At 34.1% G+C, this 72,089-nt stretch overlaps 2 protein-coding genes across 2 annotated transcripts; both read right to left on the reverse strand.

Moving 5' to 3' along the window:
* Positions 1 to 23,476: 23,476 nt before the first annotated feature.
* LOC115719730 (scarecrow-like protein 14) lies at positions 23,477 to 26,423 on the reverse strand. Its single transcript, XM_030648898.2, has one exon. It carries the CDS (start codon positions 26,025 to 26,027, stop codon positions 23,832 to 23,834), a length of 2,196 nt encoding a protein of 731 aa, XP_030504758.2. The 5' UTR covers positions 26,028 to 26,423; the 3' UTR covers positions 23,477 to 23,831.
* Positions 26,424 to 29,003: 2,580 nt separating this feature from the next.
* LOC133034432 (uncharacterized) lies at positions 29,004 to 30,370 on the reverse strand. The gene is made up of 3 exons (XM_061109519.1): positions 30,064 to 30,370; positions 29,747 to 30,019; positions 29,004 to 29,569 (listed from the first exon to the last, which is right to left on the reverse strand). The coding sequence occupies exons 1-3, from the start codon at positions 30,368 to 30,370 to the stop codon at positions 29,004 to 29,006; spliced, it is 1,146 nt and encodes a 381-aa protein (XP_060965502.1).
* Positions 30,371 to 72,089: the final 41,719 nt, after the last annotated feature.

A 72,089-nucleotide genomic window follows, 5' to 3' on the forward strand; every position in this document is an offset into this window, starting at 1 on the left:
AATTAGTTATTTAGGATTTTTGTTTCTCGAACTATGACATATATATTATTGTGCCTTTGAGATTTTTCACCTAGTTAAAACTAGTTCTTATCTATTCTATCAAATTTTGTCACACGTGGCAAATAAAATAAAATAAAATAATGACATGACTATTTATTTAATTGTCACATCAGCATCACATATGTATTTAATATTAAAAAATAAGAAAATTATGTAAAAGTAAATTAAAAAAAATTAAATTATTTTTTTCAACTTAATTACACACAAGATATTGACATGGTACTGACGTGACAATTAACCAAACAACTATATCATCATTTTGTTTGCCAGGTATGATAAAATTTGACAAAAAAAAAAAAACTAATTTATAACAATTTAAATAGTTTAAGTACTATTTTTAACAGGGTAAAAACTAAAAAGTACATAGACTACAATAATATATAAATCATAATTTAAGGGACAAAAAATATAAATAGCATTCAAAATTTAAAGGTTACTTGTGAGAATAAGTGAATCCATGTAGATCCCCAGCTAATTTTGTAGCCAAAAAAAAAACAAGTTTTGTGGCTAAATAAGAGTACCAATACTTTATGTCAAAAGTTAAAAAGCACCAATGCTTGTCATATTTTTTATTTTTTTTTTGTTTTCCTTTTTCTCTTTTCTGACTGGGTAAAGTGAGATAAAAAAATAAAAGTGTATCCAAACATGCTACTACAAACAAATGTTGCTCATGATCTAACATGATTGTTTTATAAGTAATCACGTGTTTGACTCAGTCAAAGACACTACCAATCGGGTCGGGTCTCTCTCAAATACTAATTAAATATAATATTTAACTTTGGCTTAGGACAAAAACCTACTTGAGGATCAAGTTCAGGCCCCATTTACTTTAAACTTTTCTTGCATAAAAATCAATGAAATAACATTGAAAAATATTAACCAGTTCACACTACCTTTCTTTAAGGTAATAATATATACTCATGCTGATCAAAAGATTATTATTATTGTTCGATATATAATTGAGAAAGGTCAAAAGATTATTATTACTGTGAATGTTTGAATGCCTTTGGCTTAGGTAACAGAATACCGAAGCAGAGAATAATAACCCTGGATGTGACCCTTTTCGAGGTCAAAGGTAAAGGTCCTAGTCCACACATGCAATGAATGAACCTTTTTCTTTTCTTTTTCAATTTTATCTTACTAACTAAACTATGACGTGATGAAAACACCTCCTTATCTTAATTCTCACTAAATTAATAAATTAATAGCAATCCATTATTTATCTTGAGATTTCATTATTATCAAACGAGATCAATCAGTTGAGGCGCTGGATATTTAGTATACACTATGTATAATTGAGGTTGTCACTACTACAAAAATAATTTCTCTCGATGTTTTTAAATAGTCGTTTAAAGTATTTTCGTCAGTTTTTATAACCGTTGTCTATACGACCGTCGTAAAACAGATAAAATAGACGACAGTTTAAAATCGTCGCTAATTTAGACTTCACGACAGTTTAAAACCGTCGCCTATACCCTATCATAGGCGACAGTTTTAAACCGTCGGAAATGTAAAAAAAAAAAAGAGAAAAAATACCAATTTTTCTGTCATTAATGGCAGAAAAATCTGTGTTTCCCCCTATTTATTCCTGCATTAGTTTTATAATTTTACATAAATTAAAATAAAACAACTTATTAATTTTGTTACAATAACAACTAACTTTAAAAAAAATTAAATTTATACAATAACAAAATAAATATATATAATAAATAAAAATATATATAAATAAATAAATGTATTTATACTGAGCTCAAAGAGAGGGAAAGAGAGAGGGAGGGAGATGGACGAGAGGTGGTGGTGGTGCAACGTATGAGACAAAGATGAAAGGGACACCGACGAGAGGTGGTGGTAGTCCGACGTATGCGACGGAGAGTAGAGGGAGACCGACGGGAGGAGGGGTGGGTGGAGATCAATGGACGAGAGAGATGGGAAGAAAGGGAGATCGAGAGAGGGAGGAAGACGGCGAGAGAGGAGGGCGATGGTGCGGATGCGTGGGTGGGGTTTTGGAGAGTTAAGATTTTTATTTTAGGGTGTGAGAAATGGAGAATAAATAGGTGAGAATAAATAGGTGGGCATGTGGAAAATAAAAAAAAAAGTAGGTGGGCACGTGAGAAATATGGCGAGAAGTAGGTGAAGGTGACGATTTTTTAATGGATCCTTATAGGCAACGGTTTAAGACCGTCGCCTATGAGGGTCCATTAAAAAATCGCATTTTATTAAAAAACGTCGCCTATTTTGTTTACTACGATTTTAAACGTTGGGAATACTAAATTTTTCCTGAACGATTTTAAATAGTTACTTAATTTTTTTAGCAACGTTCCCCGAAAAAAAATCGTTTTTAGGACCGTCGCGAATTCTTATATTTGTAGTCGTGTGTTATTCATGTTTTCGAATAAAGGACATGTGGCATAAAATGAGAAGTACCTCGTTGAATAATCACTAATTAAGCTCCCTTAATTAGTTAGAATCACGGACAAGTTATACAAGTTTAGGAAAAAACTAAGCTCGAGAGCTAATCAAAAATTTGTCCCGCAACATACCACCATCCGAGACCTGAAGGCCTAATCACCTCTCTAAAACCCAGAGGAGGCCAAGCTCAACATATGTCACAGAGACACTTGGAGGACACTTGAAGAGTCGAACACATACACTAATCGCCCAGAGGAAGTCAGATGTCTACCATGAAGAGAGACCCAGATCGCTCTAACGACAGTTATGCCTCTTCTGACACATGATTAGATCTTGTTCCTTATATCAGACCATGTTAGTACGTGCATCCCACCTCTGAATATACTTTTTTGCCTGACGGTCTGTCGAGGTGTTAACGCATATTTTTGTTAACAATGATAAAGCCTATTTCGTAATTAACTTGCACAGAAATTATAGAAAATAAAAGAAGAAAATAAAACACGAAACTTTTTACGTGGTTTTACAGTTAAAATTCAGCATAGTCCACGAGTCAATCTTATTCAAATTATTCTGATACAAACTAGGGTTCTTTTCTCTAAAGGATTTTCCATCCCTTTTCAGTACATTCTGCCCCTATTTATAGTAACATAGGGTGGCAATTAATTACAATCAGATACGAATCCCACAATAATATTTCCTCAAAATTGTGGGCTTTAATTACGCACCACGTAAATAAATGCGGTTATTATTATTTGAAAATTATGCGACTATGATTTATCCGCTTTTACTTGATCAATGCTGACGTGGATTCAGATACGCTACAAAGTGCATCTCGCTAGGGCATCTCGCTGGGATAGCAACAATAACCTTGAGATTGAGCTGGAGCTTTTCCCATGTCTTTCCGAGGTTGATAATGTAAATACTGTCGTTTCTTCGATTGAAGACACAACGTTCTATTTGACAATCGCAGTTCTTGGTGACAAGGTGAACTTCAGTAGTCAACATCATTTGGATGTCAGCTTCTATCTGAGAGAACTGACTTGACAAAGCAGTGGATATCATTGAAAGATGTCTGGAGCTGATTAGTGAAGGTACCATGAGTATGCCTTCCTATAGCGAGATGGATGCCTCGCTATCCGTCACTTAGGTTCTTCCAGGTTCTTATACATAGCGAGGTTGGTGCCTCCCTTTATATTACTGATGTCATCCTTATGATTGTGCCTTCTGACGTGAATGATTTCTCCTCAATGCGTGAATCAATAGTTCGTACATCCTTGTCTAGCTTAAGACTATACAGTCAGCGAGTTATAGATATGCTCTACTAACTCTGCATTTAATGAGTTATTCCATTTAATATCCTTTAATATAATTGCCATTATATTTGTTGATTCGTATTCTCCAAAGTTAACACGTGTCATCTTCTAAAGTGCTAGCCGAATTTCGGGTATAACAATTACCCCTTAAAAAGTTCTTTTCAGTGAAAAGTGCTTTTAAATGATTACAGAGGGTATTTTTGTCATAATCTATTTTGAAAAAACGCATGTCCTCTGATTTTGGAAGTTTTGTGGTTTCGAGGCACATCATCATTTAATACCATCTTTTCCTCTTCATTATTTTGAAATTTTACCCGTTGGATCAATTGCCTCCTTAATCTGACGGAGATCAACCCAAGAGTATAAAACGAAAAAAAAAGAACTAGCTTTTCATTACCTTTGCCATTTCAAAAACTCTGAAAAATTTTCGAGCTTCTCTGCAAAAAACCATACCTAGATTGTTTCGAAAATTTGCATACCATCTTTTTCTTTGACATTCTCTTTGTGAGTTTCATTCGATTTTCTTTTTGACCTCAAGCATTCAAAGGGATCATCACGTCGTTCGTTGTTCCGTCGATTGCAGGACCATTCATCGCTCCAAAAACAACTTCAAACAGTAAGTGATTTCTCTTTCTTTATTTTCTTATACGCTTTTAATTTCACATTTTTGGGTTTGATCACTAGTTTCTTAATTAGCACCTTTATCTCCTTATCTGGTTTTAGCGATTTTAGGGTTGAATTATATCTGGGTTAATTTTAAGATTTAGGCAGAACGAAGGTTTTAGGGTTTCTCAAATTTACCAACTTCTGGTTTAATAAATTTCTTCTAGACATTGGGATTGCTTTCTCTTTGCAGCAATGTCCCAATTTGGTTCAGAAGTTTATCGCCCAGAATATTTAGAACCAGAGTGTCCCAGTGAACTTTCCATCCCATATAAACCCTGAATTTCACAACCCAAATCCAAATTAGAGATAAATGATGCAAAAATTAGGGAACACTTAGTAAAAACTTACCAAGATGACATTGCCAGTCGCCATAGACGCTTCTTGCAAGAAATTACAGAAGGATATGTCATTTCTTGCGAGATGCTGCTTGGCCTAAACCCTCCAATTTATCGTCAATTCCTCTTGCTAGGCCTTTATTTTTACCAAGAGTCACAATTGATTTTGAACCAGGTGACCTAGACTTTGAAATCATGACCTCCAGGCCTCGAAAATCAAAGACTCCTCAGGATCCTAACGTCACCTTTGAGGCTGAACTAGTAGACTCGAAGGTGCGAGCCATCGGAGATTACGTAGGTAATATCCTAAGGACTTGTGGTATTAAATATAAGTAAGAATGCTGGGTTAGATCGGTGGCTGTTGGCGAGTTCAGTTGTTACCCACCAGAACGACTTACTCGCGAAGCATCTGAGGGGACCGGTGGTGAGGCTAGTACAAGTGGCTCGACAGGGATAGGCGCATGGAGCCTCGAACACATAAGGGCTGGAGCCATTATCCCCCTGCAGGGCTATTACAAGGACTTCCTAAACCATAGGAATTGCCCCATTCTAGTTGAATCCTATTTCATACAGAATCCTTGCAAGTTTGAAGTAACTGTACAAAATTTTGAACTGGAGTGCCCCACTCCCTTGGAAATAGAGTATCTTTACTCTGTCAAGGCAGTTGTTACGAGGAAGAATGCAGCATGGTTTTTTTTACTATCTTAGGACTCACCTAGGCGAGCGTAAGATAATTGTAGGTTTGCCAAATAAAACCCCTTTTAAAGAAGAATTCATTTGGACGACTGGTCTTTCCCCAATCAGCACAACCATCTTCCGTATAATACGTAAGTGATTTCTTGCTTAAGACTTGGTTAAATTATTCCACGTCTTTTACTCTGGTTTTGCTGATTTTAATTTTGCTTTTGTATTTGACAGCTATCTCGAAAAGACCAGTTCCTACTCCCGAGATGGCTGAGCGACACAAGCTCCTGCTGGGTCTTCCCTTTGGTCTTCGGTCAACTGAGTTCCTTTTGAGCGGAGTCAACCTGAGGTCCATGGGTCTCCTCACTGACAAGGAGTTTACTTATGATTATAAATATCCCAAGTATTCTTCTTCGCAGCAGGTTCCTGTCCCAACCGACGAGGAGGATCAGAATTATGTGGCTCGGACACATTACCTTCAGAATGTCGTCCCTTGGGAAGCCGAAAAAGGAGCATCCCGAGGCAATCAATGTTGTTGGTCACCCACAGTGCTTAGAGCCGAGCGTAACACTTTAGTGTCGTTTCAAGATAGTCATTATAACTTTTACACCTGGAATCCCCTCCTCATAGATCGCATTACACATAGGTTTGATAGTTGGTATCCAAAGTTTCACATCCAAATTAGCTGTACTGACTCTTACTGTGGGAGAGTCGAGCAGTACGTGACCATACTGGATAGGGCAAGTCATTTAGATGCGAGCTGGGATTTAGAACCAATTAACTCCTATGATATATTCAAGATCACAGGATGTAGGGGTTTTAGTGGATATTATAGTCCTTCCTCTTCATCTTCTTATGATTATGGTAAATCCCTTAGGTATGAGATTATGCCCCAATTTCCCCTTTTGCTTGTTTTTAAACGAATACTTACACACTATTTTATTTCATAGAAATGAATCTTGAGGATCTCTTTCATACATCAGGCAAGAAGGGCAAGAAGAGGTTGACCATCACGGAGACTCCATTAGATGTCAACGTGGAGCCTCTCAAAATGCCCAGGAAGACAACTGCGAACAAGAAGCGAGCCTCCCACACTGTTAATCTCGAGATCCCTGAAATTGAGACTCAGGCTCCGACCCAGCCTTCAGCCCCCACACATATTGACGAGCCCAATTCCAAAAAGAATCAAGCTTTCGCTTCTTCGAGCCAGGCCCTCAAAACTCTGCCTATCGAGGCTGCGAGTACTGGCTCGGAGTATACTGGGGAATTTGGAGCAGCTTGTTGGTGTCATTTCAAGGCCTTCCTCCCCAATGAATGGGATTTAATCAACAATGGGGACCTGGAGGAGATGCTTGAAAGAAGTGTCGCCCATGGCCTCTCCGTAAATTCCCCTATCCTTATCTTCTTACTTCCTTTCTTAACATCCTTAAAAAATAATCACACATTTTTGTTTGTTGGTTTTCAGCAAACTTTCATCTCCTTCGTCGCCCAACAGAGGGGCATGGAAAAAAGGAAGTACATGGAGAGCGAGATTCAAACTTAATAGGTCAGGGCGAGGCTGTGACCAGAGAATGGAATGATGCCATGTCGGAGAACACTCGCGTAATCAAAGAAGCTGAGGAGGTGAAGAGGGCCCACAAGGTTGAGCTTGAAGCTGCTAAGTAGGAGGCAAAAGATAAGGCTGATGCATGCTAGAAACTTCAAGAGGAATACCAGAAACTCCAAGAGGAATACCAGAAACTCCAAGAGGAACTTAATGCAGCCAAAGTAACACTCAATGGGAAAGAAGTTGAAACCATTGAGCGATGCAATGTTGTTGGACTACGTTCCATCTACCAAGCCTGGATGGCAAATCCAAGGATGGATACGAGTTTCTTGGGAAAGTCTGAGGGGGAAGTCCTTGCTTACTGCGAGAAGGCTAAGAAAGAAGACGAGAAAGCCGAGGCAGAAGAAGAAGAAGAATTGTCCAAGTTTCCTACCATGTAGGCTTGGTTTATATTTATTATTATTTTTTTATCTAGGAAAATGGCCTTAAGGCTTAGACAATGGTTTGCCCCTTATGACACTTTTGTAAAGACAAATTTGTAAGGTTGGATGGCCAACTTTTCTTTTATTTTCTCTTTTATCGAATGCTTCGTACTTTTGAACTTAATATATTTGTTTGTTTTCGTTTTCATTCACAACTCAAACAATTATATTTTGATCAGATTTAAAATACTTTAAGCCTTTCCATTGCTCGTAATTTCCTTTGATATTATTTAAATAGTTAATAATCTACTATGTGCGCGAGCAGTTATTATCTGCTATGCTTTTGATTTGCAAGCAGTAATTAATTATGCTTCGCATAAACAGTTATAATCTGTTTTAAGCAAACTTGAATATACTTTTAATGATTCATCCCTTTGTATATTTTTGATTGCTTATATGAATAGTTAGACCTTCTATTCATACATTAGGTTTAAGTATTTTTTCAATGCATTTTGGTGTCTCGTTTGATACTTTTCCACAAAATGCGAGCTATCAGTATTCAGCTTCGCATGTAGCTTATGAGTTATATCTCATTTACAACTTTTGATTTTCCTTTCTCATGGGAAAGGTTCTTTAATCAAAAACTTTAAAAATTTAAAAAATTCTAAAGTAATGGGTTTGCAATATATCATGTATTTCCAGATAGATTCCAATTAATCATACACATATGCCCCTCAAGTAATTTTAAAAGATGACACTTTGTAATTACTTGAAAAATGATTCAACTTTATTAATAATTTGAAGTTCAAAATATTACATCAGAAATATGAGTTACTACATCAGTTTACTGTTAGTAGGGTCGCAAATGTTCTACATTCCAGTAGAGGGTCGATCCGTATCATATCCCCATGGTTCCAGGCGAACTAATCCTGGTTTTCCCTAAAAAAATTTATTAGCTGCTATTTCAATTGTTCATCCAGGTTCTTCCCAATGTATACACACTTTATGGGATTTCCTAAATCTAGAACAACCTCTTCCAACTCCTCAGTTGGTTTCAATATATTTCTTTCATCTTGAATCCGAGGATCAAGATCTTAATCCTTCTTCTCGCCTTCTTCAATCAAAACTGCCATAAGCTGGTGACCAGCCTTTCTGTTTTACAGCTCTATGCGGTAGCATTCGCGAGCCAGCATTTGGTCACCTCGCACTACTCCCACACCCAAAGGTGTTTGAAACTTTAGGGATAAGTGCTAAATTGAACTAACTTCCCCTAGTCCAATTAATGCTGGTCGACCCAACAATATGTTGTAAGCTGATGGCAGGTTGATAACCAAAAAGTCTTGCATTATCGTGGTGGATAAAGGTGCTTTGCCCAATTTTAATGGGAGCTCGATTATTCCTTGACTGCCGACACTATCGCCTGTAAATCCACACAGATTTACCATGCAAGGTTTTAATTTAGCTTTTTCAAGCCTCATTTTCTTTAGTGTATCCTTATAGAGGATGTTCACTGAACTTTCGTTGTCTATCAACACCCTTTTTATCCTTTTGTTGGCGAGCTGGATGGTAATTACCAGTGGGTCAACGTGAGGATATCTCTCGCCTTTTTCATCTTCCTCTAAGAATACAATTGGAGGTTCTTCGATCTTAGCTTTCTTGGAAGGTTCCGAAGCAAACACAGATTTCTCGTTCTTCACTTCATTCACATATCTCTTTTGGGCATTATTGCTTTCACCCGCAATATGCGACCCTCCCGAGATAACTAGGATATCCTGTCCTTTTAGAGGAGGAGGTTGTAATCCCTGGTTGTCTAGGTTATTGGGCGGATTTGGCTAGTTTTGTCCATTGCTTTGTCTTTTCACATATTGCCGAAAGTGGCCTCGCGCGATGAGACTCTCTATCTCATCTTTCAGCTGACGACACTTGTCTGTCGTATGCCCAATGTCTTTGTGGCACTTGTAAAATTTGGTTGCATCTCTCTTATGTCTTGAATGCCTCATGGGCTTAGGTTTACGAAATGCGACCCTGTGCTCATGCGCGAGATAGATGTTTTCTCGAGTTTCATTAAGCTTGGTATAAATGGTGTAGATTGGCACGTACCTGTCGTGCTTCTTTTGCTTTTTCTTGTCCTTGGCTGACTCCTTAGAGTTATCCTTCCTTTTTAAACTAGAGGCTCCTGGATTATCAGCCTTGGTCGAGACGGTACTGTTGGGTTTTATGCCCTAAATAAAACTCTTTACAATCTGATTAGTTATCAATATAAGAAATTTGAAGTGATTGATGTTTGCATGAATTTTACATGCTAATGGTTTAATATGTTTATTATGTTTACACACAGAATCAGTTAAATCCAGATCATATGTTTATTCACAATTACAGTATCGTCAACACAGTGGAATGTGATTGTGATCATATGAATCAAAAGATTTGGTCCTTGTTTCATCAGTGTTATTGGGTTTACACTAATGTGATAATCAGCGATGATGTGTACTTACACTTGGAGTAAGTGTTATGTTCTTTCCAGGACATTAGTAAGGTATACTAGATTCGAATGTATGGAGTATACATTGGACTGGACCGATATTGCAACTAAGTTAAGATATTACAAACTTACCGTTATATATATCTTTCCAAGTCAATATCAGTAGTTGATCTTAAGATTAAAAGAATCTAAATCCTTATATGCTTAGGCTCAACTCAGGAGTGTTATTCATGTTCTTTGATTTATTAGTTAAGCCTACTTTTAGGTCAGGGTGATACGTATATTTTGGGAACATGATAGTATGATTGAGTGGGAGTGCAGAACATAAATATGGAATCTATAGCTTCTACTGGTGTATAGAAGTCAAGTGATGATCCCCTTCGAGCTTAGCAAATAGAAGTAAATGGATGAGCTCTTGTTTAACTGACTAATCATTAGATCACTAAACACCATTTACAGGTAGCTAAGTGTTTTAAGGGGCAAAATACATTGAGGGGTGAGAACGGTAAAGAAATCCCATCTCGATGTAGATCATCTATATAGAGGATCTTTAAATCACAATAAGACTATAACAATGGTTAAATGAGATAGCATATTGATATCATGGAACATACAATATGCTCTATATAAGTCTGAGAGTGTAATTCTAAGTTCTAAGAGTGGATTCAACGAAGAATTAATAAGTAGGAATTTACTTGGTAAATTTGGTTCACTTATTGGAAGCTCAGCATATAGATCCATGGTCCCCATTTTAGTTGAGAACATTCTGCTTGTAAGACTCATTAATTGATTCGTGATTGATCAATTATAATTCTAAAGTTAGACTATGTCTAATTTTATGAATTTTCACTAAGCAGGGGTGAAATTGTAAAGAAAAGAGTTTCTAGGTTTATTTATTTATTAATAGACTTTATATGTCTAATTAATAATTAAATTAAATGACAATATTATTTAATAATCTATTTTAGTTATTAAATAATTAGTTTTGGCATTTAAAAGGTTAGAATTGGAAAATTGACGTTTTTGAGAAAATAGAGATTAAATTTGATAAAACTGCAAAATCAAGTGGGGCCCACTATAACACCATGGCCGGCCACTTATTGAGGGTTTTTTAAATTAATATTTTCATTATTTTAATGCCAAATAATTCCTAACCTAAACCTACTAGTTCCCTATAAATAGAAAGTGATGGCTCAGTCAAATCACAAGTTTTCATATGCTTTCATTAGCTTTCTGACAGAAATTTCTCTCTTTAGAAAAACTGAGCCTTCCCACTTTCTATACCTGGCCGAAACCCTCTCTCTTCTTTTCCCTTCATCAATTTCGAACCCTAGTGAGAGAGTAAGTGCCCACACACAGCAAGCAGTAACTCAATCATAGATTGGAAGACTGTGACGGATCAAACTTGAAGAAGAAAGACATTCGGGCTCAGATCTTGATTATACTCTGCTACAGAAAGGATACAAGGGTTAGAGATCTGAGCGGAAGGAGACATTAATTCCGCTGCATCAATGTAAGGTTTTCTTAACTTTATAAGTGTTTAATTTGTCGTTTTAGAGAGTTCATATTTAGGGTGTTTAAACAACATACTTGTGAGTAGATCTAAGATCCCGGTAAAATAAAATCCAACAACTGGCCTCAGAGCCATGGTAATTGATTTACTTACAAGAAATTTGGACTTTAAAACGATTGTTTGTTTGTTTTTGGATGGTATCATGTTGTATTGAGTGTTATTTGATGATTGATTGATGTTTGTGAATTTTCGTGGAAAATAATTGAATATCTGTTTCTGGAATTATTTTTATTGGATAGTATGAAAAAAATTAAGCAAGTTACTTTTTTACAGAACTCAATTTCGATTTAATTTGAATTAGTTATGATTTTTTGAAGATTCGGAAAAATCGGAGTTGTGCTGAAATTTTCCCGCGATCGCGAAAACTGTCCGTACAGCTCGCAATTTTTTCGTTTTTCGTCATTTTTTCATGCCTTTTTATGGAATTAACTTTCGATTTTTTGTATAGTTTTGTATTTATAGATTTACTATTCCTAATTCAACTCTAATTATCATAATGAATTAATTTAATATTTTTTAAATTTAATCCAAGATATTAGTGTAATTTGAATTTGAAATTAATAAATATCTATCTTTTTGCTTAATTATTTATCTTATTTTTAAATTTGATTATATCTTATCTTATTTTTAAATTTAAGGTCAGATATTAAATTTTTATATTAAATATTTTGACCTTATTTAAATTTAAAATAAGATAACTATAATCATGTAATTTTAAATAGATGTAAGATATTTTGGTAACTTTTAAATTTTGTTATTTTATTTATTTAAATTAAATTTTAAATCTAAAAAAGATATTTAATTTATCTTTTCTAATTTTTATTTATAAAATAACATTTAATTTTTAAAAGTAGTTAGCAAATTTTTGAAATGATATTTAGGTTGGTTGAAACCTAATTTTTCAAAATTGTAGGTTTGATTTTAAATATTTATTTTTTTTTTATAATTTTGAAATTTAAATAAATATTCCTTTTATTTTCGAAAGTTAAATTTTAATTTTTTTTTTATTTTTCGAAAAATAAATTTATATTATTATTTATTTTATTTTTTTTAAATAAAATATTTATTTATTTAATTTAATTATTTTCGAAATTTATTTATTTAAAATTAAATAAATCCTACTTCCAACTATCCAGCTAACCTTGTTGCAGGAGTATATGGTTTTAGCTTGTGTGTAAGTTTTCAAAACCTATTATTACTTGATTGCAAATAGCCATGGTTACTTTTTGCCAGATCTAATGATCTGATTGCTCCCTTGATCAAGTTAATAATTTGTAACAGGTAAATTTTACAATCTTCTTTCATCTGTGTATGACCTAGCAACATGATAGGATCCATCCAAGTGTGTACCTGTGTGAGCCTATGTGTTTATTTTATTATGTAGATGCATATATGTTGTTGCTAAATAAAATGTCACACCATAATAGATTTTATTTAGGTCCATTTAGTTATTGGACCTATTCAATTAATAACAGTTATTTATTTTAAGGTTAAATTCCTCTCTTTTGGGCCTTGTGTGAGAGTTGGGAGCCATAGGAGTGGGTACGCCATACTGAACTTAGCACCCCCTCACATGAACTACCCCAATTGTGAAGGCCCATTTGCCTGATCTGAATAACTGTACTAGGTTAATTATATTAGTTTGACCTAATAAAATTGAATTAGCAACATAATTAACTTTTAAAATATGTGAAAATCTATTTTCATTTTAATATTTTAAAGTTAATTTTAAGAAAAACACTTTTAGTTTTAGATATTAATTCTAGACAAACTATTTGTATTTTTCTTGTATTTAATTAAATATAGAATTTTAACTAACTAGATTCTTTCTGGAGCTTATTTAATTAAATATTCCTATTTAAGTTATAAATTAGTTGTATCAACTAATTTTTCTTATCTAACTTAAATTTGAATATTTTATTTAAATTTTAAATCAAGTTGAGGAATCCTAGGCATTAGTTATTAAAGATTCTTAAGATATTTTTTAAGTTAATATCTTTTCGAATATTAACTTAAAATGAAATATTTTAGATATTTTTTAGGTTAATATCTTTTCGAATATTAACTTAAAAAAATATCTTCAAATTAAGTGGTTACAACTTAATTTTTGATATTTAATTAAATCTAAATTTGAAATTATTTAAGTTTTAGATTTTTTCTATATAACTTAAATTAGATATTTTTCAAATTTTTGAAAAGATACTTAGTCAAATAAGATATTTTCTTGATAGTAATTTCTAGACTACTTATTATTTCTAATATTTAAATAGGAAAATATTATACTTTGTGAAATTAATTATTTAAATAATTAATTTTGGTACAATTTTATTAAGTATATTTTTCCTAGTATTAAATAGAAACTAATAATTAAGCCTTCTCTACACTTAATTATTTATTTCTTGAATTTAATACATTTAATTAAATTGAAAAATTTAAATATCTAAGTTGATTTTCATCATGATACTTAAATATTTATTTTTCATGACATTTAATTAAATAGAAAATTATTTTAGGTTGAAATTTAATTTTTCAACCCAAATTTAAATAATTTTCAATATATATATTTTTTTCTTTATTTTCTTAATCAATTTCAAAAATTGCATTTTATTTTATGCAATATTTTTCGAATTTATCTTGAAAAATAGATTGAGTTGTAAATTAATTATTTACTTTAATTAATTCTTGGGCCAACTTAAATCTATGATTTTTTCATTTATTGATTAATTTAAAATGAATGAATTTAAAATATATATATATATATATATTATTAGAAATTGAATTAACTAGGCAAAAGAAAATCTAGATAGATGATATTTTTGCTTGAAGTATTTCTTTTCTATTTTTATTATTTTTTCGAAAATTATATTGTTTCTATACCTTAAATTTTCGAACTCAATCAATATATTCTCAAGGAAATTTTTAAGTTGTAATTAATCTAATTTAATTCAACTTAAATTAATTTCCTTAATATTTATATTTAAGATTATTACTAAGATGGAAATAATTAATTTTATTTCAATCACCATCTAAGTATAATTTTATAAATATTATATTAAATTCTTATTTTTGAATTTTAATTCTTAATTTCAAATTTAATGAGAATTTATTTATTAGAATAATAAAGAAAATACATTTTAAAGAATGAGCTTTATTATTATTAAGATATTCGATCTCCATTGTGGGTTTTACACCGCGTTTGTTTTAGTGAGTAATCCTCCCTAATGGAGGAACGTTCATTAGCAATTTCGCACCGTTTAATCTCGAATGATAAGTAGTTTGTAAGTGTTTTATATGGTATAGATCACCCTAATGGTGGCGACCATATTTGACTTGCAAATTGCGAAACAACGGTAGTAGCTCATAAGATAGAATAGCCTTGACTCTCGCCTAAACGGGACAACGCTGGATTCCAATCTTGATCGAATAAAAGGTTGCTAGAATGTTTAACATTTTAGATGAGCTGACAACTCTATTCAATGGATGGTAGCTTTGACTCTCGCCTAAACGATACACTGATATCAGTTTGTTGAAAAACCTTGGAAATTATTTAGGATTGAATTTTTTAAGTATTTTCTCATATCATTCCTACTTGCTATGTGCTTATAATTTCTGAATTGATTTTGTGTTAAACCATTATTAATTTCTATTTGTTGATTTCTATTATTTTGTAGTATCCTGTATTATCAAAATGAATCCCATGTTATCACTGTTGACTGAAAATAAGCTGAATGGATCTAACTTTAATAAGTGGAATGAGAACATTAATATTGCTCTCATAGGAGAAAGTGCCTTGTTTGTTTTAACTGAGCCGTCACCTGAAGTGCCTAGGGACAATGCATCCAAAGCTGTGAAAGAAAAGTAGGAGCGTTGGCAAAAAGAAAATGACAAAGCTCTATACTTTATGCTTTCTAGCATGTTTGACACCCTCAAAACTCAGTTTTCTAAAACCGAGAAGGCTGCTGAAGTTATGACGAAGTTAAATGAGCTATTCGGTAAAGCATCACTTCAGTCACGCTTTTACGCGACTAAGAAGTAGATTAATGCACGGATGGAACCTCATCAAAACGTGCGTGACCATGTTCTCCTAATGTCAAGTTATTTCCAAGAAGCCCAGGATCATGGTGCTGAAATGGACAGTGCTACTCAAGTAAGTCTTATCTTGAATAGCACGACTCAAAGATTTCTACCATACACATCAAATTATGTCATGAATAAGAAGGAAATTGACTTTCATGAATTAGTCAATGACCTTCAAACTTATGAAAATTTGATTGAAGGACCCAAGAAGAAAGGGAGTAAACCTCATAATCCTAGAAATGGTAATGGGACGATGAAACCTGAAGCAAATGTTGCCTCTGCTTCGAAGCCCAAATCGAAGAAGAAGTGGAAGAACACCAAGAAGCGAACAAAAGCCATGAAGAATAAAAAGGCTGTTCCTTCTGGTGATGCTACACTTAAAGGAAAGTGTTTCTACTGCAATGAAAAAGGTCATTGGGAATCCCAGTGTCCTAAACTTCTTGCAAAGAAACAAGGTATTTCTATTTATAAACTTTAAGAGTTTTAGTGAATTGTTATCCAATTGGATTTATGATTCTGGACTAACTTTGTTTATTTTTTTTCTTCTTCTTATAGGCCAAGCTACTTGAACTCAATTGAGTTGGATCAGAAAGCTGGACCAAGGGTGAAATCGTCCAGATGAAGATGAAGCTCTTCAATTTATTTTTGAATTAATTGTTTTAGTTTAAAGACAATTTGGATTTCAAATTTTAGTTAGGGATATTTATCCCTGTTTTTTCTCATATTGTTGCAATACATTTTTTATTTTATTATTAATAAAGTTTTATTTTCGAAATTCACCATTGCAATTTATGAGATTGAGCTTCATTTAATTTATCTTCATCAATTATTACCACATTATATTTGTATGTTTGTATGTGTAAGTGTTTTTATTATTGATACAAATTCTATAATATTTACAACTCTTCATAGAGTTATATTAAATAAACACTAGAAACTACTTCTATGTTTATTAATAATTGTTAATTCTAATACAATTATTAAGAATTTGTTTAATAAAATGATCTTTTGATCTGATAGGGGTGGAGAAAAGTTAAGAAAACTATGCAGTTCAACGATCTTTTATATCTAATGAACTCTGGATAGTATTCAACTCCACATAAACTCTATAACACTTAAAGAATCATGATCTTTACAACCTTTAGGGGTGGATCATAATCTCTATATACTTAGGGGTGGAGGTTATCCACAAGTACCCTATATGTATATTCTTAGGGGTGGAGTCTATTCCACAATTCCCTATGTAACACATATCTTCTTTAAACATGGAAGTAATATAATGAGTCAGCTATTGTCAATATAAATTCTTGATCTTGATTGTATGTTCCATTTTCGATATTACTGTTGTAAGTAAAAGATTGATACCTATAAAAGTTCTTTGTTAAAGTTTCACACTACCTTAATTGAGTGGGAGAATTTTAAAGTTCTATACCCATCTTCATTAGGTTGATACTTGTGATAGGTACTTAAGAACTCTACTGAAAAGCAAATCTAACCATTCACATGGATAGGTATAGCTTATCAGAATTATGAGAATAAGATAAAGAACTCTAGTTCAGTCTATTCGAATGACTTGAACCCAGAATTCTTAATCCTCATAAAATTTTATGGTATCTTAATTTTGATTACTTTATTTATGGCATGTATTTTTCACTTCAAATACTAGTCTGCTATGTTGATGACTTAGTCTTAACTTAAGTTTTAGACTAATACAAAAGTCACAACTAGGTAACTCTCCAAACAATCAGAGGTTAAAAGTATTATTTAACCAGACATCTGCTATTGAGTGGGAGCCATCTGAGATGTAATCAAATAGGGAACATTAGAAGATATTCAAGAAAGATTTATGAAAGTGATCTATATGTCAGATATTAAGGAACTGTGTATCAGTTATCCTTGTATCTCACCATCTAATTTCGAGATTTTTGAGACGGTGCTTACTTTGGGGGTGGAGGAGTTATTGAATAATAATTCAAGCTCTACCAGAGAAGAACTATAACTTTGTCTATTCGAAAATACCAGAAAGTTATATCACTGAAGAAAAGTCTACACTGTATTATCTCAATTACATATTTTAAAATATGAGAGATATGTCTTCTGTTAATTCAGATGTACTCTTAAAACAGTAAAGATTTCAGTATCCCTTGATGAGTAAAGCATATAGTAAAGGATGTTTCATAAGTGAACTTATGAACTAGTTTCCAGAAGTTTGGGTGGATTCAAATATACTACACTTGATCTGAAGATCAAGACATCAGATTGACCTATTTGCACAGTTTGTTTTATATTAGTGCAAGTGGGAGTTTGTTGGGTTTTATGCCCTAAATAAAACTCTTTACAATCTGATTAGTTATCAATATAAGAAATTTGAAAAGATTGATGTTTGCATGAATTTTACATACTAATGGTTTAATATGTTTATTATGTTTACACACAGAATCAGTTAAATCCAGATCATATGTTTATTCACAATTACAGTATCGTCAACACAGTGGAATGTGATTGTGATCATATGAATCAAAAGACTTGGTCCCTGTTTCATCAGTGTTATTGGGTTTATACTAATGTGATAATCAGCGATGATGTGTACTTACACTTGGAGTAAGTATTATGTTCTTTCCAGGACATTAGTAAAGTATACTAGTTTCGAATGTATGGAGTATACATTGGACTGGACCGATATTGCAACTAAGTTAAGATATTACAAACTTACCGTTATATATATCTTTCCAAGTCAATATCAGTAGTTGATCTTAAGATTAAAAGAATCGAAATCCTGATATGCTTAGGCTAAACTCAGGAGTGCTATTCATGTTCTTTGATTTATTAGTTAAGCCTACTTTTAGGTCAGGGTGATACGTATATTTTGGGAATATGATAGTATGATTGAGTGGGAGTGCTGAACATAAATATGGAATCTATAGCTTCTACTGGTGTATAGAAGTCAAGTAATGATTCCCTTCGAGCTTAGCAAATAGAAGTAAATGGATGAGCTCTTGTTTAACTGACTAATCATAGATCACTAAACACCATTTACAGGTAGCTACGTGTTTTAATATGGCAAAATACATTGAGGGGTGAGAACGGTAAAGAAATCCCATCTCGATGTAGATCATCTATATAGAGGATCTTTAAATTACAATAAGATTATAACAATGGTTAAATGAGATAGCATATTGATATCGTGGAACATACAATATGCTCTATATAAGTCTGAGAGTGCAATTCTAAGTTCTAAGAGTGGATTCAACGAAGAATTAATAAGTAGGAAATTACTTGGTAAATTTGGTTCACTTATTGGAAGCTCAGCATATAGATCCATGGTCCCCATTCTAGTTGAGAACATTCTGCTTGTAAGACTCATTAATTGATTCGTGATTGATCAATTATAATTCTAAAGTTAGACTATGTCTAATTTTATGAATTTTCACTAAGCAGGGGTGAAATTGTAAAGAAAAGAGTTTCTAGGTTTATTTATTTATTAATAGACTTTATATGTCTAATTAATAATTAAATTAAATGACAATATTATTTAATAATCTATTTTAGTTATTAAATAATTAGTTTTGGCATTTAAAAGGTTAGAATTAGAAAATTGGTGTTTTTGAGAAAATAGAGATTAAATTTGATAAAACTGCAAAATTAAGTGGGGCCCACTATAACACCATGGCCGGCCACTTATTGAGGGTTTTTCAAATTAATATTTTTATTATTTTAATGCCAAATAATTCCTAACCTAAACCTAGTAGTTGCCTATAAATAGAAAGTGATGGCTCAGTCAAATCACAAGTTTTCATATGCTTTCATTAGCTTTCTGACAGAAATTTCTCTCTTCAGAAAAACTGAGCCTTCCCACTTTCTATACCTGGCCGAAAACCTCTCTCTTCTTTTCCCTTCATCAATTTCGAACCCTAGTAAAAGAGTAAGTGCGCACACACAGCAAGCAGTAACTCAATCATAGATTGGAAGACTGTGAAGGATCAAACTTGAAGAAGAAGGATATTCGGGCTCAGATCTTGATTATACTCTGCTACAGAAAGGATACAAGGGTTAGAGATCTGAGCGGAAGGAGACATTAATTCCGCTGCATCAATGTAAGGTTTTCTTAACTTTATATGTGTTTAATTTATCGTTTTAGAGAGTTCATATTTAGGGTGTTTAAACAACATACTTGTGAGTAGATCTAAGATCCTGGTAAAATAAAATCCAACAGGTACTTGTTGAGACACTGCTGGGTTTGTTTCCCGAGCCAGTCTTTAACAACTTCATCTCCTTCTTGTTTCCTCTTTTCGAACAAATACTTGAGCTCTTTCATTGAACTCAGTAATGTTTTTTACTAGGCGACCCTGTAGGTCATCCCATAACTCGCCTCCAGCAGTGGAGAGATCAGTAGTTATCCCTGCCTGGAGAGCAGTAAGTTGGGTACTATCGTCCAGGTTCGTCACCCTCCCAGCAGCTGTGCTAAAACAACTTCATTAGGCCTTAAGCGTCTCGCCCGACTGTTGCTTTATGTTAGTGAGTGAGGACGCTTAGGGTCGCCTATCCCTTGCGTCCTGGAACTATTTTTTAAAGTCCTTAGACAACTGTTCCCAAGAGGTGATTGAATGGTGAGTAAACTTGTTGAAATAGCTGCTCGCTACTCCAACTTGCGAAGTGGGGAACAAAATACAGTGTAGATTGTTTGTAACATTGCTGGCTCGCATGATAGTATTGAAATTATTTAAATGCAAGGCCAGATCTGTGGTCCCATCATACGACGAGACGTGAGGGTTCTTGAATCCTTGGGGGAATGCAATATTTATGATGTTTGGATGGAATGGCTCGAGCTCCTCATACGAGTCATATCCAGACTGCTTTCCCTGTTCCCCGACTTGATACCTCCTGAATTTTTCCTCCAACTCATCAATTCGCAATTGGATAGAATCATCTTGCTTTTGACCGAGCTATTGGCGAAGATCGGGTTTTTTCTGGTTCAAGTGGTTACGAAGATCCGGCTGTGGCTGGTTATTGTTGTTAACGAACCTCGTCCTACTCAGGGACTTTGTCCTACTCACGAACCTCGTCCTACTCATGGACCTCGTCCTTGAGTAACTTTCAATTTTACTTGTGCATGTACTCTCTCGATCAGTATTGCAATGAGTTCTTTCCCTTCCTCGTGTTGATCGACAATGGGTTCTCGTGCATCCCGAGCTAACACTCGCTTCGTCACGTCCCGTCCTTCTCCCTTGGGTATGGGTCGTCGCATGCCCCCTATTGGGGTTTGTACATGCCCTTTGTCAGTTGGTTCGAGAAGGACGTTGGCGATGCCTCTGTGGTGACCCACCTATCCCAGGTTGAGTCCCAGGATTTCCCTTGTTCTCACGGGGGATTTCTTATTCCCTGGTCCCTGGTTGCCTTCTGTTCTCATTTCTGTGGGAAGGCTTTAGTTGGTCATTTGGTTGTTCATTCTCAGGGGGACCCTCAGTTTCCCCAAGTTGTTCTTCCTAGGCATTCTGAGGATTCTCTTGAGCTGTCTCCTGCCTCCTGGTTCATGAGCCACAAGTCTGCCTCGTGGTCTTCTCACTCTAGGATCAGGTTGGTTTTGTGTGTTGTTCTCCTGTGCTGCCCTGGTCGCGACTGCCTCACGTTCCAACTCAGCATTTTATTGGTTTGCCTCCTCCAAGCGACGTCTGAGACGGAAATTTTCCAACTCAACAATTGGCACGTATCTTGTGGGATCATAAGCACCATCATTATCATATTCCATAGGTTGCGCACCCCAAAGATTGGGTTCTTCATCCTCTACTTCTGGGTTCTGGCCATTTTCATGGTGAGTCCTCCTTGAACGTGTGGACTGTGTATTTTTGCCACCTTCAGGTTAGGTCCTTCTGAAACGAGTGGTCTGCGTAGATCGCGAGTTGGGAGGCCTCCGTGAACCCATTGGCTCTTTTCCAGGACGGTGAGTGGTCTCTTCAGGATGAGCATCAACATGTTCTCCATTATCAACCATGTAGAAAGGTTTTCCTTTCGATCAGGAGGTTTTTTTTCTAAACTATTTTCACGTAGGCTCTCAATGAAAGTACCAAACTGTTAATGCGGATTTTCGTTAACGATAATCAAGCCTATTTCGTGATTGATTTTCACAGAAATAAAAATAGTAAAAGAAGAAGAAATAACACAAAGATTTTTACAATTAAAACTCTGCATAGTCCACGAGTCTATCTTATTAGATTTCTCTGATACAAAACTATGGTCTTTTTCTCTAAAGGGTTTTTTCGTTCTTTTTTTTTTTATGTATTCTGCCTCTATTTATAGTTACATAGGAGGGCAGTTAATTACAATCAGATTGATATCCCACAACAATAATCTCCTAAAATTGTGGGATTTGATAATGTCCCACGTAAAATAAATGCGGTTATTATTTAAAAATCACATAGTTGTAATTTATCCGCTTGTACTGGGTCAATGCTAACGTGGATCTTGATACGTTGTTAAGTGTATCTTGCTGGGTCACCTCGCTGGGATAGCAACAATTACTTTGTCAGCGAGCTGGAGCATTTCCCATGTCTTTCCGAGGTTGATAATGTAAATACTGTCGTTTCTACTATTGAAGGCACAACGCTCCATTTGACAATCACAGTTCTTGGTGACAAGGTGAACTTCAACAGTCAACATCATTTGAATGTCAACTTCTATCTGAGAGAGCTGACTCGATGGAGTAGTGAATCTCATTGAAAGATGTTTGAAGCTGATTAGTGAAGGTACCATGAGTATGCCTTCTTATAGCAAGATGGATGCTTCGTTATTTGTTGTTCTGATTCATTTAACTGTTATACTTAGTTTGTATAATGTACGCTATACGCTGAGTGTTTTAACAGTCAACATGTCTCGCCTACATCTTTTCATACTTAGCGAGATTGGTGCCTCGCTTTGTATTACTGATGTCGTCCTTATGATCGTGTCTTCATATATGAAATGGTTTCTCGCTAATATGTGAATTAATAGTTCGTACATCCGTATCTCGCTTAAGACTTTACAGTCAACGAGTTATAGATATACTCTATCAACTCCGTATTTAATGAGTTATTCTATTTTAATATCTTCTAATATAATAGTCATTATATTCGTTGATTCGTGTTCTCCTAGGTTGACATGTGTGCTCCTCTGAAGTACCAGCCGAATTTCGAGTATAACACAAACAATAAATTTACTATTGATCACTTTTATATATAAAGTGAATCTAGAATAGATTTCTTTTTTTAAAAAAATAAAATAAAATAAAAATACCAAATAAAATTTATCAATTAATAATGAAAAAATAGATAAAATTATATCTAATAATAAAATTTAAATTTAAGTAGTATGCTTTAAATATTTTAATTAACTTATTTAATTTTAATTTTTTTAATAATCATTTAATAAAATAGCTATCTTCAAATATTATAGTAAATAAAAGATTAAAAATTTAAATTGAAAGAGATATCATCATATGATTACAAAACCGCTCTCATCACTGTATCTCACTTGTAGTCGTCACTACATTCAAAGTGACAATTTGATAGAAAACATACAAATTAATAAAATTAAAATTAAAATGACAAAAAAAAAAAAAGCAGTTACGAAAAATTATGTGTAAGACAATTTTATAATTTACTTTAATAAATTATTTGATAAATCCCTTCAATGAAAATTTGATAATTCAGAACACAAATACTATTCATGATTAAGAGTTGTTTATTTTTTAAAAAAAAAGAATTAATAATCATATAACACAAATTTAAAATATCTCTAAAAACACATAGTGATATTATTCTACCTCAACATTCAAAATTTGAGATAAATAATATTAACTATGAAAATATCCTAAAGAGCAACTTTACAAAAGATACACTAAGGTATAAGAATGTATACTTTGCCACATAAGAAAAAATAAAAGAGAAACATATAGGCCATTACTTTAACTCTATTATTACTACATCATCTCATCGTTATAATAGATCACACATAAAATATTTTGGTGAAAACCATTATTAGCAAAGGAAGAAGAAGACTCGATTCCAAAAAACTCTAATCACATATCTGTTCATTGATAAAAAATAATGACCATAGATATAGTACAAACACACAAACTAGGAATCCTTCTTCGGATAATTACCACCTAAAACCAATCTACAAAGCAAAGAAACAGGGCTGACAATCTAAAATTATATACGAACACCGTAGCAATAGATTACTGGTCATGGGAGGTAAAAGTAACTTCATGCAAAAGGGGCGTTTTCTATGTCTTACGCAGGCACCCAACATGAGGAAGCACAAAGAATCCTACCCTTCCAACCCTGAAGCATCCAGTTGCTATCTTCTTCAACTACAAAATCCCTGTGGTACCCATGTTTAACAATAGACTTCATTCTCTTCACAAGCTCCATGTCCAACGGGAGCAGCCTAAACCCTGCTCTTGTAATCCGGAGCTGCCACTGCTTGTATGTTTCAGGTCTCTCTACTCTTTCCGAACCCTCACATGCTATGACATTCATAATCTCCCGCCCAAGAATATACTTCTCGAATGACAGTCTCAATTGATCCTCTCTGGCTAAAATAGTATCAGCCCCATCAAGTAATGAGCTGAAGAAAAATAGTGTTTCCCGGAAGCGCGTAACAAAGAAGGGGACATTGTATGCTCCATTAAAAACAGCATGAGCAAAAATGTTAGGCTTGATCTTCCTGATCAAGTTTAGAACAGCATCCCTTGGACTCCTTACCGCAGCTGTCTCATCTAAAATGCTCCTAAATCTGTGTAGACAATTCACTGCAAGGACTTCATTTCTATCAATTTTAAGGTCCTCAATTTGGACATTTTCCCATTGTTTTGCTATGCCGTTGTACTCAAATGGAACACCAAAACGCTCACAATACTTAGCTAAGACACTTCCTGTTTCTTCGACCATTTTTTCTGGCCGAAAACCATGTTGTGGGAACTCTATCCCTGTAATTCGAAGCTTAGGTGGCCCACCAGGCCTTCTAGAGAGACTTTGTATGAAAACAGGCCACTGGTAACCATATAGGATACCAAAATCTATAATATGCAGTTTTGTAGCTTTCTCAGCTGCTTTGAAAATCATTTGGTTTGCAAAGATAATTGAAATCTTCTTGTACGGGTTGGCAGAAATGTAGGTATGATAAGTTTTCAGGAGAATATCAGCCGGTAATTTTGTAGCACCCAAAGTGTCACAAATCTCTTTTCCAGTGCCATCCAATCGTGCTTCAAGGGCATCTGCGAATAAATGGCCCAATCTCTGGGTTCCATCACCAAATGGAGACGAATGCTTCCTAATCTTCTTTAATAGTTCATTAGCATTCCTAATATCATTAGCAGAAACAGCTTGTGCACACGAAATCAACAAAGCCAACAAGTCTACCACTTCCTTGTCATTGTTTAGTATCTTAGTCTTAGAAGCAGTTTTACCACTATTAGTAGTTCCATGAGATCCTCCCTCTTGCTGCCTAGAGGAGCTGTCTACTTCATTATTTTGGTAGGATTCATCAGATGTACCAGAAGGAGCTTCTTGCTCCTCACGAAAAAGTAACACCTTGTCAAACAACTCTGATAGCCCTGTGTCATCTGTAGAAACTGCCATTTGCTTGTTGCTTCTACCATCTACCAAATCTGTATCCTCACGATCATGGTTCTTCTTCTTCTCTGTCAATCTGATATGCAATTGCTCTCTCTTCTTGTCCTTTTTTGCCTCAACTAACTCATTTGAGACCTTCTCATTTGTATATGGAGACATGTTCTTATTGTTTTCCATTGGAAAACCAAGTTGATTGCCTTTGGGAAGAAACTTATTGCCCTCCTCTAAACCTCTCTTGAACTGCAACATCAACTCATTCTCACTCAAAAAATTCTGAAGCTCACCCAGGGAAGTACCTATTTTGTAAGTGGAGTTTGCAGAAGATTGTGAGCTCGAATCTGAAGTAGACTGGCTTACAAACTTAGCTGAAGGTCGGTGTGCCACTGAATCAACAGAAGTTCCAACAGAATGAGTCGAGTTGCCAGTGCTGGAACAAGAACTAGAACTGATATCTTCTGAGCAGTCACTGACACTTGTTGTCAAACTATCATCTGAGCTTTGAAAATTTTGGTCTCTATATTGAGGTTGTTCGTGTTCATACTCGGATGGCGGATACTTTTCGCCCAGAGCCTCATAAAAGGATTTCTCAGTGGCTATAAGAGCTGAAGGGTCGTAGAACAAAGAGGGCTTTGCCTCCATATCCTCATCCATAAGCATTTGGTTTATGTAATCAAGAGCAGTACAAGAAAACTCACCGTCATTAACAAGAGAACCCCTCTCCGAGCTCATGCTCGGGTCAAAACTATAGTCCATAATAATCTCACTAGCTCTAATATCGTTTATGCTATCTGGGTATTGATCTAAACTAACAATGAAACTCAAATTCGATGATTGAGCAACATTTCCATCCATACATATCAACAATTTAACCGATTTTCACAGTAACCAAATCAATGAAAACTTTTAATTTCATAGTAATAAGAAAATTAAAAATTACAATCCCGAACACAAACGCACCTTCCCTGTTGAGAAAAAGACCATAGAAGCTGTAAAAGTCAAGCTTAACTGGTAGTCGCTAACTCTGGCGCCGACTTCGATTACAGTTACTGGAGAAGTGAAATCGCCAGGGATCAAAGCAAGAAGAGGAAAAGGTTTAGTGATGAATTGAAGAGTTTTATATTGATCTGAACACAATTTGGGAATCAATAGAGTCGTCGGAGTCAAAGTCGGTCGTTGCAGAGACAACAGTTCAAGAGCTGCACCTTTTTAAAGTTGATTCCCCATTTATAAAATGACACGTTTTTCTCTCATTATTTCCAAGAGGGTGTACTAGTAAGCTCCGATGTGTTAATATAGCTATTGAATGAATTAAATTAAGTATCAGGTTTCACATAATTTAATATAATAAATTTTAGAGAGTATCGCTAGCAATAACAATGTTATATTTCCAATTAAAAGCAATGATTTATTTTTTTGAAAAAAAAATATTGATTGGTGTCCACTAGAAGGTTTTTGAGGTATAATTTTGTAAAATAATGTTTCTTTTAAGAAAAAAAATTATTTTATTGAAAAATCAATCAATATTTCAATCACCAATATTCAATATAAACTTAGATAAAAGAAAAGTATAAAGTGGTCACATAGCTCATTAAAATTACTCTAAATTAGTAAAGAGATCGTGTTTCGGGTGGAGTTGTTTATAAAAAATTTTAAATTGCATATATAAATATTAATTGAACAATTAAATCATATCAAATAATTTTAAATATATTTTTAAGTATAATTAAAAATTATGTATATAAAGAACTTTAAGACTATGTTTGAAATAATTTTTGTGAAAAAAAAAGTAGGAAAAGTATCGGGAAAAAATGTGGAAATAAAAAAAATAATAAATTCTCATATTTGGTATGGAAAGAAAGATTGGAAAACACTCAATTCAATAAATTTTCATATTAAGCTTAAAAAATTAGTCCAAAATTATTTTTTATACATGTATTTATATACGGGTGACTACTCAATGGTTACATTTTTCTTTACCTATAATAGCATGTTACTAATAAGTAAAACTTCTTTTTTAGAATAAATTAATTATAATTAATTATTTTCTCAAAATAATCAATTGAATATTTAACAAGACCTCTTTTAGCAATTAATAATTATAAATAATTTTTTTTATATAAATCCATACTATAATTATTTTAACAGCTAAGTCATTTAATTATAATATTTACAATAAAATTTTACTTTTTTTTTTACAAAAATTAGGCTTCTTCTTACACAAATTAGAATTCTCTTATTGTATAATAAATTTTTAAATAATTAATTATTTTTAAATGATATTAAATTCTTTTTTATAACTAGAAGAACTAAGTATGAGTTTTTCTATTCGAGTTTGAGGTTGTTTCGTTTTTCTGTGGGAGCTTGACTTTGTTTTTTGACACTGTTTTGGTTTTTTGAGTAAATTACTCCTTATAAAATAAATAGATGACTTTAGCTATATTTTTTTTGGAAAATATATTCAACCTATTTCACTTTTATTTTTTAAAAATTTAAATAAAAAAAACTAAATAATTAAGTGTAATAATTTTAAATTAAAGTTGTAAGTATAATAAAATTTTAATTATGAAATTATATGTGTATAATTTTAAATTATAAAGAGTTTTTCTATAAAAAAATTTAATAATTTAAGGGTAAAAAAATTGCTAGAAGATCCAATTTTAATAGTAAATTACAAAAATTAATTAATAATTATAATTAATTTCAATTTAAAATATAATTAATTTTCATTAAAGTTTTATAAGGAAATAAATTATTAGGTGACTATTAGGTTATAAGTTAATTATTATTTCTTTTTATTTAATTTTCAAATTAATCACAATCATTCAATAGTAATCTAATGGCTAAAAAAATATAACTTACATATTTAATGTAACCATTGAAACATTCTCTATTTATATATATATGGGTGCACTCTTAATGGGTATTACCAATGAATGGGTAAAATTAGAAAATTTTGAGTTTTTATGCTTAATTTTTCTATCAAATTAAAAAAAAATCTCTCATTTTTATATCATATGGGCTGCAATTGTTCCATCGGTAAAAAAAAATTTAAAAAAAAAGTTTTTTAGCAAGAAAAATAAGAAAAGAAAAAGTTGAGTTTGAGTTAAATATTTTTGTATGAACATATTTTTAATATAGTGTAAAAAGAGATATTTTTTGATATTTTTTTAATTAAGTAGTTAAATTAAGCATATAAATTCAAATTTGTAATTTCATTATTCGTTATTAGATCAAAATTCGATGGTTTGATATTTTTAAAATTAATATTTATAGTTAAATTTGTTTAGTAACCATTCATGGGTAATACCTATTAAGAAGTGTTCTATATATATATAAATATATATATATATTCACAAATATAACTCTTAAATTGCAATCGAAAGAGTTTCATGGAAAAAAAAGCCATAATTTATTTTTTCTAAAAGCCATAACTTTTTTCTTTTTTCTCTTAATAATTTCATGTTACAATCATGTATAGATTTTTTATTAAAAAAAAAAGAGCGACGTTATTTAAAAAAAAAAAGCTTAAATAAAATTATTAATTAATATAATTAATAATAATAATAATGTTAAAAAAAATGTGCGAAATATTTATAAATCTAATAAAAAATTAAAAAAAAAAAAAAGAGACAGAATTAAGGAGAGAAGAGATAAACCTATTTGAAGTGATTTTAGAGTATCATGTCACTGCTTCATACTTTTTTTTTTTTTTTTTTTTTAATGAATCAGGAAATTGTATAACACAAATCAATATTTACAACCTACTAGCACCCCATCTGGCGCCTAATCAATCTATACACAATCAATTCTATCTATACATTTTCACATCTATAAAACATTGAGCCAATCTTTATCTACATCTTTAATCTTTTTAGGCAAAAACATAGCAATTCGCATCTTTACACTCCACTTAGTTTCCTCAATAAGGCTGCTGGAATTTAAGGAAAAATCCTGCCAAATAATAGCATTTCTCAGCCTCCAAATGCTGTAAACCAGGGCTGCTATTGCAGCATCATAAACCAATTTTTGAAACTTAGAGATTTTAGCCTTGGCAATCCATCTCAGCAGTTGTGGGAGGCTGATTGTTGCTGCATTCCAGTTCAGCCAAGCCTTGATCTCCAACAACCCGCGAAGAGCAACATTACATTCAAAGAATAAATGTTGACTGGTTAAAGCTTGAGCATCACATAAACAACATCTCTCATTCACTTGCATCCCAAATTTCACCAATCTATCCTTCGTTTTTAGCCGATTTAGCATTGCCAGCCGTAGTGTCACACTATGCTTTGGGGTATTCAATCTGGCCCAAACTTCTTTACACCAGTTCAGCCCAGTTGCAGCAGGTGAGAGCAACTTATACCCTGCTGCTATGGTGTATTTTCCCCTCTGAAAATCTGCTATATCACACACATTTTTAATCTGGTCTTTAAGAGGTACCAACTTCTTCCAATACTAGCTAGCATGTATAGAAGCAGAGTAGCTCCACCAATCCTAATTTTTGATATAAACACTATGGACCCATCTTAACCAAAGACTATTTTGCTTATTAGAAATGGCCCATATATACTTACAAATAGCAACCTTATTCCACTCTTCAAGCTTCTTTATTCCTAATCCACCTGCATTTTTAGGCTGGCATATGTTCTCCCAAGCAACAGCTCCAGCTCCATGGAACAAAGCTTGGCCTTTCCACAAAAAGGCTCTACAGATAGCTTCTATAGATTTGATCACCTTCTTTGGCATAATCAGCATCTGACTCCAATATGCCTGAATAGCTATTAGAACTGAGTTGAGTAAGGTAATTCTACCTGTCAAAAAAGTTTCTTGAGCTCCAACTCTTAATCCTAGCAGTCATTCTTTCAACAAGCAAATCACATTCTTTACCAACCATTTTCTTTGCACAAATAGGGAAGGTAAGTGAAAGGTAGGGTCTGCCTCAAGAAACCAGATACTTGCATTAACTGTTTCACACTATCTTCATGCATGTTGCTGCAATAAATTACAGTCTTACTTGCATTAGGATGCAGCCCAAGTTTGAGTGAGAATAGTTTTAGAGCCTGCAACATATAAGAAACACTCTTCGTATCTCCATGACAAAACAACAATACATCATTTGCAAATGCCAAGTGATTCAATTTAAGTTCCAAGCATCTGTCATGACAAAGAAAGTCCTCCTTCTCACCTAGCTTCCTCATGAGTCTAGATAGATATTCCATACCCAAAATAAACAGTAGAGGATGTTGGGTTTTGTGCCTTAAATAAAACCCTTTTACAATCTGATTAGTTATCAATATAAGAAATTTGAAGTGATTTATGTTTGCATGAATTTTACATGCTAATGGTTTAATATGTTTATTACATTTACACACAAAATCTGTTAAGTCCAGATCATATGTTTATTCACAATTACAGTATCGTCAACACAGTGGAATGTGATTGTGATTATATGAATCAAAAGACTAAGTCCCTGTTTCATTATTGTTTTGGATTTACGCTAATGTGATAATCAGCGATGATGTGTACTTACACTTGGAGTAAGTGTTATGTTCTTTCCAGGACATTAGTAAAGTATACTAGTTTCGAATGTATGGAGTATACATTGGACTGGACCGATATTGCAACTTAGTTAAGATATTATAAACTTACCGTCATATCTTTTTCCAAGTCAATATCAGTAGTTGATCTTAAGATTAAAAGAATCTAAATCCTGATATGCTTAGGCTCAACTCAGGAGTACTATTTATGTTCTTTGATTTATTAGTTAAGCCTACTTTTGGGTCAGGGTGATACGTATATTTTGGGAACATGATAGTATGATTGAGTGGGAGTGCTGAACATAAATATAGAATCTATAGCTTCTACTGGTGTATAGAAGTCAAGTGATGATTCCCTTCGAGCTTAGCTAAATAGAAGTAAATGGATGAGCTCTTGTATAACTGACTAATTCTTAGATCACTAAACATCATTTACAGGTAGCTAAGTGTTTTAAGGGGCAAAATACGTTGAGCGGTGAGAACGGTAAAATTATCCCATCTCGATGTAAATCATCTATATAGAGAATATTTGATCACAATAAGATTATAACAATGGTTAAATGAGATAGCATATCTATATCGTCGAACATATACTATGCTCTATGTAAGTCTGAGAGTGCAATTCTAAGTTCTAAGAGTGGATTCAACGAAGAATTAATAAGTAGGAATTTACTTAGTAAATTCGGTTCACTTATTGGAAGCTCAGCATATAGATCCATGGTCCCCATTCTAGTTGAGACTATGCTGCTTGTAAGACTCAATAATTGATTTGTGATTAATCAATTATCATTCTAAAGTTAGACTATGTCTAATTTGTGAATTTTCACTAAGCAGGGGCGAAATTGTAAAGAAAAGAGATTCGAGGTTTATTTATTTATTAATAGACTTTATATGTCTAATTAATAATTAAATTAAATGATAATATTATTTAATAATCTATTTTAGTTATTAAATAATTAGTTTTGGCATTTAAATGGTTAGAATTGGAAAATTGGCATTTTTGAGAAAATAGAAATAAAAATTGTGAAAACTGCAAAAATCAAGTGGGGCCCATTACACACCATGGCCGGCCACTTAAGTAGCTTTTTCCAATTAATATTTTCATTATTTTAATGCCAAATAATTACTAACCTAAACCTAGTAGTAGCCTATAAATAGAAAGTGATGGCTCAGTCAAATAACAAGTTTTCATAACCTTTTCTGTCAGAAAATTCTTTCTTCAAAAAAACTGAGCCTTCCCTTTCTCTCTATAGCCGAACCAACCTCTCTCTCTTTTCCTCTTCTAAATTTCGACCCTTAGTGATAGAGTAGTGCCCACACACAGCAAGTGGTACCTCAATCATAGATTGGAAGACTGTGAAGGATCACACACAAAGAGAAGGACATTCGGGCTCAGATCTTGATAATACTCTGCGACAGAAAGGATACAAGGGTTAGAGATCTGAGTGGAAGGAGACATTATTCCGCTGCCACCAATGTAAGGTTTTCTTAACTTTATATGTATTTATTTATCGTTTTAGAAAGTTCATATTTAGTGTGTTAAACAACATACTTGTGAGTAGATCTAAGATCCTGGTAAAATAAATTCCAACAGAGGATACATGGGATCCCCTTGCCTAAGCCCTCTCCTAGGTTCAAAGAAACCATGTAATGTTCCATTGAACATAAGAGAGAACTTGGGAGAGGTGATACAATTCATTATTAGCTGTATGAACTTCCTGGGAAACTTTAATCCTTCTAGCATTTCTTCCAAAAACTCCCATTTGATGGTGTCATATGCTTTTTGAAGATCAAGTTTGATCATACAACTCGGCTTATTAGCTTTCCTGTTATAGTGCCTCACCAAGTCCGGACATATCATGATATTATGCCCTATAAACCTTCCTTTAATAAAGTCTCCTTGAGAATGAGAAATTATTTCAAGAAGGATGTTGATTCTAGAACTCAAAATCTTGGTTGCAATCTTGTAAATAACATTGCAACAAGCAATTGGTCTAAAATCTTTAACAGTGTTAGGGCATTTAGTTTTTGGAACTAGAGTAATAATTGTGGAATTGATTTCTCTAAGTATTTTACCTGAATCCAAAAATGATATCATAGTTTCACATATGTCATCCCCTATATTCTCCCAGTTATCTTGAAAAAAGCTACTGGAAAATCCATCAGGCCTTGGAGATTTATTCCCATGAATACTAAAAATAGCCTTCTTTACCTCCTCTTTAGAAAATCCCTGTAACAACATATTAGACTGTTCTTGAGTCATCACTAGACCTCTGGCCAGGATTCTGCTCTCAACCTGTCTTCAATTCACCATTCTGGTGCCAAGGAGATCTTTGTAGAAGGCTAGGAAAGCTTCAATAATAAGTTCAAAATCGTGCACTCTGTTCCCATCATGAGTCTCAATTGACAAAATGTGATTCTGCCTCACCCTATGCTTAATACAAGCATGGAACAAAGCAGAATTGCAGTCTTCATTTTCTATCCAAGCTATTTTAGCTTTCTCCTGCAAGAAAGAAGAGTAATCTTTCTGAACTCTAATAAAAAATTCTCTAGACTCCTTCTGCCTTATGTGTAAATCACTACTCAGTGGCTGCTGCTGAATCTGATTCTGCAGGTTGTCTAGGTCTAATTTAGCCTTACTAACAACACTTTGTAAGTCCGAGAACCCCTCCCTATTAATCTCCTTGAGTTTGGCCTTAAAATGCTTCGTTTTGGTAATCACCTGAAACATTTTAGACCCTTTGATTGTCAAACTCCATACCTCCTTCAAGCAGGTTTCAAATTTAGGGTGTGTCTTCCACATTTGAAAATATTTGAAAGGCTTTTTTCCACTCACCAAACCAGGATGTAGAGTTAGAAGACCAAGAGAATGATCAAAGAGACCTTCATTAAGGAACACTGCTTCAGCAAACTCAAAACTATTAATCCAAGATTGATTGGCCAAAAATCCTATCAATCTTGGAGAATATTCTATCTTCACCAGGTTGCGTTTTAGTCCATGTGAAAAAATTACCACTAGCTTTGACATCCTCCAAATTACAAGTGTTGACACACTGCAGGAAGTCAGAATCAGGATAAGATTTTACTCTTTGACCAATCCTCTCTTCCTTAGCAAGGATATCATTGAAGTCTCCCATGAGTAACCAGTTGTCTACAGTAGCTAAATCACATAAGTCTTTCCATAAAAGCTTCCTTTCAAGTCGATTATTAGAAGCATAGACCATAGTTAAGAAACTGTTAAAGCCATCAGCTGTTGATATCTTTAAATGCATTAATTGACTAGTGCATTTAATAATATCAACAGTAAATCTCCAAGGATTCCAGGCAATAACAATTTTTCCCCTGCATGCCAAGCTATCTTAGAAGAGAAACACCATCCCTCAAATACATTCGAGTACAAAGTCCCAAGTTTTGGGGCCTTGACTCTAGTCTCAAGAAGACCAAAAAAATTAACATTTTGAACATGAATAATTTGCTTTATTAGATGTTGTTTATGTTGATTGTTGGCTCCTCAAACATTCCAACATAGCAACTTATCCATTTGAGAGAGAGGGTTCTCCCCCCTGTCTTGGCCCCTTCCTTTGATAAGTTCTCAACTGCTTCAGCGACTAATTCCTCAAGCAGGTGGAAAGAATTCCTTACATCTGTAACAACCTTTGCTGAAGTATTAACCACTATTTTCTCTTTTCCATCTAGTTTCTTGATCCTTATCACCTTCACAAATCCCTCCTCAAACTTGTTTCCTATTATCATGTTTAACAATCCACTCTTGTTTCCCATTAGTGTGCTTCTTACATTCTGCAGCAAGATGGCCTAAACCAGAGCAATGAGAACTCGCTACTGGTTTCCATTCATTTCACACCCACTATTGTGTTTGAACCAAACTCATTCTCAAATTCCACCAAGTTTGGAAATTCCTGATCCATCAATACCTCAACCAGGACCCTAGGGTAGTTCAGCCTCTCTCTTTCCCTAGTAACTGAATGCACCATAACTGGTTTTCCTAACTGGCCAACGATCTTGAACAAAGACCTCTGGCCCAAATACTTCAATTCTAGCTCCTCCAATCGAACCCAAATTGGCACACACTTCACATCTTCTTTTTTAAAGTTCACATTGGGATCCCAAGGCTTCATTATAACCAGTCGTCTATTAAAGAATATATAGCCTCCATTCAGTATTTGGTCCCTGTATTCAAGAGAGCTAAATCGAATGATAAAAATTCCATATGAAAACATCTTCACTCGATCTATCTTGTCTTTCTATATTCTATTGACAAAACCTTCAAGAATGTGCAAAGGAAGGTTTGCTCCCAAGACATAGCAAACTATTGAGAGTTTCCAAAGTGTAATTTCATACTCAATGTCATCTAATGTAATCCTCACCTTGCTATTTCCAAGCTCAGATTTCTTAAAAGAGTGATCTAGGTTACAAACAATAGATCCAGATCTTAATATCAGAGGGGTCGGAACCTTACCTTGAACAATTTCACTGTTACATTGCTCATTAGCTTTGAGGAAATGCACAAAATTGTTCCTGACGTCCTCTTGTTTCTGAATTGCTTCCAGTGAAGATTTGCGAGATAAAGGAGGTTGGAAAACATCCATAAGAGTGGGATCATCTTCCTTCAGAACCTTCTTGTCCGACATCTCCAAGGGGTTAATTTCATCAAGTTCATCGACCAAAGTTGCTTGAATTGTATCAGATCCTAATTTCTCACCCTTCTTCTTGGTAATCTTGGTAGCAGATCTAGATTTCCCATGAATTTTTGACCTTTTTTTAGCCATATATGGCACCAGCTTTCTCAGCTGCAAGAGCAAGAACCCACAGGAGAATCTTCTACCGCCTTATACTTCTCATATATATATATATATTGATGTTTGGAAGGATTTTTGTGAAGGAAAAAAAGGGTAAATATTATTTTGAATCCTGTGTTTTACAAAAGTTACTAATTGGACCATCTGTTTTGTTAAATGATAAAATGGACCCTGTATTTTCCAAAATGGTACAAATAAGATCCTGAACTGAATTTTTGTCAAAATAAAATTTAATAATAATCTGATCTAAAGGTATTATGACAAAACTATTTACATTTTTTGTATCTGTTCGTGTTAGGAATTGTCTTCAAGTTGGTTATATTAAAAAAAAAAAGTTGTCAAAAATTAAGCTCATGGTGTATTTTTACCATTCTAGAAAATACATGGTCCATTTTGTCATTCAACAAAACAGAGAGTCCAATCAGCAACTTTTGCAAATCACATCGTCCAAAATAATCTTTACCTTAAAAAGAAGTAGCAAAAGTGTAGGGAAAAATTGTAAAAATAATAAAATAATAAATTCTCATATTTAATAAAAAAAAAATATTGAAAAACACTTAATTCAACAAAAATTTTCATATTAAGCTTAAAAAATTGATTCAAAATTATGTTTTATACATGCATTTTTATGTATATACATAAATTTACAAATATAACTCTTAAATTGCAATCAAAAGAGTTCCGTGGAAGAAAAAATCATAACCTTTTTCTAAAAGCCATAACTTTTTTCTTTTTTCTCTCAATCATTTCATATTATAAATATATATAGATTTTATTATTAAAAAAAGCGGCATTTGATTTTTTTTTTTTAAAAAAAAGCTTAAATAAAATTATTAATTAATATAATTAATAATAATAAAATGTTTAAAAAAATATGAGAAAATAAATAAATATTTATAAACTTAATAAAAAATTAAAAAAAGAGAGAATTAAGGAGAAAAAAGATAAATCTATTTAAAGTGATTTTAGAGTGTCACGTCATCGCCTCATACCTTTCCTTTATATATATATATATTGATGTTTGGAAGGATTTTTGTTAAGGAAAAAAAAGTAGGAAAAATGTAGAGAAAAAATGGTGAAAATAAAAAAATAATAATAAATTCTTATATTTTGTATGGAAAGAAAGATTGAAAAATACATTCAACAAAAAAATTCATATTAAGCTTAAAAAATTGACCCAAAATTATATTTTATACATGTATTTTTTATATATGTATAAATTCACAAATATAACTCTTAGATTGCAATAGAAAGAGTTTCATGGAAGAAAAAGCCATAACTTTTTGAATGATACAAATATTTTTTTGACTATTGTGGACGATCACTCACGATACACATTGATATACTTTCTTAGAGAAAAATCGAATGCTCCACGAATCATACAAAATTTCTTCATCTTGATCAATGTTCAGTTCAAAACTACCATAAAATGAGTAAGAACTAACCATGCAAAGGAATTAAAACTAACTGTCTTCTACACTAGTGGAGGTGTGATCAATTTCGATACTTGTGTAGGCAGACCACAACAGAATTCTATTGTTAAAAGAAAGCACCAACACATCCTCAATGTTGCTCGTGCTTTGGCTTTTAAATCAAACTTACCATTAGCATACTGGCCTCAAATGGTACACACTACTATCTATCTCGTAAATCGCATTCCCTCTATCATCCTTAAAGAGAAAACACCACTTGAACTACTTCACAACAAGCCGCCACAGTTTACTCATCTCAGAACTTTAAATCAATAATAGAATATTGATTTAAACTACTTAACATATGCATTACACATCCACATCTCTCATAAACTTTTCCTCCGTGCAAGAGCTAGCATTTTTATAGGTTATCTTGAGCATATGAAGGCATACACTCTGCTTGATTTACAAAGCAACCAAATCTTCCATTTGAGAGATGTTGTTTTCTATGAAAGTATCTTTCCTTTACAAAACAATCAAAACCATAACAATATCAACAATTTCTTCAACAGCAACATCCCTACTCCTATTGACACTACTGCAACATCAACTACAGATTCAAGTCCATCACAGCAGCCATCCAAACACACAACCATAACCAAAACTGGAAGAACATTTCAGCAACCAAATTATCTATAAAACAATACTTATGATTCTAATCACAGTACTGCTTACCCTCTTGCTAACTACCTTTCATACCACATATTTTCCAAGCTTTTTACTGCTGCAATGCTTGCTACTGCTCAATGTTCAGATTCCACATCCTATGTAGAAGCTTCAAAACACAAAACCTGGAATACTGCCACGGATGTTGAAATTGATGCATTAGAGAAAAATCATACCTGGATTGTAGTTCCTCTGCCATCAGGTCAACATGTCATAGGAAATAAATAGGTGTATTGCATCAAATATTACCTTGATGGTTCAATAGAAAGGTTCAAAGCTCGCTTGGTAGCAAAACTGTAAAGACCGATTAACTTTAATTTGAAAATTAGCAGATAATTAGGGTTTAATTATGAGAATATTAATTATAAATTATTATTTTATGGAGATTTATTTGAATTCAGAATGTATTTTATATGCCATATAAGGAATTTTATGTTTTTGTATGTTTTGTGCCCGACAACATCGGAACGCGGCGTTTGGCTATTAGAATTACATTTTAGTATTTTTAGTATAGTGGGGCATTATATTTAGACATTGGGAATGTTGGAAATAGTTGAGATTTTAGATTTGACCAAAATACTCCTCAGTAAATTAGAAGCTTTTTGGTTAGTGAGGGGTAAAATGATCTTTTTGGCCATTTGATCATTTGTCTTTAGTGAGTTTTATTTAGCTTTTATATAATCTGAATATATCCTATATTAGTTAGATAATACCCTAATACTTTCTATTATTCAAAAATTAGAAAAAAAAACACACATAACTCTTTCTCTTTCTTCAAACTTCTCTCTCTCGATTTTCCTTGAACCATCTAGGGTTTGGGAGTTAAACTGCTCAATTCAGGGATTTTCAGAAAGATTCTAGTGTTTTAATCCAAGTTAAAACCCTTAATCCTCTCTTTGTATGATTTATTAAGTTCAAAGTTGAAGTTTTATACAAGATTTTGGACTTAGGGCTGTTGTTGTTATGTTTTGATTTTGTATGAGTATTCTGAAGTTAAAGTAATGTTAATTGAGATGATTTGAGACTAGGTTATTGCTGGATTAGGTTGTTAGACAAAGTTTGAGTTTTAGAACTCAAACTTTGATCTTTAATGGCAATTTTTGATTCTGAGCATGTTAGGTTGTTTTGCTACTTGAAATATATTCCTTGGGGTATATTAAGCAGGTCTAGAAGGTTTGGTTTGGTTTGGATACAAATTTGTGAAGGTTTCGAATTATTTTGGATTACTTGGTGCAAACCGGTTAACCGGTTCCACAGGCCCTATAAAACTGGTTAACCGAATCTGAAACCAGTTTCTTGAATTTTTCGTGTTGTCGATTCGTGTTATTTTCAGAGCTTTGGTTCGTTGATTTTCCTTGATTTTTAGGGTATTACCATGTTTCTTATCGATAGAAATAGGGAAACTTTTAGTTTCAAGTTTAAGTCCCCAGATTGTGATTTAGCATGTCGCTCACCAGTTTTACGAATAATGTGATTTAGGTTCCTGTAATTTGTCGAGCAGTTGCTCCACTCAGGTTGGCTGGCACACCTAAATTCGGAAACGGGGTAAGATTAGTATAATGGTTGCATATATGTATACTTATTTAGCTTACATGGTAGTTGCCGTCAGAATAGGGAAATTTATAGCCATCAGATTAGCATATTAGGGCATCGGTGAGATGTACATAGAGTTGCACCGAGATGCCAACAGATATATGCTAGGCTATCAGATATTATGAGTTATCTGCTACCACATCAGTACGATTAGAGTACTGAGTATAGGTTGGATTCTCAGTTAGTCATACTTTGTCGAGAACGTTCCTAACTCAGTTAGGGATATGGTTGGGTGTATGGGCGCGTGATTATAATCTGAGTTATTGTTATGTTAATATATATGCTTTTCTTACTGAGTTTGTCGACTCACAGATATTGTTGCATGTGTAGGTATGGGAAAGGCCAAGGTTGAGCAGTTGTGAGAGCGAGCAGATGAAGATTGTACATGTCGGGGCGGTTAGGCTTGGAGTGTATAGTCTTTAGGACATCATGGCATATTTTGTATAGTCACTAGGCAACTAACTTTTGTATATGTACAGTAAAACTTTTGTAAATACTTTTATAAATGAGATCCCGATTTAATATATGTATTTTGTTTTAGTGTTTATAATTAATTAAGTAAAATTTTAATTAATCCCGATTTTTAATAAACTCGTTGATTAGCAATGAGCTTCACAGTTAAGTTAAAAATCACATTAACACGCCTAAACTAGTAGGGTGTTATCAGAGCCGCCAGGTTGTCTTTCAAAGATCGTCACGACATGTACAATCATCATCAGTGATTAGCTTGTCTCACGGTTCAGTAAGCCTTTATTGCTTTAGTAGTTTATGTTAATAGTACGTTTTAAGAAAAGCCTGATAGGAAGCATGCTAGTAGCCTAATAGCTGAATAGGCACATGTTTTTAATTTCCAAATAAGTGGTAATTAGTAAGTTATTCTTGATCACGATCTGACGAGCCTAGCTCTTAGTTACGAGGTTGTTTTAATAGTATGGACGCCAGACAAAATACCAGGAGTCAAGGTAACTCTGTTGAATCCAGTGGCGGTCTGGGAGTACAAATTCCCCCAAATGTTCATGGCTGAGGCAGAGGCCTAGAGGCAGGGCATGCGGTCGGGGTGATGTTAACCCATCGCAGGTTGCCTAGGAATGGGAAAATAGGCTTGCAGCAATGCAAGCCAAAATTAACGAGCAAGAGGAAGAGATCAGACGCTTGAGGCAGCAGGGTGCTCCTGCAATGCTTGCTCCAGAAATGCAGGTAGCTCCTGCCCCTACTGTGCAGGCAGGACCAGTTGCTGCAGTGAACCACTGTATGAAAGTTTCTGCAAGCAGGCACCTCTAGTATTTCTAGGACGTCCCGATGTAATGAAAGCTGAGAAGTGGCTGACGGTTATTACAAGAATTCTGAATTTCATGGGTGTCACCGGCAATGACAGAGTGGCCTCTGCCACATTTTAGTTTCAAGAAGATACCCTGGTTTAAAGGGATATGGTGTCCCTGACTTGTGATGTTACCACTATGACTTGGGAAAAGTTTTAGGAGTTGTTCTATGTGAAGTACTATAATGAAGCAGTCAAAGTGAAAAAAGAAAGGAATTTACTCAGCTCACCAGAAAGAAAATATGAGTGTTATTGAATACACAACTCAATTTGATCGATTGGCAAGATTGGCCTCGGGAATAGTGCCAACCAATTTCAGTAAGAAAGAAAAATACATGGATGGATTGAATTCAAAGATAAGACATGACCTTATGATCACCACTAATGACAACACCACCTATGCTGATATGGTGGGGAAGGCACTGCGAGCTGAGGGCGCAGTGGAGTGCGCTCAGGAGTCCCAAGGGACTCGGGTTGTTGGTGGGGCCCCTACTCCTCGTACCTCTGGTTATGGTAGGGGTGGTAGTGGCTCGACCATTGATCAGAAAAGAAGGGCACCAACTGCATCTGGTGGCTTAAGTCAGAACAAGAGGTTCTGAGGGAACCAGGGTCGAGGCAACCGTCAGGGTGGTTTCGAGACCCAATACACTTACCTGGAATGCCCCAGTTGTAAAAAGTATCATCTGGGAGAGTGTAGAGGGCAAGGGTGCTTCCAGTGTGATTTGTCAGGGCACGATAAAAGAGACTGTCCACAGCTTAAGAAAGAAGAATAGAAGATTGTAGCAAAACCCCCTCCCGCAAGGGTGTTTGCCTTAACTCAGGCAGATGTAGAGGCTAGCCCCTCAGTTGTAACAGGTCAACTCTCGATCAACAACTCTTACTTCTCTATGTTATTTGACTCTGGGGCCACTTACTCTTATGTGGCAGCCAAAATTTTTAGTAAGTTAGATAGACCGCATGATAGTTATGATAAAGGATTTGGAACCCTACTTCCTAGCGGAGAATTAGTCATTCCCAAAAGGTGGATTAGGTCTATGCCGATCAGAATTGAGGATAGGAAATTGAGTGCTGACTTAATAGAAATGGGTTTAGCAGATTTTGATATTATACTTGGAATGGATTTCTTATCCAAGTACTCAGCCAGTATTGATTGTAAACGGAAGATGGTAATCTTCTAACTAGAGGGTGAGGAACAGTTTATTTTTGTGGGATTAGTTCACGGATCCCGGATCCCAGTGTTTTCAGTATTAACAGCTTGAGAATTGTTACAAGACGGATGTTTAGGGTTTTTGGTCATGGTATTGGATACCACACGACCTGAGACAGTTCAGCCAGCAGATCTCAGGGTGGTTTAGGAATTTTTTAAATGTTTTTCCTGATGAATTTCTAAGTTTACCACCGCAGAGGGAAATCAATTTCATCATCGATGTAGCACTTGGAGTATAACTTGTTTCTAAGGCACCTTAGAGAATGGCTTCAACCAGAACTTAAGGAAATAAAAATTCAGCTTCAGGGGTTGCTTGACTTAGGGTTTTCACGGCCTAGGGTATCACCCTTGGGAGCTCCTTTATTATTTGTTAAGAAGAAAGATGGATCTTTGCGTATGTATATTGACTATCGGGAAAAAAATAAACTGACAGTCAAGAACATGTATCCTTTACCTAAGATTGATGATCTTTTCGATCAGCTTCAAGGGAAGACGGTCTTCTCAAAGATTGATCTCTGATCGGGCTATCATGAGTTGAGAATTCGAGAGGAGGACATTCCAAAGACAGCTTTCTGCACTGGGTATGTGTTGGGTTTTGTGCCCTAAATAAAACCCATTACAATCTCATAGTTATCAATTTAAGAGTTTTGAAGTGATTATGGTTACATGTCTTTTACATGCTTATGGTTTAATATATATGCACAAAATCAGTTAAGTCCAGAACATATATTTATTCACAATTACAGTATTGTCGATACAGTGGAATGTGATTGTGATTATATGATTCAAAAGACTAAGTCCTTGTTCATCAGTTTTTTGGATTTACACTGATGTGATAATCAGCGATGAAGTATTCTTACACTTGGAGTAAGTGTTATGTTCTTTCCAGGACATTGGTAAAGTATACTAGTTTCGAATGTATGGAGTATACATTGTACTGGACCGATATTGAACTTGGTCAAGATATTATAAACTTACTGTTGTATCTTTCCAAGTCAATGTCAGTAGTTGATCTTAGATTAAAAGAATCTAAATCCTGATATGCTTAGGCTCAATCTCAGGAGTGCTATTCATGTTCTTTGATTTATTAGTTAAGCCTACTTTTGGGTCAGGGTGATCCGTATATTTTGGGAACATGATAGTATGATTAAGTGGGAGCGCTGAACATAAATATGGAATCTATAGCTTCTACTGGTGTATAGAAGTCAAGTGATGATTCCCTTCGAGCTTAGTTAAATAGAAGTAAATGGATGAGCTCTTGTGTTTAGTGACTGTATATTAGATCACTAAAACATCATTTACAGGTAGCTAAGTGTTTTAAGGGGCAAAATACATTGAGGGGTGAAAACGGTAAATTTATCCCATCTCGATGTAAATCATCTATATAGAGGATCTTTGATCACATTAAGATTATAACAATGGTTAAATGAGATAGCATGTCTATATCGTGGAACATATAGAATGCTCTATAGAAGTCTGAGAGTGCAAATCCAAGTTCTAAGAGTGGATTCAACAAGGATTTAATAAGTTAGGGATTTACTTGGTAAATTCGGTTCAACTTATTGGAAGCTCAGCAATATAGATCCATGGTCCCCATTCTAGTTGATACCATACTGTTTGTAAGACTCAATAATTGATTTATGATTAATCAATTATAATTCTAAAAGTTAGACTATGTCTAATTTGTGAATTTTCACTAAGCAGGGTTGAAATTGTAAAGAAAAGAGATTCTAGGTTTAATTATTAATTAAGAGATTCTGTATGTCTAATTAATTATTATATTAAATGACAATATTATTTAATAATCTATTTTAGTTATTAAATAATTGGTTTTGGCATTTAAATGGTTAGAATTGGAAAATTGGCATTTTTGGGAAAATAGAAATAAAATTGTGGAAACTGCAAAATCCAAGTAAGGTCCATCACACCTATGGCCGGCCACTTCATTGTGTTTCCCAATTATTATTTTCAATTTTTAATTGCCAAGTAATTACTAACCTAAACCTAGCAGTTATCTATAAAAGGAAAGTGGTGGATCACACCAAATAAGGCAGTTAATCAATTACTCAGTAATTGAGGAAACTGTTTATTTTGGAAAGTTGAGCTTCCTTTTTCTCTATATATAGCAGCCCACTCTCTTCCTCTTGAATGCTTCAATGATACACGAAATACACAGTGCAAGAGAGAGAGAATTTCGAAATCCCTTGTGAGAGAGTAGTGCCCACACACAGCAAACAGTACCTCAATCATAAATTGGAAGACTGTGAAGGATCACATCCAACTGAAGGACATTCGGGCTCAGATCTTGATTATACTCAGCGACAGAAAGGAATCAAGGGTTAGAGATCTGAGTGGAAGGAAACACATTATTCCGCTGCACCCACTGTAAGGTTTCTTGACTTTATATGTGTTTTATTTATTATCGTTTTAGAAGTTCATATTTAGGTTGTTAAGTCAACATACTTGTGAGTAGATCTAAGATCCTGGTAAAATAAATTCCAATAGTATGGGCACTATGAATTTTTGATTATGTCTTTTGGAGTAACTGTTGGAAATTATTTTACCAGGATCTTAGATCTACTCACAAGTATGTTGTTTAACACCCTAAATATGAACTTTCTAAAACGATGAAATAAACACATATAAAGTTTAGGAAACCTTACATTGGGTGCAGCGAAATATAATGACTCCTTCCGTTCAGATATCTAGCCCTTGATTCCTTTCTGTAGCAGAGCATTATCAATATCTGAACCTGGATCTCTTTCTCTGATTCTTTAGTGTTGAAACTCCTTCTTGCTGAAAGTCTTTCTTCACGATCTTCCTCACTATGGTTGAGGTATTACTTGCTGTGTGTGGGCACTACTCTAACACTAAGTAATTTTTAAAATTGAAGAGGAAGAAGAAAGAGAAAGGGTCGGCCAAAGATAGGGAGAGAGAAAGCCTCAGTTTTTTCTGAATGAAAAGACAGAAGAAAAGTGTAGAAATTTAGTGTAAATTTCCTGAAGCCTTCACTATCTATTTATAGCATTCCACTAGGGTAAGGTTTTAATTATTTGGCATTAAAATAATGAAAATATCAATTTAAATTCCCTACAAAAGTGGCCGGCCATGCATAGTGGATTTGGGCCTCACTTTTTGCAATTTTGCAGTTTTATCTTTTCTGCATCTGATTTTCTCAAAAACGCTAATTTTCTAATTCAACCATTTAAATGCCAATTCTAACTATTTAATAACTATAAATAATTATTAAATAATATTGTCATTTATCATATTTATTAATTAAACCATACAAAGTATCACAATTAACAAATATGCCCCTAAAACTCTTTCTTTACAATTTCGCCCTTACTTAGTGAAAAATTCACAAATAGACATAGTCTAAATTGAGAATTATAAATGATTAATCAAAACAAATTATATGAGTCTTACAAGCAATATTATCTCAACTAGTGCGGGGACCATGGGTCTATATAATCGAGCTTCCAATAAGTAGGTCAAGAATTTATCACTAAAATTCACTAACTTATTAATTCTTCGTTGAATCCACGCATAGAACTTAGAATTGTACTCTCAGTGTACAGAATGCTCTATATGTTCCACCATATAGACACATCATTAGTTATCCATTGTTATAATCCTAATTTGATCAATGATCCTCTATATGAATGATCTACACTGTAAAGGGATTAGATTGCCGTTACACCCTACAATGTATTTAATCCTTAAAACACTTAACCCCGTATAAATGATATTTCAGCTTATGTGAAATGAGATCTCCACCATTTATTTTCGTTTGGTCAAGCTCGAAGGAGATCATCCTTTACTTACTATTCGCCAGATAGAAGCTTTAGTAATAATTTCCAATAAATATTTAGAAAAATATTCAATTTAAGTTGTTACAAAATTAATTTAAATTAATTTACAAATCAAATTTAATTTTCTATAAATATATATTGCATTTCGAAAAATTAAAGTATTCAAGGATACAATTTTCGAAAAATGCATGTTAAAATAAAAAATAAATCTTGGAAAAATTATTCTAATTTAATGTTGGCCCAAAATTAATTAATAAAATTAATTTACAACAAAAAAAATATAATTTCCTATTTAATTAAATATATATAAGAAAAATTTCAAATATTTAAGTATGATGATAAAAATCAACTTAAATATTAATTTTCTATTTAATTAAATACACTAGAAAAATACTTCAAGCAAAAATATCACCTATCTAGATTTTCCTTTGACTAATTAATTAAATTTCTAATAAAATATATTTTACTTCATTTATTTTAATTAATCATTAAATGAAAAAAATCATTGATTTAAGTTGGTCCAAAATTAAACTAAATAATTTACAACTTTAATCTATTTTTCAAATAAAATTCGAAATTCCAGCATTTAAGAAATGCAATTTTGAAATTTGATTAATAAATTAAATTTCAACTAAAAATAATTTTCTATTTAATTAAGTGTCATGAAAAAGAAATATTTAAGTATGATGATGAAAATCAACTTAGAAATTTAATTTTCAAATTAATTAAATGTATTAAATTCAAGAAATAAATAATTAAGTGTAGAGAAGGCTTAATTATTAATCTCTAGTTTAATACTAGGAAAAATATACTTAAAATAAATTTTACCAAAATTAATTATTTAAATAATTAATTTCACAATGTATAATATTTTCCTATTTAATATTAGAAATAATAAGTAGTCTAGAAATAACTATCTAGAAAATATCTTATTTGACTAAGTATCTTTTCGTCAAAATTTGAAAAAATATCTAATTTAAGTTGTATTAGAAAAAAAAAAAATCTAGAACTTAAATATTTTCAAATTTAAATTTAATTAAATATCAAAAATTAAGTTGTAACCACTTAATTTGAAAATATTAAATTTTAAGTTAATATTCGAAAAGATATTAAGTTAAAAAATATCTAAAATATTCCATTTTAAGTTAATATTCGAAAAGATATTAACTTAAAAAATATCTAAAGAATCTTAATAACCAATGCCTAAAATTCCTCAACTTAATTTTGAAATTTTAAATCCAAAAGATATTCAGATTTAAGTTGGTTAGTTGTAGATAACTAAATATCAACTTAAATAGGAATATTTAATGAAAAAATTTAAATTAAGCTTCAGAAAGAATCTAGATGGTTATAATTCTATATTTAATTAAATACAAGAAAATACATATAGTTTAGCTTAGAATAAAAAATTCTTTAAACTATAATTTTCTTAAATTAATTTAAAAATAAATGAAATTAATTATGTTACTAATCAATTTTATTAGGTTAAACTAGTTTAATTAACCTAGTACAGTTATTCAAATCAGGCAAATGGGCCTTCACAATTGGGGTGGTTCATGTGAGGGGGTGCTGAGTTCAGTATGTCGTACCCACTACTATGGCTCCCAACTCTCACACAAGGCCCAAAAGAGAGGAATTTAACCTTAAAATGAACAACTGTTATTAATTGAATAGGCCCAAAAACTAAATGGGCCTAAATAAAATCTATCAAGAACTATGACATTTTATTTAGCAACAACAACCTATATGCATCTATAATGAAATTAAACACATAGGCTCACACAGGCACACTTTGGATGGGTCCTATCATGTTGCTAGGTCATACACAGATGAAAGAAGATTGTAAATATACTTGTTACAAATTATTGACTTGACCAAGGGAGCCATCAGATCATTAGATCTGGCAAAAAGTTAACCATGGCTATTTGCAATCAAGTAATATTAGGTTTTGAAAACTTACAAACAAGCTAAAACACATACTCCTGCAACAAGGTTAGCTGGATAGTTGGATGTAGGATTTACTTAATTTTAAATAAATAATTTCGAAAAAATAATTAATTAAATAAAAAAAAAATATTTTCGAAAATTTAAAAAAAAAATTGAAAAATTTCGAAATTTAAAAAAAAAATTTAAAATTTAAAATTAAACCTACAATTTTTGAAAAATTAGGTTTCAACCAACCTAAATATCATTTCAAAATTTGCTAACTACTTAAAAATTTAATGTTATTTTATAAATAAAAATTAAATAAAAAATTAAAAAGAAATAAATGAATATCTTTTTCAGATTTTAAATGTAATTTAAATAAATAAAATAACAAAATTTAAAAGTTAGCAAAATATCTTACATCTATTTAAAATTACATGATTATAGTTATCTTATTTTAAATTTAAATAAGGTCAAATTATTTAAAAAAAAGATTTAATTTAAAAATTTAAAATTTGACATTAAATTTTAAAATAAGATAAGATATAATCAAATTTAAAAATAAGATAGATAATTAAGCAAAAAAGATAGATATTTACTATTTTTAAATTCAAATTACACTAATATCATGAATTAAATTTAAAAAATATTAATTAAATTAATTATGATAATTAGAATTGAATTAGGAATAGTAAATGTATAAATACAGAACTACACAAAAAATCGGAGGTTAATTCCATGAAAAAGCATGAAAAAATAAAGAAAAACGAAAAAATTGCAAGCTGTACGGACGTGATGCTGTGCATATCCGTCCGCGCGCGCATGGGTGATTTGGGCGTGCAAACTCGGCGCAGGGAAGGAATGCATGATTTCCGCGCGCGCAGGTTTTGATGCTCAACTCCAATTTTTTTCGAAACTTCAAAAAATCATAACTAATTCAAATTAAATCGAAATTGAGTTCTGTAAAAAAGTAACTTGCTTAATTTTTTCCATACTATCCAATAAAAATAATTTCAGAAACAGATATTCAATTATTTTTCACAAAAATTCACAAACATCAATCAATCATCAAATAACACTCAATACAACATGATACCATCCAAAACATCAAAAAATCGTTTTAAAGTCCAAATTTCTTGCAAGCAAATCAATTACCATGGCTCTGAGGCCAGTTATTGGAAATTATTTTACCAGGATCTTAGATCTACTCACAAGTATGTTGTTTAACACCCTAAATATGAACTTTCTAAAACGATGAAATAAACACATATAAAGTTTAGGAAACCTTACATTGGGTGCAGCGGAATATAATGACTCCTTCCGTTCAGATATCTAGCCCTTGATTCCTTTCTGTAGCAGAGCATTATCAATATCTGAACCTGGATGTCTTTCTCTGATTCTTTAGTGTTGAAACTCCTTCTTGCTGAAAGTCTTTCTTCACGATCTTCCTCACTATGGTTGAGGTATTACTTGCTGTGTGTGGGCACTACTCTAACACTAAGTAATTTTTGAAATTGAAGAGGAAGAAGAAAGAGAAAGGGTCGGCCAAAGATAGGGAGAGAGAAAGCCTCAGTTTTTTCTGAATGAAAAGTCAGAAGAAAAGTGTAGAAATTTAGTGTAAATTTCCTGAAGCCTTCACTATCTATTTATAGCATTCCACTAGGGTCAGGTTTGAATTATTTGGCATTAAAATAATGAAAATATCAGTTTAAATTCCCTACAAAAGTGGCCGGCCATGCATAGTAGATTTGGGCCTCACTTTTTGCAATTTTACAGTTTTATCTTTTCTGCATATGATTTTCTCAAAAACGCCAATTTTCTAATTCAACCATTTAAATGCCAATTCTAACTATTTAATAACTATAAATAATTATTAAATAATATTTTCATTTATCATATTTATTAATTGAACCATACAAAGTATCACAATTAACAAATATGCCCCTAAAACTCTTTCTTTACAATTTCGCCCTTAGTGAAAAATTCACAAATAGACATAGTCTAAATTGAGAATTATAATTGATTAATCAAAACCAATTATATGAGTCTTACAAGCAATATTATCTCAACTAGTGCGGGGACCATGGGTCTATATAACCGAGCTTCCAATAAGTAGGTCAAGAATTTATCACTAAAATTCACTAACTTATTAATTTTTCGTTGAATCCACGCATAGAACTTAGAATTGTACTCTCAGTGTATAGAATGCTCTATATGTTCCACCATATAGACACATCATTAGTTATCCATTGTTATAATCCTAATTTGATCAATGATCCTCTATATGAATGATCTACACTGTAAAGGGATTAGATTATCGTTACACCCTACAATGTATTTAATCCTTAAAACACTTAACCCCGTATAAATGATATTTCAGTTTATGTGAAATGAGATCTCCACCATTTATTTTTGTTTGGTCAAGCTCGAAGGAGATCATCCTTTACTTACTATTCGCCAGATAGAAGCTATAGATTCCATGTTTATGTTAGCGCTCCCACTCAATTGCACTACCGTGTTCCCAAAATGTACTTATCACCCTGACCTAAAAGTAGGCTTAACTAACAAATCAAAGAACACGAATAGCCTCTTGAGATTGAGCCTAATCATAACAGGATTAAGATCATTTGATCTAGGATCAACTAGGCGATATTGACTTGAATAGATATTACGGTAAGTTTAATAAATCTAAGTCAAAGTTCAATATCGGCCCCTTCTGATGCATACTCCATGCACCCAACCTGAGCTTTACTTTAACCAATGCTCTGGAAAGAACATAGCATTTCTCCAAATGCAAGTAAACTCTTGATGTAGATTATCATATCAAAAAAACCCTGTGTCTAATAAATCTAGGAAACTTTATTCACATAGTCATGTTTACTTTCCAATGTGTTGACAACACAATAAACAGGATCAAGTATGTGAAAAGGGTTTCAGATGAATTCATACATTATGTACATATAATCATGAAATAAATCATGTGAACCATGCAACATTAAATGTTATTTCTGATCTATATTAATAAGTAAATCTGATTATATTGAAATGAGTTTTATTTAGGGCATAAAACCCAACAAACTCCCACTTGCACTAATATAAAACAAAATTTGCATTTCAAATAATCTCAAACCTTGATATACAAATCAAGTGTAGTAGTAGTAAACTCCTTGTAATAGGATCTGAAAGTTTGTAGAGGAGTTCTCTAAGATTTCTACGCCCTTAACCGAGCTCACTAAAAAGAATCAGCGGTTTGTGTGGATAGAGAAGTGTGAAGTAAGCTTTCAGGAGCTGAAACAGAGATTGATTACCACTCCGGTATTAGCCCTACCGTTAGATAAAGAAAAGTTTGTAGTCTACTGTGATGCATCCAGACAGGGTCTGGGGTGTGTACTGATGCATGCTAATCGGGTTATCGTCTATGCCTCCGACCAGTTGAAAGAATATGAACAACAATACCCGACTCATGATTTAGAACTTGTCGCGGTGGTGTTTGCTTTGAAGATTTGGTGGCATTATCTCTATGGAGAGAAATGTGAAATTTATACTGACCATAAGAGCCTCAAATATTTCTTTACTTAGATAGATTTATATATGAGACAGAGGCGTTGGTTAGAGTTGGTTAAGGATTATGACTGTGAAATCCTTTACCATCTTGGGAAGGCCAATGTAGTGGTTGATGCTCTGAGCCGAAAGGGTCCTGGGCAGATAACTAGTATGATTATGATTTCACCTCAGTTAGCAGAAGACATGGTCAAATCAAGCATCGAGTTTGTTGTAGGAAAACTTCATAACTTGACATTGTAATCTGATCTGTTTGAATGAACTAAAGTTGCTCAGTTAATTGATCCAGAGTTAGTGAAAATCTGAGAAGAGGTTTCCTCTGGTCAAGCCAAAGAATTTACAGTATCAGATAGTGGGATGTTGTTGTTTAAGACCAAGGTTTGTGTTCCAAGTAGTGCAAGACTTAGAAATGAGATTCTTAAAGAGGCCCATACCACCCCATATTCATTATATCCTGGTATTACCAAGATGTACCAAGATCTTAAACCCTACTTTTGGTGGAGCGGGATGAAGAAGAATATGGTAGAATTTGTATCCTAGTGCCTAACTTGTCAATAGATCAAGGCTGAACATCAGAGACCGGTAGGTTAATTGCAACCATTGACACTTCCTGAGTGAAAGTGGAAGGGTATCACCATGGACTTTGTGGTTGGATTACCTAGAACCACAGGATTGCATGATTCGATTTGGGTTTTGGTAGATCGATTCACAAAGTCTGCACATTTTCTACCAGTAAAAACAACATTTTCAGTGGATCAATATGCAGAATTGTACGTGAAAAAGATAGTGAGAATACATGGTGTTCCAAAGTCCATTATATCGGATAGAGATCCAAAGTTTACTTCTAAATTCTAGCAGAGTCTTCAGCGGGCTATGGGTACCAAATTGAAATTCAGTACAACTTTCCATCCTCAGATTGATGGACAGTCTGAAAGGACAATTCAGATTCTGGAAGACATGTTACGAGCCTATATTATGGATTTCGAGGGCTTCTGGAACAAGTACCTGCCACTAATAGAATTCTCGTATAATAAGAGCTACCAGAGTACAATAGGGATGGCTCCCTATGAGTCGTTATATGGAAGGAAGTGTAAATCTCCCATTGACTAGGATGAAACAGGAGAAAAGAAATATCTGGGTCCGGAATCAGTGCAACGAACTAATGAGGCTATAGAAAAGATTAAGGCCAGAATACTTGCCTCTCAAAGTAAGCAAAAGAGCTATGCAGATCTGAAGCGCAAAATTGTAGAGAGTCAGACGTTTCGGGAAAAGAGGCAAGTTATGCCCTAGGTTTACAGGACCTTTCAACATTCTCGAGAAGGTTGGACTAGTGGCATAACGTCTAGCTTTACCTTTAGCTCTTTCAGCAGTTCAAAATGTGTTCCATGTTTACATGTTACGAAAGTACGTTTCTGATCCTACTCATGTGTTGAGTTTTAGAATCTTGAGCTACAACCAGACCTATCATACGAAGAATAGTCAGTTTAGATTCTAGACAGAAAAGATAAGGTTCTTCGGAACAAGACAATAGCTTTGGTCAAGGTACTTTGGAGAAATAACAAGCTGGAGGAAGACACCTGGGAGTTAGAGTTTGACATGAGGGCTCAGTATCCAGAGTTATTCACATTAGATTTCGAGGATGAAATCCTTTTAACAGTGAATAATTATAAAGAACGCTTAGCTTTAATTTGGAAATTAGTAGATAATTAGGGTATAATTATTGTTAACTCAAACTTTTAGATCTCCTTGTTTTGATGATTAACAAATATTTGATTATTATTTGTTACTAATGATTTATTGATTTTGTAGCAAATTTAAAAGAGAAAATAAATATTTTGGTATTTTTACCAAACTTTTGAAAGCAACACTAAATGGATTCAACAAGCATATCAAGAGCAAAAGATTCATCAAGGGATCAACAACTCAAGACCCTATTCAAAAGAGGTCTTCAAAAGCCCAAAGTCAAAAAGTCAACCTGAAAGTCAAAGTCAAGGTCAACTCTCGGGAAAAGTCAATATGGGATCAAAAACATGCAAATCAAGCTAGGAGGCTCATCTACATCAAGACTACTCAAAATCAAATGGTATAAATTTACTTTAGTCTTGTTAAAGTGATTTGCATAGCACACTAAGTTTTTATAAATTTGAATTTTGGCCCATTCACTAACTTGTGCAACAAGTTTTCTCACACGATAGAACAAAGTTGGAATTTCTGAAATCGGATAATCGAGTAAGAAGTTATGCGCGTTTAAGTCCCGAAAAATGGCACTTTTGCCTCTGGTCAGTCATCCGGAATTCCGATTGGCAACCGGAATTTCGGTTGTAATCAATCCGGAATTTCGGTTCCCATCCAGACTTCCGGTTCACGGCTGACCTCACCTCAGGAAACGTGCTAACAGCTATAAACGGCTAGTTTTCTTTCAAACACTATATAAACTCGATTTTTCTTTCAAAAAATAAGTTGGTTGAGCATTTATTACAAACATCTAACCTATCTAAGTGAGATTAAGGAGCTTCCAAGTTTGAAATCCAAACAAACACTTTTCACACACTTTGAGCCAAAATTTAATTTTATTCATCTTAAGTGTGCTTGCTTTTCACTCTAGGTTTCCATTGTATCATCATATTTCTAGAGTGATTTTAGCTTGTATATCAAACACATTTCCATATTGTGATTGAGGTAAGATTGGCACCGGTATTGTAAACAACCCGGTAATAGTGAGATTGGCACTTCAATAATCCGAGAAAGAGGTTAATAGTCCTCGGGGGTGCGAAACTATTGTAAGAGGTTTGGAAATACCTTGGTGAAAATTTCCCGGTTGTAAGGGTTAGTCAAGCCCGTTAACTTGGCTCGATATTGGAACTCAAAGCTAGGTCCATAGCTTTGAAGACCAAGGACGTAGGTGGCATAGCTCTACCGAACCTTGTAAAAATCGAGAGTTCGCATTTTCTAATCCTTAAACTCTTTACTTTACAAGTGTAATTATTTGTCTTAATATATTGCTTGCCATACTACTTGCTTTTACTTGATTAATTGACTAATTGCATAATTTTGTGTTAAAAGTTTTAATTTTCCAAAATTAGTTTAAATTTCCAATTCTCCCCCCCTCTTGGAAACATATCTTGGGCTAACAATTGGTATCAGAGCAAGGGCTCAAATTATTTGATTAGATTTCACAATCAAGAGCATGGCGTTTCCAAGTAATTCACAAAATAACATGTTAGAAGGTTTTAGCACAAATAGAGCACCATAGTTCAATGGAGTAGATTTTCCTTATTGGAAAATTAGAATGGAAACTTACCTTCAATCTATTGACTATGATTTGTGGCATATTGTGTCTAGTGGTCCTTATGTTGCTAAACATGTCATAAATGGTGTTGAAGTAATTAAGACTTATGAAGCATATGATGAAAATGATAAGAAAATGCTTTCTAAAAATGCTAAGGCTAAATATGCTCTTATATGTGGTTTGGATAGAGACATTTTTAAAAATATTGAACAAGCCTCTACCGCTTATGATATGTGGAAAATGCTTGAAGTTACTCATCAAGGAACTAGTGCTATGAAGGAAACTAAAATTCAAATTTATTCCACTCAATATGAGAACTTTAAGATGAAAGCGGATGAAACCATTGCTAATATGTATACTCGCTTCACCAGGGGCGGACCCACATTGTAGCGAGGGGGGGCAGTCGCCCCCCCTGAAAAAAAAAATCGAGAAAAAAATGTATATATATTTTAATTAGTTACAACATATATTTGTATTAAAAGATGATATTTATAGGCATAATAGTAACCTTGGTGTAATGGTTAAGGTAATTGGTAAATAGGTTAGAGGGTAAAGGTTCAAACCCCACTAACTACACTTTATATTTTCTTTTTAAATTTATTTACGCCCCCCTCACTTTAAATTCTGGGTCCGCCACTGCGCTTCACTACAATTACTAATGGTTTGAACTCTCTTGGCAAGGTACTTACTCAAAAGGATATGGTGACCAAGATTTTGAGAAGTCTCACCAAGGCTTATCAAGGAATGGTGGTTGCCATTCAAGAAGCCAAGGATCTCTCAACACTTCCCTTGGAAGAACTAATTGGCTCACTCATGAACCATGAAATTTTCATGAGTGCTCAAGAAGAAGAGGAAGTTGAGAAGAAAAAGAAGACTATTGCATTCAAGTCTTCCTCCTCCCATGCCATTAGTGAAGAAGATGAGGAAAGCTTATGTAGTGACATGGAGGACTTGGCACTCTTCTCTAAGAAATACAAAAAGTTCATGAAATTCAAAAAGAACTTTGGGAAGAAGCCACAAAGAGGGAGTGACTCAAAAGAAAGAAAAAGCAAAGATGATCCACCAATTTGCTTTGAGTGCAAGAAGCCCGGACATATGAAGATGGATTGTCCAATGAGAAAGAAGAACAAATACAAAGGAAGAACAATGTTGGCGGATTGGCTCAATAGTGATGAAGAGGACTCCGAAGAAGAAGGAAAGAATGAAGTAGCAAACATGTGCATGATGGCATTTGATGATGGGGTAAGCATTTCTAACCAAAATGATTGTGATAGCGAAAATGATGATGATAACTTAGATATGTCATATGATGAGTTGTCTAATTCATTTAAGGAACTATTTGATGATTTTGGTAAATTGCTTGTTAAAAACCAAACCCTTAGAGAGAAGACCAACATGCTTTTAAAAGAAATTGAGATTTTGAAAATAAATGAAAAAGAACTTATAGCTAAATCTCAATGTGCTACATGTGCTTCACATAAGAAAGAAATTGTTGAATTGAAAGCCCATGTGAGAAGCCTAAAAAATGACATATATACCTTCACTAGAGGTAAGGAAGGCTATGATCTCATGGTGGGAAACCAATCATGTGGTTTTTCAAAAAATGGTATTGGTTATGATCCTAGTAAGAAACAAAAGTTTTTGAGAAACTTTTTTGTGAAATCATCTAGTCTACCTCACTTTACATGCACATATTGTAACCGAGATGGTCATACTATTTCCTATTGTCATGTGAAGAAATTTGCATATCTAGGCAAGACTAAATGGGTACCAAAGGGTTCTAGAACTAACAAGAATGGACCCAAAGTTATATGGGTACCAAAAGCCAACAAATAAACTTGTTTTTGTAGGAATCAACAAGAAAGAGCCAAAGCTTATGGTTCTTGGATAGTGGATGTTCAAAGCATATGACCGGTGATCCATCAAGATTTTCAAGCTTCAAAAGCAAGGAAATTGGCTTTGTCACTTTTGGAGACAATTCAAAAGGAAAAATCTTGGGCATTGGTGATATCGGTAACATATACTCTCCATGTATTAAAAATGTGCTTCTTGTTGATAATCTTAAACATAACTTGCTTAGTATTAGTCAATTATGTGATATAGGTTTTCGTGTTGTGTTTGAATCCTCAAAATGCTCCATTGAAAATGTTTCAACCAATGAAGTTATTTTCCTTGGAGTAAGGAAGGATAATGTGTATGTTATTGATGTTGATTCTTTTGATAGTAAAAATAAATGTTTAACCGTTATGAATGATAATTCTTGGTTGTGGCATAGAAGATTAGGACATGCTAGTATGGATTCTATTTCAAAATTGGTTAGAAAAGATCTTGTTATTGGTTTGCCATCTATTCCGTTTGTTAAAGATAAACTTTGTGATGCATGCCAATTTGGAAAACAAATTAAAACATCTTTTCATTCCAAGAAAGAGATTTCAACTACTAGACCTTTGCAATTGCTTCATATTGATTTATTTGGTCCTTCTAGAATTGCTAGTCTTGGTGGTAAATACTATGCATTTGTAATTGTTGATGATTTTTCAAGATTTACTTGGGTTATTTTCTTGACTCTTAAAAGTGATGTTTTGGAAAACTTTGTCAAATTTTGTAAAAAGTGTGCAAAATGAAAAAGGATATTCTATTACCTCTGTTAGGAGTGACCATGGTGGTGAGTTTGACAATGATGCCTTAGAATTGTTTTGTGATGAACATGGTTTTAACCATAACTTTTCGGCACCAAGAACTCCACAACAAAATGGAGTTGTCGAAAGGAAGAATAGAACAATTCAAGAAATGGCTAGGTCAATGCTAAATGAAATTTCATTACCAAAATATTTTTGGGCCGAGGCCGTCAATACCTCTTGTTATATTTTGAATCGTGTTTTCATTAGGCCCAACATGAATAAAACCCCTTATGAGCTTTGGAAAGGAAGAAAACCCAACATTGGCTATTTTAAAGTTTTTGGATGCAAATGTTACATTTTAAACACCAAGGACAACCTTGAAAAATTTGATGCGAAATCCGATGTTGGAATTTTTATAGGGTATTCAACACATAGTAAAGCTTATAGAATTTATAACAAAAGAACTAATGTTGTTGAAGAATCTATTCATGTTGCCTTTGGTGAGACTAACCCGCCTACAAGCAAAAATTTAGATGATGATGTTGAAGGTTTGGGAGATGAGGCTCAAAATCTCAAAATTGGAGAGACTTCCAATGCTCCTTCACAAACTCCCAAAGAGGAACCACCCGTGGAAAAGGTAAATGAAAGCCAAGGTATGAACTCTAACCTTCCACATGAGTGGAAATTCAAAAGTGCTCATCCTATAGACCGAATTCTAGGTGATCCTTCTCAAGGTGTCACTACTAGAAACTCCCTTAGAAACTTGTGTAACTTCATTGCTTTTATTTCTCAAATTGAACCAAAGAATTTTAAAGAGGCCGAAGTTGATGAATTTTGGCTTCTAGCTATGCAAGAAGAAATAAATCAATTTATAAGAAATAATGTTTGGGAGTTAGTTCCAAGACCGTCACATCAATCGGTGATTGGAACAAAATGGGTCTATAGAAATAAGGTAGATGAGCATGGGGTCATTGTGCGTAACAAGGCTAGATTAGTGGCCCAAGGTTACAATCAAGAAGAAGGAATTGATTATGAGGAAACCTTTGCCCCGGTAGCAAGACTTGAGTCCATTAGAATGTTGTTAGCTTTTGCATGCCACAAGAATTTTATCTTGTACCAAATGGATGTAAAAAGCGCATTCTTAAATGGGTACATTATGGAAGAGGTTTATGTCTCTCAACCACCCGGTTTTCAAAATCATAAATACCCTAACCATGTTTACAAATTGAAAAAGGCTTTATATGGTTTAAAGCAAGCTCCTAGAGCTTGGTATGAAAGATTAAGCACTTTTCTTATTTCAAATGGTTTTTCAATGGGTAAAGCGGATAATACACTTTTTATAAAAAGAAAATCGAAAGACATTATTATAGTACAAATTTATGTTGATGATATTATCTTTGGTGCTACTAAAGATGCTCTTTGTGAAGAATTTTCTAAGTGTATGCATAGTGAGTTTGAGATGAGCATGATGGGAGAACTCAACTTTTTTCTTGGACTTCAAATCAAGCAACAAAAGGATGGCATATTCATAGGTCAAACTAAGTACATCAAGGATCTTCTTCAAAAGTTTGACTTGGCAAATGCAAAGTCCATGAATACACCCATGAGCACATCCATAAAGATGGACAAAGATGAAAGCGGTAAGAATGTGGACATCACCAAGTATCGAGGTATAATTGGCTCTTTATTATATTTAACCGCTAGTAGACCAGATATTTTGTTTAGTGTTGGTCTTTGTGCTAGGTACCAATCTTCTCCTAAAGAATCCCACTTGAGTGCCGTTAAGAGAATATTTAGATACTTAATAGGCACAATGAATCTAGGACTTTGGTACCCCAAGAACTCAAACTTTGAAATAGTTAGCTACTCGGATGCCGACTTTGCCGGTTGTAAGACGGATAGAAAAAGTACTAGTGGAACTTGTCACTTTCTAGGAAATTCCTTAGTGTCATGGTTTAACAAGAAACAAAACTCGGTAGCTCTATCCACAACCGAAGCCGAATATATAGCCGCGGGTAGTTGTTGTGCACAAATACTTTGGATGAAACAAACTCTTAAGGATTTTGATATTGATTTTGAATGTACACCCATAAAGTGTGATAACACTAGTGCCATTAACCTCTCTAAGAATCCAATATTGCATTCTAGAGCCAAGCATATTGACATAAGACACCACTTCCTTAGAGATCATATCCAAAGAGGTGATATTATGCTAGACTTTGTAAGCACCGAATTCCAATTAGCGGATATATTCACCAAGCCTCTTAGTGATGAGAGGTTTAGTTTCATTAGAAGAGAGCTAGGCATGACCAACTTAAATGAAATATAAGGTTTGTTAGCTATGAAAAAATTTCATATCTCTTTACTTACTTATTTATGCATAATTATTCCAAATATGACATTAATGAGATTTATATGCATAGATGAGAAAATTTATTGATACTTGACCTATATGAACTATACTTGTTGAAAAACTCAAAATTATAGGTCAAAATGTGGATTTTTGGTGAACTTTGGACTTGTTTTTAAACAAGTGAACATGTGAATTTTCGCATATTTGATTTTCTTATGTGTCTATATGCTTGAATATGTGAAATAGAATGTATTTAGTATGCCTATAGGTTTGTCTTGACTGAAATTTGCATGGAACAAATTTTTGGTACCTCACCTGTTGAATTTATAGATTTTTAGGCCTAAAAGAGTGTTTTTCGCTAAACTTTCTCATTTTTCAACATTTTTCGATTCCGTAAGTTTGTACACCTCACATTTTATTTTATCAAACTGTCGGAAAAAGAATTTTTCAGTTTCGTTGCTTAAAACTCATTTTCGGTAAGGTTCTAGTTTTCTTGGCAATTTTCGAAAAACTTACCGTAAATCTTCATTTTTCATTATTTTTTAGTTTTTCTTGTTTGAGCAATTTTGTTTTATCATATTAAAGGTATTAGAATTGGTTTGGGGTCATTTGGGTCAAACTTGGAATTTTTAGGACGTTTTTAGGGGGATTTTTCTGGTCTGCTGCACCAACCGGAATTCCGGTTGTACCATCCGGAATTCCGGATGGCGCAGGACCAGAAATTAAGGGCTTTTTCGTCTTTTCAATGCGATTTTTCCCCTTTAAAACCCTACCACCGAATTTTTCATTCCCCATTCAGATTTTCTACCCTAATACAGCAGCCACTCCTCCCTTTTCTCTCAAATTCTCTCTTTCAAAACCTCACTTTCATCTTCCAATAATTAAAAAAAAAAAGAGGGGTGTGTTCTTCAATGGCTTCCTCATCTAATCCCTCCTCAAGAGCTCACAAGAGAATGGCTAGTGCAATTCAACAAAGGGAAATAAGGGCAAAAGCAAGGCAAGAGCCCACTCTATTCTTCAATGATGAGGATCACAACAAATTTGTCAATGATTTCTCTTCTAGGAAGATTCTCAAAGGTAAAATTTGTGATCTCCCTAGCCTTGATTATGTTGATTTTAGTCATCACTTTGATACCCTAGGATGGACATCTTTTATTCAAATTAATACTCCATTGTATCCTAGACTAGTCCAAGGTTTTTATGCTTGCATTAAACCTACCTTAGAACCTTTAGGTGTTAGAGGAACCCTTAGAGGAGTAGCTTTTGAACTCAATGTAGCATCTCTCAATGACATGTTAGGAGCACCAAATAGTGGCATATTACTTGAACCCAAACTTTCTCTCAAAAATGATGCCATTTTTAACTTTGATGAGTGTTCTAGGAATATTTGTGGTGATGGCCCTTTTATTATGAGACCAAAAAGACACCAACTCACTTTAGAGGCTAAAATTCTCCACAAATTCATTGTTGCAAATCTTGCTCCTAGAAGTGGACACCAAGATGAGATCAATTCCATTGATCAATTACTTTTGCATCTCATCATAGCCAAAACTACACCCATCAACCTAGGCTATCTTATTTTAAAATTCATAATTGATGTGGACAAGCCTAATATGATTAAGGCACTTCCCTTTGGTTTTCTTCTTAGCTACCTTTTTCCTCTCTTAGGAATTCCTACCCTACATGAAAAGAAAAATGATCCTACCTCTAGTGACATTCTAGGATCCAAAACGTTCATGGCTATGGGTTACAAATTCCTTAACAATGAATGGGTGTTCACACCAAAAAGAGGGCAAAGAATGCAAATTGATTTGGAGAGTGATGATGAAGAAATTAATTTGCCCGCAAGTGAAAGTGAAGAAGAAGAAGAAGAAGAAGAAGAGATGCCTCCTCAAGCTCCTCCCATGCCTAACTTTCTCCAATTCAACCTTGAGGAAGCTTTTACTCGTCTTCACATTTCGGTTGACAATGAATTTCAAACCTTGAGGAATGATCTCAACTCACAACTCACCAACCTTAACAATGATATCAACACCATGAGGAGTGACATGGTTCATGGGTTTGCAAATGTGCAAGAGGAGATGGCACAATGGAGGGCATACATGGATCGCTTTGGCCCCCCACCAAACTAGTTCTTGCATAATTTTTTTTTCTTTTTGCATATTTAGTTTCTTTTTATTTTGTTTTTGGTTGTGTGCAAAGGCTTCATGCCTCTTGACTTTGTGTTAGTTGGTTCTTTTTATTTTATTTTTTTTCTTTTGTGTGTTGAATGTTATTTTGGATGTTATGTTTTTTTTTAATGCATTGGAATGTTGCTTTGTTTTTATTTTTATTTTTTTTTCTCTCTTTTCTTTTATATTTTGTGAATTCCTTGCCACCCTTTTTGATGAATCAAAAGGGGGAGAACAACTATTGATTACTTTTTGGCATCACCTCAATTTTTTTTTTTGGTATCTAATCTATTTATCATAAGTAAAAATTGAGGGGGAGTTTACAAGGTAAAATTAAAAGGTAAATTTTTTTCTTGCACACATTAAGGGGGAGCTAATCTAATTTACTTTGTTTAAATTTTTCTTTCCCTTTCAAAATAATCAAATATTTGATATCATCAAAAAGGGGGAGATTGTTAACTCAAACTTTTAGATCTCCTTGTTTTGATGATTAACAGATATTTGATTATTATTTGTTACTAATGATTTATTGATTTTGTAGCTGAAAAACCGTGTTTTTGCAAATGTCAGTTGTATATAAGAAAATATAAAAACTGTAATCGTTTGCGGCAGCAGAAAGTAATTCTGCTACAGCAAAACAGAACAGGCAGACTATAAAATATTTGCAGAAAAATAAATAACTTGACACAAGAGATTTATACGTGGTATCAGTGTTCTCCCGAACACTCCTAGTCCACGGGGCCACGCCCAGAGAATGAAATCAATTAATAAAGTATCAAAATTACAAAGACAATTGACTTAAACAAGTTTAGACTCCCTCTAAAGTATTGCCGCAATCCTTTGTAATCCACTTTATGAATCTGACTTCTTGAAACACCTTCAAGCCCGAACTCCCTTCGTCTTTTGAAGTGTGAGTGCTTACTTCCTCCCGAAGTAAGGCTTCAACAAGTCTTCTCCCGAAGACCAAGTGCTTACTTCCTCCCGAAGTAAGGCTTCAACAAGTCTTCTCCCGAAGACCAAGTGCTAACTTCCTCCCGAAGTAAGGCTTTATCAAGTCTTCTCCCGAAGACCAATCTCTTGTTCAGTCAAGTAGTTCTTCACAACCTCTAGGATAGAGTAAGAACAGAAATACAACAACTAGAACCTAGATGAACAACTAGGCTCTCACAAAACAAAGAAAGACTCTCTTCTCTCAAAAGATAAATGTAGAAAATGAATAATGGAAGAGGTAATTCGAATGGTTGCTCTCTAGGCTCTATTTATAGATCATAGAAACCAAAGAGGCAACCACAAGATCGAATTAGCAGCTGTACAAAGACTTTCCAAAAACAAACACGATCTGCTACATCAGATTCGGTTGCTGACGAAGCAGATCTGCCCAGAAACGGGAAACTTACTAAAATCGGGTCCGATCTTCTTTCAAAGCTTGATTCCTGCCAGAAACAGATTAGATATTCTGATTGTATCAAGATACAATCGAAATTAATAAGGAAAAGGCAATAATCAAAGTTTCCCTTAAAAGGACAACTTTCCAAAAGAGAATTCCTTCTCTTTTGAGAAGTTTTCAACAAAGGAAAGTTCAGCTGAAAGTGGAACTTTCCTAACAAAGAAAATGGCAACTAAAAACCGAATAAAAGAGGTAAGGTTTCGAAAATGAATGCATAGCAATCTTACCATAAGAAGGAAAAATTATTTTGTCACCTAACTTGCCAAAAAAGGACTTTACAATCTCCCCCTTTGGCACTTTAGATGAACAAAATAATTTTTACCATAAAGTACCTGCAATGCAAAGTTAGCAAGAGCAAACAATACTACTCCCCCTGAGTAACACAATCGAATATCACAATAAAAACAAAGAACATGCTAACTTTAAACATTAAGTTCACAAGTACTAACAAACCACAACTCCCCCTGAAAAAAGGGTCCAGAGTTGGGCAACAAAAACCAAAAAATAAATATCTCTCCCCCTTTTTGTTTATCGGAGTGCCAAAGTAAACAAAGAACAAAAATAGACCAAAGTTTAAGTAAAAAGAAACAAACTATAACACTTTAATTTTTGTAGAGTTTAATCAAGGTGGACAGTTGCCTGGACATGTCATGCTGGACATCAGCCATTGCTTCAAGACGAGTGTACACATTCTGAAGTTCAGACTTGACTTCCAGGAGCTGCGGCGGCGAGCTGAACTTGCACCGGCCAGAAGGGAAGAAGAAGACCACTTTGGCCGTTTTTGGAACACACCATCAAAATATTCAGAAGGTTGGAATGTAGGGCCAGTGATGGGAGGCTCAAGAGTTTCATGTGCTTGGGCCACATTCTTCTGAGAGGATAAAACCTTATAGATGAGATTTGGAAATACAAGTTTGAAGGTTGGCTTTTTACCTCTTCGAAAGGAGACAATCTGGTTGAGAATATGAGAGGCTAGATCAATGGAAGTTCCAGAGGTGATGCGGTATAGGAGTGTAGCCACTTCTTGAGACACCACGGTCTTGTTCGAATTTGGAACCCAATTGCTTAGTGCAAACCGCATAAGGGAAGCATGAGCAAAAGTGAGGTGAGTAATTCGAAGACTCTCCCCTGGTTTCAATTCTGAACGAGCACCGGTGAGTTCGAGTGCATCAAGTCACGATCCATGGACATCACAGCATTGGATACATTCTCGGGCGGTTGCGAGCACGAGCAATGTCCTTTTCGAGAAAATGAGAACCGGTGACCCCTAACATACACTCTTCTATACGATCTAGAGTTCTCATCAAGGAAATCATCAGTAAGATTAGCATAAAACTCTTTAATAATGTTAGCAATGAATCCAATAAAACCAGTAAGAGTGTGTTCCCATTGATGAAATTGAATGAACTTTACAATTCCATAAACACGATGGGCATGCAAATCATAATTCCTCTCACTTTCAAACTTACGAGTAGCATAAAGATTCCAGTCACGCTCATTGTCTCGATAGTAAAAAGTTGGACAGCCAGAGATAGAGGAAGGGATATTACCAGATGGAGGATCTTCCATGGGCTGCTTGCCTTTGGCAGCAGCAGAGGCCTTTGCTGCAGAAGCGCTTTTGAACGAGGAGGCTCGGCTCGAGTTCGTGTCCTCATCGTCCTTCTCGGTATGCGGAGATGCGGATTTGTACGAAGAGACTTCCATTGGATCCTCTTCTTCGAGCCGGAACTCGAGGAAGCCGAGGGAGGATTAGTCTTGAGTTTCTTCTTGGCTGGAGGAGCAGTCTTCTCTCGAGATTGAGAGGCTTGAAGTTCTTTCTCAGCCGAGGCTTGCTGGGCTCGAGTTCGAGTGGAAGGGCCTGTTGGAGTGGTGCCGGCCATTGATGCGGCGGGGAGGAGGAACAGCCAATGGAGGAGGAGATTCCTTTGAGGATTCAGAAGAGGAAGTCCAGGTGCGATAGGGCCTTACCGATTTGCGAGCTACTTGCTTGGGTGGACGTTTTGGCTTCACGGCTTGAGATTCACGCTGGGGTAGCGATGAATCTCCAGGCTTTGCAACAGCAGGAGGAGGAACTGAGGCAGCAGGGGGAGCACTAGAAGGAGTTGGAACGGTTTCTTCTAATTTTTTAGAGTGCCCTAGATTCTTGGTTCTCACCATTTTGAAACTGAAAGAGAAGATGAATAGTGTCTGACAGAGAAACAAGAAAGAGGGTTCGGGTAGGTGGTGAAATAAGTGACAAAATTTGGTTTATATAACCTTGGAATCAAAACAAGAAAGAGGAAACCAATTTTGAAAATTCAAATGGTAACCGCCAGCCCATGAACCAAAAAAGGAAACCGCCCACTTCTCAACTCCTTTCCCCTTTTTTTTTAACAAAAATAAAAGGAAACTAGAAATGCCAACAAATTTTTCCAAAAATAAATCAATCTTTCAAGAATAAAGACACATTACCATATAAAGATTAATCTTTACTTGGAAAAATATCATAATAAATCAAAGAAAGAATGAATGTTGATACTTACCATTTATGCACAAGATTTTCCTTAACCCAAGAAGCAAGTCACACGCCTCCCTCATTTTATTATTATTATTATTATTATTTTTTTATTAAATAAAACTGAAAATAAAGACAAAGTGTACAATAACTATATGTGATTCGAATTAAGCAAGTAAATCAAATATCATTGACAATTGACAAAATAAAATACATGTTATGCTTTTAAGGAAAATAACTAATTAGTATCTCATGGAATAATCATACTTAATTGATGTTGATGAAAAAGATATGCATGTTACTGAAAGTTGTGAACCAGGATTTATCAATTTAATTTTAATAGAGGAGACTTACAGATTTGAACACACTTGTCAGGCATAAGTGTGTGCAGTGTAAATAGGATCATTGTCCTTGGCAAGATTTTTCATTTTCGCCTTTTTCATATTGATCCCGCAACTGGATGCTTTCACACCATACTGAAGGTAGCCCTTTTCTATGGTAGTGCATCCTCATCATAGTTGCTAATTACAATGTTCCAGCTTACTCATCAGATGGCTTTCACACTTCAGTATGGGTAGCTCTATTCCAGCAAGGGGCCTGACAAGCATGAAACAAAAATTGCTCAACTCTGTATAAGAACATTATTTAATCCCAGACACAAATAAAGAGTAACATGAATCTTTTAACACAACATCACAAAGTATGATCAGACTGAGATCCTAACTAATTATATTCCAAAAGCATAAACATGATTTGTCAAAAACAATGATAGAAGATTAAGAGCTAGAGAAGAATCACACAACACTATTGTACACGAATGATGAACAGATAAAATTAAACAATGCAAACTCCCAAAGACTTTCTGAGGGAGTCAAATCGACTTGCATCTAGGGCCTTTGTGAAAATATCAGCTAATTGTTTTTCAGTATCAACATATTCTAATTGCAATGATTTATTTTCAACAAGTTCCCTAATAAAGTGGTGTCTTATATCAATGTGCTTTGTTCTAGAGTGTTGAACAGGATTTTTGGAAATATTTATGGCACTAGTATTGTCACAAAAAATAGTCAAAACACCCAAATCAAACCCATAATCAATCAACATTTGTTTCAACCACAATAGTTGAGTGCAACAACTGCCAGCAGCTATGTACTCAGCTTCGGCAGTGGATAAGGAGATGGAATTCTGTTTCTTGCTATGCCAAGATACTAGATTATTCCCAAGAAAGAAGCACCCTCCACTTGTGCTCTTTCGATCATCAGCATTTCCTGCCCAATCTGCATCACTAAAACAAGCAAGATTTGAATTGGTATCTTTCGAGTACCAAATTCCATAATCAGGAGTGCTATTAACATATCTAATAATCCTTTTTACAGCTGATACATGAGATTCCATAGGATTACTTTGATATCTAGCACACACTCCCACAATGTAACATATATCAGGACGACTAGCAGTTAAATACAAGAGACTTCCAATCATGCTACGATAGAGTGTAGTGTCTACCTTTACTCCATTCTCATCTTTTGTTAATTTCAGAGTGGTGCTCATAGGAGTACTTACCTGCTTAGCCGATTCAAGGCCAAATTTCTTGACAAGGTTCTTAGCATACTTGCTTTGAGATACAAATGTACCTCCTTCCATTTGTCTCACTTGAAGACCCAGAAAGAAATTAAGCTCACCAACCATGCTCATTTCAAATTCACTTTTCATTTGATCAACAAATACCTGCACTTCATGGTTAGATGTAGAACCAAAAACTATATCATCAACATAAATTTGAGCAATGATAAAATCAGATTTTATATGTTTGATGAAAAGAGTTTTATCCACACTACCTCTGTGATAGCCATGAGAAAGTAAAAATTGAGTCAACCTTTCATACCAAGCTCGAGGAGCTTGTTTCAGACCATACAAAGCTTTTTCAAGTTTGTATACATGGTCTGGAAATTGAGGATCTTCAAATCCTTTTGGTTGCTCAACATAAACTTCCTCATTCAAAATACCATTTAGGAAGGCAGATTTCACATCCATTTGAAACAATTTAATATTGAGAATACAAGCAATACATAAAAGTAAACGTATTGATTCTAATCTTGCAACAGGAGCAAAAGTTTCATCAAAATCAATACCTTCTACCTGAGTGTACCCTTGTGCCACCAAACGAGCCTTGTTTCTTACAATTGTACCGAACTCATCACTTTTATTTTTAAACAACCACTTTGTTCCAATAACATTTATACCTTTTGGTCTTCGGACCAAAATCCATACCTTGTTGCGAACAAATTGGTTGAGTTCCTCTTGCATTGCATTGAGCCATTCCTCAAAGGTCATGGCTTCCTTCACATTTTTCGGTTCATATTGAGAAACAAAGCAAAGAAAGCTGATTAAATTAATATACCTTCTGTGAGTTACCATGCTTTCTTCAGGATTTTTAAGGATGAGATCTTTTGGATGATTCAGTTTGACTCTGGTGCTTGGTTCTTTCGAATAGAGTACCGTGATGATGTTTGGATGAGTCAAGATAGACGGTTCGGTTCTCCGGTTTCGGTTGCGGCCAGATTCGTCATTTGCGGCATCGACAATAGGTTCCGCCGCATCGGGATCCGTTGTTACGGCTTTTGGAGGAGTATCCATGAGACTATCTATCTTGGCTTCTGTGGAAAATTCTGAAAAATCTCTAAAATCATCAACAACCACATTAGCTGATTCCAAAACAGTTTGAGTCCTCATGTTATAAACACGATAAGCTCTACTGTTTAAGGAATATCCAATAAATACACCAACATCACTTTTAGCATCAAATTTACCAATATGCTCACGATCTCTATAGACATAACACACACATCCAAAAACATGAAAATGACTTACATTGGGGCGCTTACCTTTCCAGATTTCATAAGATGTTTTTGAGGTACCTGGACGAATAAACACTCTGTTTATTATGTAGCAAGCTGTGTTAATAGCTTCAGCCCATAATCGCTTTGTCAACTTCTTGCTATTTAACATCACTCTTGCCATTTCCTGCAAAGTTCGATTCTTCCTCTCAACTACTCCATTTTGTTGAGGAGTTTTTGGAGCTGAAAATTCATGAGTTATACCTGTAGACTTGCAAAAATCATCATACACAGAATTTTCAAACTCCTTACCATGATCACTTCGAATTCGAACAATTTTCCCAATATTACAACCTTTCTCAACTCTTAATCTCAGACAAAGAGTTTTAAAGGCATCAAAAGTGTCAGATTTTTCTCTTAAGAAATCTACCCAAGTAAAACGAGAGAAATCATCAACACACACAAAGATATATCGTTTACCATTCAAACTTTCAACTTGGATTGGACCCATAAGATCCATGTGAAGCAATTCCAATACCTTTGAGGTATTGATATCGGTTTCTGAGCTTGTGAGTGATTTTTAATTGCTTCCCAAGTTGACACGGTTCACACTTACCTTCACTTTCCTTACCAAGCTTGGGAAGACCTCGAACAATACTCGCATTTGACGGTTTTTTTCGGTTTTTAAAATTAATATGCCCAAGCTTGGCATGCCACGTATCCGTGGTGTTGTTGATAGCCGAGTGACAAGTAAACACGGGGGTTAGAGTGTAACGATTATCATTGGATCGAAATCCTTGCAAGATACATTCATTGTCATCATTCAGAACATAAAAATGATCTCTATCAAAAGAAACAAGAAACCCTTGATCACGAATTTGATCGATGCTAAGTAAATTAGCCCTCGATCCTTCAACTAACATCACATTTTTCAGTCTAGGTAACCCTTCAAAATTTAGAGTTCCCATACCAACAACTTTTCCTGATAAGCCATTACCAAAAGTGACTTCTCCACATTGCATAGGACGAATGTTAGTCAAAAAATCCTTGTCACCTGTCATATGTCTAGAGCAACCACTGTCAAAATACCACATTTGAGATGCGGCGGTTTATCGAAAAAACCAGCTAGACACTTCTTTTTCACCCATATTTGTTTCAAACCTTTATGTTTCTTTTGAGATTTTTCAAATTATCAAAATAATTTGTTTTAAACGGAGTTGTTCAATGTGAAACATTTAGGTCTGATATGTCCTTTTCTACCACAAAAATGACAAATGGGAACAAATCTTTTTACCTGAGATCTTACCCTTTTCGAAAATCCTGGAGAGTTTGCGGCATCGAAGTCGTTCTTGCCGCCACAGTACCGTGAAACTGTTACGGCAGAGTTTGTAGCCTCACGGTGATTCGTTGGAACACTAGATTTTACAAACTTCGTGACTCCAGAACTTTCCATTCCATTAGAACCAAGGCCTGCAAAACCTCTCTGACCTGCATTCTGAGCTTTTTCAAAAATAGAAGATCCAGGATTAAGCATTTGAACATTTTTCTTAAAGTTTTCAAGTTCCTTCTTCAATAGAGAGATTTTTTCATCTTTATCACAAACACTTGTCTCATATTCTTTTATTTTCAACTCACACATTTCAATGCGATGAGACAATTTTTTATTCAATTTATTCAACTCTCTATTTTCAGAAGCAACCTGAATCCATTTTTCATACATGACTTTGTATGATTCAGCAAGAGATTCTTCATAGATTTCAGACTCATCTCGAATCGATTCCTCTTGTTTGGTGGTATTATTCGGACATACCAATCTATCTTTCACTGTGAATCACACAACACATTAGTCATAACGAGAGGTTAGGGCAACATTTTCGATAATATCTTCATCACTTTCGGTTTCATCATCACTCCAAGTGACATTGAAACTTTTCTTATTCTTTTTCAAAGTGTTTGCACACTCGGCATTGAATATGCCCAAAACCTTCACATTCCCTGCACTGAATTCCCTTTTTGTTAGAGACAGATGGTTTAATGAAAGTATTACCTTTTGAACCTTTCGAAATATTCTTTTTATTTCCCATCTTTTTCATATATTTCTGAAAATTCTTAGTTAATAAAGCAATCTCATCATCACATTCACTATCAGAATTTTCATTATCAGCAACTTTCAAAGCAATACTTTTACCTTTATCAGCAATGGATTTGGGTTTGTCCTTTTGTTTAATCTGTTGATTTAATTCAAAAGTACGTAAGGAACCCATCAATTCTTCCACTTTCATAGTGCTAAAATCTTTAGCTTCCTCCATTGCCAAAAGTTTCATATCAAACCTTTCTGGAAGAACTCTAACAATTTTTCTCACAAGAACAGAGTCATCAAGCTTTTCTCCAAGAGCAAAATATTCATTAGCAATGTCAGATAATTTTTCATAGAATTCAGTTAAAGTTTCATTATCAGACATTCTAAGCTCATCAAATTTAGTTTGAAGCATGATAAATCTAGATCTTTTCACATCAGAAGTTCCTTCAAACCGAGTTTGAAGAATCTCCCAAGCTTCCTTAGCGAAACACAAGATGATATAAGTTTAATGTAACCCTCACCTACACCATTAAAGATAGCATGCAAGGCTTTGCTATTGTAGGCAGATAGTTTATCATCTTCAATAGACCATTCCAGTTCAGATTTTATAATAGTATTACCTGAAGAATCTGTCTCAACTGGAGGAGACCAACCTGATAGAACCATTCTCCACGCCTTCTCATCTTGAGATTTGATGAAGGCTCTCATTCTAACTTTCCAGTAAGGATAGTTAGAGTCATTAAGCAATGGTGGTCTAGAAATAGAACTTCCTTCTGCAAAAAATGACATTTTAACAAAAACGTTATAGGACCACACTAAGAGTTTAGTGTCCCGCTCTGATACCAATTGAAAAACCGTGTTTTTGCAAATGTCAGTTGTATATAAGAAAATATAAAAACTGTAATCGTTTGCGGCAACAGAAAGTAATTCTGCTACAGCAAAACAGAACAGGCAGACTATAAAATATTTGTAGAAAAATAAATAACTTGACACAAGAGATTTATACGTGGTATCAGTGTTCTCCCGAACACTCCTAGTCCACGGGGCCATGCCCAGAGAATGAAATCAATTAATAAAGTATCAAAATTACAAAGACAATTGACTTAAACAAGTTTAGACTCCCTCTAAAGTATTGCTGCAATCCTTTGTAATCCACTTTATGAATCTGACTTCTTGAAACACCTTCAAGCCCGAACTCCCTTCGTCTTTGAAGTGTGAGTGCTTACTTCCTCCCGAAGTAAGGCTTCAACAAGTCTTCTCCCGAAGACCAAGTGCTTACTTCCTCCCGAAGTAAGGCTTCAACAAGTCTTCTCCCGAAGACCAAGTGCTTACTTCCTCCCGAAGTAAGGCTTTATCAAGTCTTCTCCCGAAGACCAATCTTTTGTTCAGTCAAGTAGTTCTTCACAACCTCTAGGATAGAGTAAGAACAGAAATACAACAACTAGAACCTAGATGAACAACTAGGCTCTCACAAAACAAAGAAAGACTCTCTTCTCTCAAAAGATAAATGTAGAAAATGAATAATGGAAGAGGTAATTCGAATGGTTGCTCTCTAGGCTCTATTTATAGATCATAGAAACCAAAGAGGCAACCACAAGATCGAATTAGCAGCTGTACAAAGACTTTCCAAAAACAAACACGATCTGCTACATCAGATTCGGTTGCTGACGAAGCAGATCTGCCCAGAAACGGGAAACTTACTAAAATCGGGTC

This window comes from Cannabis sativa, chromosome 2 (genome assembly GCF_029168945.1).
Source record: "Cannabis sativa cultivar Pink pepper isolate KNU-18-1 chromosome 2, ASM2916894v1, whole genome shotgun sequence".
Classification (NCBI taxonomy): Eukaryota; Viridiplantae; Streptophyta; class Magnoliopsida; order Rosales; family Cannabaceae; genus Cannabis; species Cannabis sativa.

Coding starts and splice junctions, on each gene's coding strand:
- LOC115719730 (XM_030648898.2), bottom strand. CDS start 26,027: ATGGATGGAAATGTTGCTCAATCATCGAATTTGAGTTTCATTGTTAGT.
- LOC133034432 (XM_061109519.1), bottom strand. CDS start 30,370: ATGAGGAAGCTAGGTGAGAAGGAGGACTTTCTTTGTCATGACAGATGC. Junction 30,020..30,063: donor CTATTTGTGCAAAGAAAATG/GTTGGTAAAGAA, acceptor AATGACTGCTAG/GATTAAGAGTTGGAGCTCAA. Junction 29,570..29,746: donor GTGGAATAAGGTTGCTATTT/GTAAGTATATAT, acceptor GTGATATAGCAG/ATTTTCAGAGGGGAAAATAC.